The sequence below is a fragment of the Aegilops tauschii genome, chromosome 4, assembly GCF_002575655.3.
Source record: "Aegilops tauschii subsp. strangulata cultivar AL8/78 chromosome 4, Aet v6.0, whole genome shotgun sequence".
NCBI lineage: Eukaryota > Viridiplantae > Streptophyta > Magnoliopsida > Poales > Poaceae > Aegilops > Aegilops tauschii.
Genome location: NC_053038.3, coordinates 209,956,384 through 210,028,472, shown reverse-complemented (window position 1 = coordinate 210,028,472; position 72,089 = coordinate 209,956,384).

The window sequence follows — 72,089 nt, the reverse complement described above, 5'->3', positions numbered from 1 at the left end:
AGCTTCTAGTTAGTTTACTTTTCTTGCCGTAGTAGTAATAATTAAAAGAAAACCCAAAAAGATTTACCATTCTTCTTTTGCTTGTTGGGAGCTTTCCTGTGTTAATAGTTTTTTTTTCTTTTCTTTGGGGGTCGATAGGAGAAGACCATGATTAAATTGTTGAAGTGGCTCTTATATGCATTATTGTTGATTTAACCAAAATCCCATATTGCCTTGTCTTCTCCTGTTTATTGAATGCTCACAGATTCCAGCTTAGTCCAATGCACATGCACTCTTATTATTATTCACATCGTTCGGTCGTGCAAGTGAAAGGCAATTATGATGATATATGATGGACTGACTGAGATGAGAAAAGCTGGTATGAACTCGACCTCTCTTTGTTTTTGTAAATATGATTAGTTCATCGTTCCTGATTCAGCCTATTATGAATAAACATGTTTGCAATGACAATTAGAGATCATAGTTGCTCGTGCCATGCTTGATTAGCTATGAGTTATAAAGGTTTACCTTGCGTGCCAACATGCTATTAAAATGGTTGTGATGTGGTATGATGGGGTGGTATCCTCCTTTGAATGATTTAAGTGACTTGACTTGGCACATGTTCACACATGTAGTTGAAACAAAATCAACATAGCCTTCACGATATATATGTTCATGGTGGATTATATCCTACTCATGCTTGCATCCAATGTTTATTAATTTTAATGCATGTTCATGACTATTGTCGCTCTCTAGTTGGTCGCTTCCCAGTCTTTTGCTAGCCTTCACTGGTAGTAAGCGGGAATATTGCTTGTGCATCCAATCCCTTAAACCCCAAAGTTATTCCATATGAGTCCACTATACATTCCTATATGCGGTATCTACCTGCCGTTCCAAGTAAATTTGTATGTGCCAAACTCTAAACCTTCAAATAAACATTCTGTTTTGTATGCTCGAATAGCTCATGTATCAACTAGGGTTGACCTTATCTTCCATGTTAGGCGTGTTATTCTCAAGAGGAGTGGACTCCGCTCCTCACTCATGAGAAAATGGTTGGTCACCGGGATGCCCAGTCCCATGCTTTATGCAAACTAAATCGAAATAATTGCAAACAAAACTCCCCCTGGGACTGTTGCTAGTTGGAGACACTCGTTGTTTCAAGCAAGTCATGGATTGATGCTTGTTGGTGGAGGGGGAGTATAAACTTTACCATTCTGTTTGGGAACCGCCTATAATGTGTGTAGCATGGAAGATATCGCCATTTCTTGGTTGTTATGTTGACAATGAAAGTATGCCGCTCAAAATATTATTTATCTCTATTTCAAAACCGAGCTCTGGCACCTCTACAAATCCCTGCTTCCCTCTGCGAAGGGCCTATCTATTTACTTTTATGTTGAGTCATCACCCTCTTATTAAAAAGCACTAGCTGGAGAGCACAGCTGTCATTTGCATCCATTACTATTAATTTATATTGGGTATGACTATGACTGGATCTCTTTTACCATGAATTACAATGTCTAGTCAGTCCTTGATCTTTAAAGGTGCTCTGCATTTATGTTTTGCGGTCTCAGAAAGGGCTAGCGAGATACCATCTTGTTATATCATATCATGACTGTTTTGAGAAAGTGTTGTCATCCGAGATTTATTATTATGACTCGCTAGTTGATTATGCTATTGATATGAGTAAACATGAGACCTAAGAGTTATTGCAAATGTGGTTAGTCATAATCTTTGCTGAAAACTTGAATGTTGGCTTTACATATTTACAACAACAAGAGAAAACAGAGTTTGTAAAAGTTTTTCTTTATCACTTTCAGTTTTATCAACTGAATTGCTTGAGGACAAGCAAAGGTTTAAGCTTGGGGGAGTTGATACGTCTCCGTCGTATCTACTTTTCCAAACACTTTTGCCCTTGTTTTGGACTCTAACTTGCATGATTTGAATGGAACTGACCCGGACTGACGCTGTTTTCAGAAGACTTTCCATGGTGTTATTTATGTGCAGAAACAAAAGTTCTCGGAATGACCTGAAACTCCACGGAACGTCTATTTGGAAATAATAAGAAATCCTTGCAAAATATGAAGACCAGGGGGCCCACACTCTATCCACGAGGATGGGGGGCGCGCCCCCTACCTCGTGGGCCCCCTGGAGCTCCTCCGACCTCTCCAACTCTATATATTTGCTTTCGGGGAGAAAAAAATCAAGAAGAAGAATTCATCGTGTTTTACCATACGGAGCCGCCGCCAAGCCCTAAAACCTCTCGGGAGGGCTGAACTAGAGTCCGTTCGGGGCTCCGGAGAGGGGGATTCGTCGCCGTCGTCATCATCAACCATCCTCCATCACCAGTTTCATGATGCTCACCGTCGTGCGTGAGTAATTCCATCGTAGGCTTGTTGGACGGTGATGGGTTGGATGAGATCTATCATGTAATCGAGTTAGTTTTGTTAGGGTTTGATCCCTAGTATCCACTATGTTCTGAGATTGATGTTGCTATGACTTTGCTATGCTTAATGCTTGTCACTAGGGCCCGAGTGCCATGATTTCAGATCTTGACCTATTATGTTTTCATGAATATATGTGTGTTCTTGATCCTATCTTGCAAGTCTATAGTCACCTACTATAGTCCCGTTGATGAACATAGTTTGAGGAGTTCATGTATTCACTATGTGCTAATGCTTTGTTCCGATTCTCTATTAAAAGGAGGCCTTAATATCCCTTAGTTTCCATTAGGACCCCGCTGCCACGGGAGGGTAGGACAAAAGATGTCATGCAAGTTCTTTTCCATGAGCACGTATGACTATATCCGGAATACATGCCTACATTACATTGATGAATTGGAGCTAGTTCTGTGTCACCCTATGTTATGATTGTTACATGATGAACTGCATCCGGCATAATTCTCCATCACCGATCCAATGCCTACGAGCTTTTCACATATTGTTCTTCGCTTATTTACTTTTCCGTTGCTGCTGATACAATCACTACAAAACACTAAAAATATTACTTTTGCTTCTGTTAGTTTTGTTACCGTTACCACTACTATCATATTACTTTCCTACTAAACACTTTCCTGCAGATACTAAGTTATCCAGGTGTGGTTGAATTAACAACTCAGCTGCTAATACTTGAGAATATTCTTTGGCTCCCCTTGTGTCGAATCAATAAATTTGGGTTGAATACTCTACCCTCGAAAACTATTGCGATCCCCTATACTTGTGGGTTATCAGGTATCTCCATAGCCCATTGATACGCCTAGTTCATGTGAGACCATCTTCCTCCTTTTTTTGTCTTCTCCACAACCACCACTCTATTCCACCTATAGTGTTATGTCTATGGCTCATGCTCATGTATTGCGTGAAAGTTGAAAAAGTTTGAGAATACTAAAGTATGAAACAATTGCTTGGCTTTTCATCAGGGTTGTGCATGATTTGAGAATTTTGTGTGAAGAAGATGGAGCATAGCCAAACTATATGATTTTGTAGGGATGAACTTTCTTTGGCCATGTTATTTTGAGAAGACATGATTATTTTGTTAGTATGCTTGAAGTATTTTTTTTTTATGTCAATATTAAACTTTTATCTTGAATCTTTCGGATCCGAACATTCATGCCACAATAAAGGAAATTACATTGATAAATATGTTAGGTAGCATTCCACATCAAAAATTATGTTTTTATCATTTACCTACTCGAGGACGAGCAGGAATTAAGCTTGGGGATACTTGATACGTCTCCAATGTATCTATAATTTTATATTGTTCCATGCTATTATATTATCTGTTTTGGATGTTTAATGGGTTTTAATATGCTCTTTTATATTGTTTTTGGGACTAACCTATTAACCGGAGGACCAGTGCCAGTTTCTGTTTTTTTGTTACCTATTTCAGTGTTTCATAGAAAAGGAATATCAAACGGAATGAAACCTTCGCGATGATCTTTCTTGGACCGAAAGCAAACCAGAAGACTTGCATATGAAGTCGGAGATGCAATGAGGCGGCCACGAGGTAGGAGGGCGCGCCCAGGGGGTAGGCGCAACCTCGTGGGCCCCTCGTAGCTCCACCGACGTACTTCTTCCGCCTATATATAATCTTATACCCTAAAAACATTAGGAGGAGCCACGAAACCACTTCTCCACCAGCGCAACCTTCTGTACCCTTGAGATCCCATCTTGGGGCCTTTTCCGATGATCTGCCAGAGGGGGGAAGCGATCACGGAGGGCTTCTACATCAACACCATAGCCTCTCCGACGAAGCGTTAGTAGTTTACCACATACCTTTGGGTCCATAGTTATTAGCTAGATGGCTTCTTCTCTCTCTTTGATCCTCAATACAAAGTCCTCCTCGATGTTCTTGGAGATCTATTCGATGTAATACTCTTTTGCAGTGTGTTTGCCGAGATCCGATGAATTGTGCATTTATGAACTTGATTATCTATGAATATTATTTGGTTCTTCTCTGAATTCTTATATGCATGATTTGATATCTTTGCAAGTCTCTTCGAATTATTGGTTTAGTTTGGCCTACTAGATGGATCTTTCTTGCAATGGGAGAAGTAGGGGCAGCAAGGCACGTATTGTATTGTTACCATCGAGGATAAAAAGATGGGATTTATATCATATTGCTTGATTTTATCCCTCTACATATTGTCATCTTGCCTAATGCGTTACTCTATTCTTATGATCCTAATACTCTAGATCCATGGAGTAATAGTAGTAGATGCAAAATCGTTTCGGTCTACTTCACACGAACGTTATGCCCATATTCATGATCATAGCCTTAGATGTCTTCATAATTATGCGCTTTTCTATCAATTGCTCGGCAGTAATTTGTTCACCCACCGTATTACATGCTATCTTGAGAGAAGCCACTAGTGAAACCTATGGCCCCCGGGTCTCTTTCTTACTATATTGCATCTCTTTTATCTACATCGCATCTCGTTTACTATTTCGCAATCTTTACTTACCAATCTATACAACAAAATACCAAAAATATTTACTTTACTATCTTTATTAGATATCACTTTTGCGAGTGACCATGAAGGGATTGACAACCCCTTTATCACGTTGGTTGCAAGATTCTTGATTGTTTGTGCAGGTACTAGGTGACTTGTGCATTGTCTCCTACTGGATTGATACCTTGGTTCTCAAAAACTGAGGGAAATACTTACGCTACTTTGCTGCATCAACCTTTCCTCTTCAAGGGAAAACCAACACATGCTCAAGAGGTAGCAATCCTCACCGAGGTCCCGCCCGGGAGGGGCGCGCGATGACCAGTTCTGAGGGACCTGGCACGGTGGCGTATGCTAGGCTTGACCTGAGCGTAGCCCCCCGTGCCCAGCCCCCTCGCGCGACTCTCCCAAGGGGAAACTGTTGCGATGAGGCTCGACACTGAGCCTGGTGGCTCCCTGAGGTTGATGCGGCCATGGGGCCGCCCCCAGTTGTTTATCACCAGTGCGGAGCATAGCGCTTCCGCACATGCACGGGCATAGCCACTCCTCAACCGTGTCGACTGCCAGCACGGAGCATGGTGCTTCCACTGGTGCGTGGGCGAGGGCTCCCTCTGAATGGAACCCCTAGGGCATGTACAGCACCACCCTGACAGGTGGCTCGCACGGCAGGGCTAGACGAGGTGTGTCTGGGCACTCGTGAGCCAGCGCGGGACTCACGAGGCCCTACCTCAAGGCGGGTTGCGCCTGAACTTGATTCCTGACAGCTGTGGTGGACCTGCGAGATGGTTAGACAACCTGCGCCGAATGAATCTCCTGAGGTGATCGCATGAGAGGGCCAAAAACCAACGACCCCAGGAGGTGACGTGAGCTCATTCGTTGGGTTTATCGACGCTACAGGGACGGACCCGACAACAGATGCCGTGTCCAGTCTTCTCATGCGAAGAATCCTGAAGAAAAACAACCGGCGCGCGGCTCCTGTGGTGACGAGGCACCGGGTCGCGCGCCCTGGCTCATCTGCCCGCGACTAGCTCATGCGAGAACCAAGCACCATACACAGGGAGCTTTTCCGCGAGCCAGAGCTCAGCCTCTTGGATTTAACGACGCTGCAGGGACGGACCCGAGCACAGACGCCGTGCCGGCCCTTAATCATGAGGTGGTCGTGGGTGGGTTCACAAGGGCGCACGACGTTCATGGCATCGAAGTGTCGGACTGGCAGGTGATAATCGTAAAGTAACTCATGGGAGGAGGCAAGCTAGTTCAGATTAATGAAAGAATGATACATGCCGCCGGGACGGACCCATGCGGCTTGGGGTTGATGCAGCCCGAGGGGCGCCCCCAACAGAGTAAGTTAAAGACATAAAAGGATACATGTTGCAGGGACATACCCATGCGACCTGGGGATTATAAAGCCCGAGGGGTGCCCCAACTAAGGAAACCGAAAAGAGTCACCTGGCACCGTTGCTGGAGAGAGAGGTTGGAGCAGCCGAAGACCCGTGTTGAAGAAGCCGCTCCTCACGAGCAACCTGGGTCCTGAGCCTCAGGAGGCTCTGGGGGCTTGGGAGGGTCATGAAGAACCGTCACCATCTCCGACAGGACCGCGTGATACCTGGCCTCTTGAGCCACCAGAACGCTCCGCAGGTGGTGTTGGAAGGTAACAGCCACATTCGGCAAGCCGAATGGCATGCGAACATAGCTGTGAGGTGGACCCTCGCACCTACCAACGTGTGAAGTCCAGAAGCGCTCTTGGGATGCGGCCCTGTTGAGCCCTGGGATGTAGACGCAGACGCGCAGCTCGTCGTCCTCGGCAGGACAAGGAGTTGTGCCAGGTGGTGGGCAGCGGTCGCCATGCATGGCTCTTGCCTCTTGAAGCTCCTGGGTCGCCTTGGTGATGAACTCCTGAGCACCAGGCACTCCCCGCCCTGTGCCCTCATGAGGGAAGCGTGCGATGAAGCATGCCTCCATGTGGTAACCGAGCGCCTCCCTCGTGACATTGGCTAAGTCAGAGGCCCTCCAAAAGAGAGCCCTCGAGCCCAGTCTGAGGAGGGCGCCGGGCGCACCTTCCTGTGCGAGAGAGGCAGGCGCCCCATCCGTGGGGGCAGGTGCTGAGGTGGTGCCGCTGGAGACACTGCTCTCCTTAGGCTCTTGGCGGAGTAGCTACTTCTTCTTCTTGGGGACTGCCTCAGGGGGGTAGATGGCACCTTCATTGTCTGGGTCTTCAATTGCTGCAACTTGGTAGGCGCGCTCGAGGGAGCACACCACATCCTTCTCCTCGCAAGAAATCATGATGATGTCGCGGTTCCCTGGCATCTTGAGGACGTTGTAGCCGTGGTGGGTCACCGCCATGAACTTGGCCAAGGCCGGATATCCAAGGATGGCATTGTACGGTAGGCAGATGTGGGCGACGTCGAAGTCGATGAGCTCAGTGCGGTAGTTGTCGCGCTGGCCGAAAGTGACAGGGAGGCGAATCTGCCCTATCGGGCTTGGTGGGCTGAAACTGATCATATGGCACTTGAAGGCGGTCGAACGTCTCAATGGAAAGAACATTGAGTCCCGCACCTCCATCGATGAGGGTCTTGGTGACAAGGACATGGTTGATGACGGGCAAGCAGAGCATTGGGAGGGCACCGGCGGTTGCCGTGCAGTTGAGCTGGTCGGACAAGCTGAAGGTGATGGTGCACTTGGACCACGTGAGCGGGCGCGTGGCCTCGAGCCTAGGGAGGGCCATGTTCACCTCGTGAGAAAACTGCTTGAAGATGCGCAGGGAGGCTGGGGACTAAGCGCCGCCCAAGATGCAGGCGATGGCGCGAGGTTCCTGGAATCCCGCAGCCCCCTCGTCCTGGTGTTGGTCGTGTTCCTCCTTGGTGGCGGCGGCAGCGGATGGAGCCCAGCCTTGCCCTCAGGATGGTCCTCCCGAGGCTGATCCCTGCAGGCGCCCTTGCAAGGCTGGTCCTGCCAGGCCAGCGGTCCTCGCGAGGCTGGTCGCGCCACTCCTGGCGGGGGCCGCGGTCGTCCCAGCATCCTCCACTTCTGCCTCCTCCGCGTTCGTAGCTTCGGTCGTTGCGCTCGGGGCATTGACCGAAGCGCCCGTCGCGGATGGCCCTGAGCTCCTGACAGTCATTGGTGTTGTGGTTGTGTACGTTGTGGAAGGCGCAGAACGGGAGGCTGCCCTTGGATGACTCGGGGTGGTCGCAACCGCGCTTCATCTCTGGTTCAGCCGCGAGCACGGCCGCTCCCTTGCGCTTCACGTCCTTGGTCTTGGCCTTCTTGTCTTCTGGGTCGGCAGCTAGAAGCTCAAGGAGGGAGAGGCATCCCTCCTTAGCTCACGCGCACTTGGTCGGCATGTTGAACATCTCCAGAGCCGTGCACAGGTCCTCGTGTATGGCGAGCTCCTTCTTCATCTTGATATGACAGACGCCATCAGAGAATGCTGAGATGATGGCCTCGTCTGTTACCTTGGGAATCTTTAGGAGAACGCTGTTGAAGCGCTGGATGTACTTCTACAGGGTTTCCCATGGTTGCTGCTTGATGCGCCGCAGGTCTCCTGCGGCAGGCGGGCGGTCGCGAGTGCCTTGGAAGTTGGCGATGCAATGCTTGTGCATCTCACCCCAGGAGGAGATCTATCCTGCGGGCAGGTTCAGGAGCCATGAGCACGCGCCATCCTTGAGAGCCATGGGAAACCAATTCACCTTGAACTTTTCATCGCCATTGGCTGCCTCGATGCTCAGCTCGTAGAGCTGCAGGAACTCAGCAGGGTCGGAGGTGCCGTCGTAGCGCGGAGGCAGGTGAGGCTTGAACTTGTCGGGCCAGACAATGCTGCACAGCTCGGAGGTGAAGGTGCGGCAGCCCGTGGCTGGTGGTCACTGAAGCCCGTCGTGGAGGTGGAGCCTAGTCTTGATATCCACGCACCACTGCCTTATAGAGGTGCCCCACTGCCCCCATATATAAAGGAGCAAGGGGGGTTCGGCCGGCCAAGGGGAGAGGCGCGCCAGGAGGAGTCCTACTCCTACCGGGAGTAGGACTCCCCCCTTTTCCATGTTGGACTAGGAGAGAGAGGGGGAAGAGGTGGAGGGGAGGAAGGAAAGGGGGGGCGCCGCCCCCCTCTCCTTGTCCTATTCGGACTGGGGGGGAGGGGCGTGCGGCCCTACCCTAGCCTCCTCTCCTCTCTTCCACCTAGGTCCACTAAGGCCCATTAAGTTACCGGGGGGTTCCGGTAACCTCCCGGTACTCCGGAAAAATCCCGATTTCACTCGGAACACTTCCGATATCCAAACATAGGCTTCCAATATATCAATCTTTATGTCTCGACCATTTCGAGACTCCTCGTTATGTCTATGATCACATACGGGACTCCGAACAACCTTCGGTACATCAAAACATATAAACTCATAATATAACTGTCATCGTAACGTTAAGCGTGCGGACCCTATGGGTTCGAGAACTATGTAGACATGACCGAGACACCTCTCCGGTCAATAACCAATAGCGGAACCTGGATGCTCATATTGGTTCCCACATATTCTACGAAGATCTTTATCGGTCAGACCGCATAACAACATACGTTATTCCCTTTGTCATCGGTATGTTACTTGCCCGAGATTCGATCGTCGGTATCTCGATACCTAGTTCAATCTCGTTACCGGCAAGTCTCTTTACTCGTTCCGTAATACATCATCCCGCAACTAACTCATTAGTCACAATGCTTGCAAGGCTTATAGTGATGTCTATTACTGAGTGGGCCCAGAGATACCTCTCCAACAATCGGAGTGACAAATCCTAATCTCGAAATACGCCAACCCAACAAATACCTTTGAAGACACCTGTCGAGCACCTTTATAATCACCCAGTTACGTTGTGACGTTTGGTAGCACACAAAGTGTTCCTCCGGTAAACGGGAGTTGCATAATCTCATAGTCATAGGAACATGTATAAGTCATGAAGAAAGCAATAGCAACATACTAAACGATCGAGTGCTAAGCTAACGGAATGGGTCAAGTCAATCACATCATTCTCCTAATGATGTGATCCCGTTAATCAAATGACAACTCATGTCTATGGCTAGGAAACATAACCATCATTGATCAACGAGCTAGTCAAGTAGAGGCATTCTAGTGACACTCTGTTTGTCTATGTATTCACACAAGTATTATGTTTCCGGTTAATACAATTCTAGCATGAATAATAAACATTTATCATGATATAAGGAAATAAATAATAACTTTATTATTGCCTCTAGGGCATATTTCCTTCAGTCTCCCACTTGCACTAGAGTCAATAATCTAGATTACATAGTAATGATTCTTACACCCATGGAGTCTTGGTGCTGATCATGTTTTGCTCGTGGAAGAGGCTTAGTCAACGGGTCTGCAACATTCAGATCCGTATGTATCTTGCAAATTTCTATGTCTCCCACCTGGACTAAATCCCGGATGGAATTGAAGCGTCTTTTGATGTGCTTGGTTCTTTTGTGAAATCTGGATTCCTTTGCTAAGGCAATTGCACCAGTATTGTCACAAAAGACTTTCATTGGAACCGATGCACTAGGTATGACACCTAGATCGGATATGAACTCCTTCATCCAGACTCCTTCATTTGCTGCTTCCGAAGCAGCTATGTACTCCGCTTCACACGTAGATCCCGCCACAACGCTCTGCTTGGAACAGCAACAACTGACAGCTCCACCATTCAATATAAATACATGTCCGGTTTGTGACTTAGAGTCATCCGGATCAGTGTCAAAGTTTGCATCGACGTAACCATTTCAGGCAAGCTCTTTGTCACCTCCATAAATGAGAAACATATCCTTAGTCCTTTTCAGGTATTTCAGGATGTTCTTGACCACTGTCCAGTGATCCACTCCTGGATTACTCTGGTACCTCCCTGCTAAACTTATAGCAAGGCACACATCAGGTCTGGTACACAGCATTGCATACATGATAGAGCCTATGGCAGAAGCATAGGGAACATCTTTCATCTTCTCTTTATCTTCTGCAGTGGTCGGGCATTGAGTCTTACTCAATCTCACACCTTGTAATACAGGCAAGAACCCTTTCTTTGCTTGATCCATTTTGAACTTCTTCAAAACTTTGTCAAGGTATGTGTTTTGTGAAAGTCCAGTTAAGCGTCTTGATCTATCTCTATTGATCTTGATGCCCAATATATATGCAGCTTCACCGAGGTCTTTCATTGAAAAACTCTTATTCAAGTATCCCTTTATGCTATCCAGAAATTCTATATCATTTCCAATTAGCAATATGTCATCCACATATAATATCAGAAATGCTACTGAGCTCCCACTCACTTTCTTGTAAATACAGGATTCTCCAAAAGTCTGTATAAAACCAAATGCTTTGATCACACTATCAAAGCGTTTATTCCAACTCCGAGAGGCTTGCACCAGTCCATAAATGGATCGCTGGAGCTTGCACACTTTGTTAGCTCCCTTTGGATCGACAAAACCTTCCGGTTGCATCATATACAACTCTTCTTCCAGAAATCCATTCAGGAATGCAGTTTTGACATCCATTTGCCAAATTTCATAATCATAAAATGCGGCAATTGCTAACATGATTCGGACAGATTTGAGCATCGCTACGGGTGAGAAAGTCTCATCGTAGTCAATCCCTTGAACTTGTCGAAAACCTTTCGCAACAAGTCGAGCTTTATAGACAGTAACATTACCGTCAGCGTCAGTCTTCTTCTTGAAGATCCATTTATTTTCAATGGCTTGCCGATCATCAGGCAAGTCAACCAAAGTCCATACTTCGTTCTCATACATGGACGGCGCCGCCCAAGCCACCCGCGCGCGCCAGCTGCCCCTGTGAACAGCTCGAGCTTAACCTAGAGCCCGTCGGCACGCGCTCGTCGCCGCCACGTCGCCCTGCGGCTACAGAGCGACGGTCGCCAGCGTTCTTATCCACGGCCGCCGCGGGACCAGCCTCAAACGCCTATAAAAGGAGACCCCGAGCCCCTCCGAGCGCTCAGGCGACCTCAAGCCTTCCCCCTAGAGCTCCCCAAGCAGTGGATTGACCGGAAGAGGCCATCTCCCCCACCTCCGCCCGGCTCGGCCGCCGCTGCCTTTCGGTGCCATTCGTCGCAACCAGACACTCCCCCACCCATCTAGCGCCACCACTCGCTTCCCCTTGTTCTTGCGGAGCTGCCCAGCGCCTCAGCCTCGATCGGAAACCACCGGAGCCCAAAACCCCCATCACTCCCGTAGCCCCCTACGCCGCGGAGCTCGCCGCCGGCGACTCCTCCCACCACCGTTGACCCAGCGGCCACCGGGAGGACCGCCCCGGTCTGGCGGGTCCATCCCTGCCCTCAGGTGCCCTCGAGGAGCCGCCGTTCGTCGACGGCGATCGCCGGAGTCCCGCCCCGTTCGGGCAGAGGAAGAGGAGGGAGAGGGGGGAATAGTCAAACCTGACCAGTGGGCCCTCTGGACCCACTGTCAGTGACCCCCACGCCACCCACGCTGGCTTAAGTGGTCACATAAACGCCTGAGTACGTTTCCTCCGCTTCGAAAACGTATTCTGTATCGAAACGTTTTCCTTTTTCTGTTTTATTTAAAACAGAACTTTGACTGGCTATATCTTTTAAAATAAAACTCCAAATGAGTTGATTCTTTTTCCTACCTCTCTCAAATTTCATCTAGTTTATTTTAAGATTTATTTCAAAAATATTTGGGACAAATTTTTGTACTGTTTTTGAAATATTTTTTATTTGAATATTTTTCAAAATAGGGAAATGGAGAGAGAAGAAAACTTTCAAAAAGTGCTCCCCTTGCATACTCTTGAAGGCAAGCATTCTGAACTCTGGCATAATATTTTTGTGTGGTGTTTTGATACGGTTACAACACCACTTTGACTTGGAGCATACGTTACTTTTATGTAACGATAAAGTCACACGCATGAGCGCATTTTGGAGATGCTTCACTGTTAGTAATGGATATGCTGGTGATAGTAATCACCCTCGCGAGCTTTACATGCATACCGGCAGGAAGCCGGGAAAGTCGTGGTCTTGGGTAGACACGAGTTGTCCCTAGTTCCTCGTTGAGACGAGTGTGTCCGGTATGGCATGGTGAGGTTTGGTGGGTGGTGACTTTATCTGTTAATGGAAATATTTTTGTCTTATGGAGAATGCTTGGACCTCCTGAGTCGGCCGTAAGTTGAGTCTTGTTCAGTAACTTCCCCTTCTTGTTTTGTTCTACCACCTGTCCCTGCCACAGGTAGGGTACGGTTCAGTAAGTTGTCAACCCCTTACCAAAGCACACACCGTACAGAGAGGCCATGGTGGAAGATACCGGAGGCCTCCGGTAGGCATGCCACCTGGTCCGGGGGCATGGGTGTTTCCGGTTGGGACCGAGAGGGGGCCACCCCTTAGAGCGCGCGATATAAATTTGATCCCATGCTACGTCGAGGTTGTAGCCTCCCCACTTAGAGTTTGGCTTGACAGGTGTTGTGGGTGATTCCAGACACCGGTAAGTTAAGCTGGTGTGTGCAGGTCAGGCGTGTTTTCAATTAAAAGGCCGTAGGCGGAATTAGTCCCGATGGACTAAATAAATCCGTTACTCGTGGGTAAAGAGTACACCCTCTGCAGAGGATATATCTATTCGGATAGCCACGTCCATGAGTAAGGACTACAGTCTGAGATGGATCTAGTGACGGTTTTCGGATGGAGAAACGGCTAAACTTGATTTTGTTTATGACCTGTGACATCTGAGGATTATGTTTATTATTACTATGGACTAACCACTTACCTTATTTGAATTATTGAGTATCCCTGGGACGGTTCTACCTCCTGGATATTCACTGTGATTATTCTTTATAAGCCCTTTATGTGGTGTCGCTCAGACGCCCGACTGCGGCATGCTTGTTATTTGATTATTCTTTATAAGCCCTTTATGTGGTGTCGCTCAGACGCCCGACTGCGGCATGCTTGTTATTTGATTATTCTTTATAAGCCCTTTATGTGGTGTCGCTCAGACGCCCGACTGCGGCATGCTTGTTATTTGATTATTCTTTATAAGCCCTTTATGTGGTGTCGCTCAGACGCCCGACTGCGGCATGCTTGTTACTTGATCATTCTTTATAAGCCCTTTATGTGGTGTCGCTCAGACGCCTGACTGCGGCATGCTTATTATTTAATTATTCTTTATAAGCCCTTTATGTGGTGTCCCTCAGACGCCCGACCACGGCATTGTTAATTCATTTGCACCCTTTCGAGGAGTTATTTCAGACACTCGATCAGTGCATTCTATTTCTACTCTCGTATTACATGTTCGTATTTTCCTGCATGCGTACATCACAGAGTTTCGTTTAATTCGTGACAGATGTTCTGATCATGAATATTTCAGAGCATGATTATCCCTTGTTATATTATACCCGTGTTCAGAATGTTTGCGAGTCCATTCAAACGTACTCACTGGCTTGTCCCTGGCTATTGTCTTGGCCAGATTTCTTGCGTGGAGAAGAGCGTTGCGACGACAGCCCCGGAACCCATGTAAAGGTGATAGCAGCCTCGCGAAGATAGGAATTATCCTGGTCAGCTGTTCTTGTGGGAAATGGAGTCCCATAGACGCAGATGAACCACAAACCGCTTCCGCCATCAACCACTAGAAACCAAGTATTGTACCCCTAGGACACAATGGTCTTGTACTACATATTTTGTACTTTGCTTGGAATTCTTGTATCAAGTTGGTGCCTCATCAGCTAACAGTAATCCTGGGGCTGGTGAGCACAAAGGCCGCTTTCTGGGAAATTAATATCCCGAAAAGCCGGTCGTGACAGACTTGGTATCAGAGCCAGGCTGACCATTGGCTAATCCTATATTAGCCAGGTCAATAAACCTAGGTTAACCAAACCACCAGACCTTAACCTAATCCCGGCCAAACTTCTCGCGTATGATAGCCCCACAGTAACCCGACGCCTTTCGGCAGACGGTGCCCAACCTATCAGTCTAGCCCGTCGATCGCGCGCCAGGGACCGACACCTTACACGTCTCTTTTGCAAGCGTGCGGAGGAAGACTCCGTCCCCTTTTCCTATAAAAAGGACACGCTAGCCTCAACCCAGCACAGCCTCTCTCCCAAACCAAGCCACGATGCCTGGCCCCATTGTTCACAATGAGACCACAGCAACCAACCTTGGAGGTTTTGTGACCGTGCTCGCAAACCTCACCCGTCGTGCCTATGCATTAGAAGACCCCCCAGAATATGTTGTGTACCAAGGACCCATGTACGGTGAGAGCCGTCAATTCTGGGCCACTGTACACATCTATGGTAGGGGTCTATCGCCTGAGCGCCCCTACAGGTTCACCGAAAGGACAACTTCCTTTGAACCACAAGCCATCCAACTCGCAGCCCGAGAAGCTATAGTTCAACTCCGGCACTTGTCGCCTAGAGTTAACTGTCGCTCCTTCTACTACTACCCCAGTCGTGACGGGTATGGTAGGCCGCCCCAGGTTGCCAACGGAGATCACGAGACAGATCATGCACTGTTGCATCTGGTACGCTATGTAAGCACACTAGAGCAACTGTTCGATCAAATCACCCTTGATCTGATCGCAGCTCGTGGAGAACTGGCTCGCCGAGCCCCGGCGAGAGGAGAAATGGAGCCCGATGCCGACAACCCAGTCGTGCTGTTCGGACACCCGATCGAGCCCTTGAGGTCTGCCCCAGCCGTCAACCAGAGTGCTTTGGTATCCCCAGAAGCGCTTCGTCGTCTTTTGGGAACCCGTTCCAACGGGATTGTGGCCAGCAACCCCCGCGATGGTCATCACCACTACCCCGACCCTGCAGCCCCTCAACCTCAACCAGCAAATCCCGACGGTGAAACCCGTGGAGAAACCTCGGGGTCCACCAGGCCAGCCCACTTAGACATTAACGAAGTAGTCTAAGACGCTCGAGTTGTATCAAGCCTTAGTTTCCCTACGCTTTGTAATGGTGTGATCTTGTATCGGTTTTATTAAATGCTGTCTGCTTGAGCGCCCCTATTTTTGGAGTAGTAGCTATGCATATGTACGTTGACGTACAGTTTTTTCTAATATCGGGCGCAGCTACCAAGACCAACCCCGAGGGCACCCACAGTAATGCGTCACATTTTGAGATATGTATATCTGTGGCTTTGACCCAAGAACAGGATCGACAACCAGTTACCCTTCACCGCGGTAGATAACCCAGCCCCAATGCTATATAAGAGGCCACCTCGTGACCTTGCCAAGTACCCCTCACCTTGTGCGCAACACTCACAGCCATTGCTTTGCCATGCCGACCCCCAGTATTTATCTGAGAACCCCAGACGCAACCCTGGGTAGTTTTGTTAAATTATTGTGGGACTTTACCTGCAGTACCATGAGTGCCATCCATCCACCCAGTACGAGTTGCTCAAATCGAGGATCACCCCATCCACCTCGAAGTATTGGGCAGTGGTGCACATCCCTCCCTCAAACCCAAACCAAGACCCAACGGAAGTCTCCTTCGTGGGAAAATCCATGCCGACTCCGCATATGGCCATAGAAGCTGCTGCGTACGAAGCGCTCGCTCGTCTTCGATTCGCGGTACCCTATGCCAGCGAACGAGGATATTATTATTTCCCGAGTCGTGCAGCACCCGGAGAAGTTGCATCTTTTCCCGGTGGACGAATTGAGAGAGATCCAGTACTGGCCAACCTTGCCCAGTACGTTATCGCTCAGGAACGTTTGACTCAGCGGGTAATGGGTTATCTCCAGAGCCTCGCTGATTTAAATCCTCGGATCGCTATTGGCAGATCACTGAGGCCTGACCAGGAGAGGCGCATTCATCGACTGGTCAACCCGCTTCCCCCGATAGAAGAGGAGTGTGCCCCAGTACCAGAGACGTTTTCTCAAGACCCTGTCCTTTTGCCGTTTTCTTTGTAAACGTCACCGCTGTGTTTATTATCCCAGTATTTATTTATGTGTTGTAACTTGTACGTGGTATCCAAACAGAGTTGTGCGATGGATCAGATTTTTGGTTTCAATTATGTGAGCGGTTTTACAGCTGTTAATTTTGTTTTAACTAATTTTCGCTCGTGATAAATTTTGTAGTGAGTTTTCTTTCCCCGAGTTGCTGCAGCGTATATATCTTCACGACATAGATTTTTTTTTATTCGCGCAGCACCATAACAGCAGACTCACAACTACTACCACTCGACCTCGTGTGCTAATTGCAAATCCTCGTACACTTTTTGCGCCTAACTGATCACACTCGAGGGCACCACAGTCTCAGTAAGAGAGATTTGTGAGTAATCATTCGGGCACGAGTTGCCCCAGCACACCAACAGCAGTTAGCACTCAATGCCGCACCTAATCCCCGTGATCGCCGCCACCGCGAAGAGCTAACAATCGAGCGGCAGCATCACGACGATCATCTAGGATCATCGCACACAGGAGCACATAGAACCCCAGCAACGCCGCCAAACCTCCACACACCAGGACCACGTACCAGTCCGGCATCGCCTCCGCCATTAGAGCCTCGTCTCGAGCTCCTGCTAACAGCGATGGAGGAGAAGGAAGGAGAAGTAGAAGCGAGGCCAGGTGTGAGGAAGAAGAGAGGAGCACCGCGATCGTTTTATAGCTCGAGATCAGTGTACGGTGGGCGAGGTCCACCAGCGCCACTCGTCGCTCGATCGCCGGTGTTCGGAGGCGAGTCCGCGAGCAGTGCCGACAGTGCACTGGCCCGCAAGGTGAGTGCACACTGCACGGGCAGCTAGCACGCCGCGCACTACCGCAGTACGGCCTGGATGCCCTACGCGCTAGGCGTCGCCGATGGAGGAAGCGCGGGAGAGCACGCGAGAGAGAAGAGAGAGCCAGAGGTAGAAGAAGAGGCCGACAGTGGGCCCTGGGTCCACCTGTCCGCCAAAGGGAGCTCTGTGCTCTCGGGTACGACCAGCGTGTTTTAGTAATTTAGAATTTATTCTGAATTACTATATCCACATAGAAATATCTTGTTTTCCCCGACCTTAGATTTTTTCGCGCAACGCTAGTGTACTACACTGTGGTTTTACACCACTTATTGCCCTCTCACTGTAGCCACATTTTTATTGCACAGTGAAATGATTTCTTTTGGTAAAAGCAATGGTTGTTCAAAAAGGCTTTTAACAAATCTCGAGGACAAGATTTTTCTTAAGGGGGGTAGTGTTGTGACACCCCAAAATTTTGACCTTGTTTTATTAATTAAAATTTTGCCAGGAAATAAAACTTTTCCATTTTGTCTAGATTTACCCTTTTGATATTATGGGTTTTTACCTCAAGTGAAAACTTTCCAAAAATTATTATTGGACTTGTATGTTCTCTCTATGAAACAATTCTTATTCAGTGGATTTAATTGCAAGATTTGCCTTTCCCTGAGCTTTATTCTTTTAAAATGATTTTTCATGAAATTGGAGTCTCTGTTGCACTGCAACCATTTGGCAAATGCATTTAAAATTTCCACCAAAATTTGGGAATGTCATGTGATGTTTCCACATCACTTTTATGCAAAAATATCTTCTGGTCATTGGAGATTTTGAGCTCTACACCAACTTTTCCAATCTGGTCCATGTGACGCCCCCGATTTGACCGTACACTAATCATGCACGCAAATGTGTACGATCAAGGTCAGGGACTCACGGGAAGATATCACAACACAACTCTACAACATAAATAAGTCATACAAGCATTATAATACAAGCCAGGGGCCTCGAGGGCTCGAATACAAGTGCTCGATCATAGACGAGTCAGCGGAAGCAACAATATCTGAGTACAGACATAAGTTAAACAAGTTTGCCTTAAGAAGGCTAGCACAAAAGTAGCAACGATCGAAAAGGCAAGGCCTCCTGCCTGGGACCTCCTAACTACTCCTGGTCGTCGTCAGCGGCCTGCACGTAGTAGTAGGCACCTCCAGTGTCGTAGGTGTCGTCGTCGACGGTGGCGTCTGGCTCCTGAACTCCAGCATCTGGTTGCGACAATCCGGTATAGAAAGGGGAAAGGAGGGAGAAAAGCAACCGTGAGTACTCATCCAAAGTACTCGCAAGCAAGGAGTTACACTACAAATGCATGGGTATATGTGTAAAGAGGCATATCAGTGGACTGAACTGCAGAATGCCGGAATAAGAGGGGGATAGCTAGCCCTGGCGAAGACTACGCTTCTGGACATCTCCATCTTGCAGCATGTAGAAGAGAGAAGATTGAAGTCCTCCAAGTAGCATCGCATAGCATAAACCTACCCGGCAATCCCCTCCTCGTCGCCCTGTTAGAGAGCGATCACCGGGTTGTATCTGGCACTTGGAAGGGTGTATTTTATTCAGTATCCAGTTCTAGTTGTCATAAGCTCACGGTACAACTCCGGGTCGTCCTTTTACCGAGGGACACGGCTATTCGAATAGATAAACTTCCCTGCAGGGGTGCACCACATAACCCAACACGCTCGATCCCATTTGGCCGGACACACTTTTCTGGGTCATGCCCGGCCTCGTAAGATCAACACGTCGCAGCCCCACCTAGGCTCAACAGAGAGGTCAGCACGCCGGTCTAAACCTATGCGCGCAGGGGTCTGGGCCCATCGCCCTATGCACACCTGCACGTTGCGAACGCGGCCGTGAGCAGACCTAGCAACCCACACGATCACGGCGGTTACTTCAAAGCGGTCCAACATGGCGCGCGCCACTCAGTCGCTGACGTCAAAAGAGCTTCGGCTGATACCACGACGTCGGGATACCCATAACTACTCCCACGTAGATGGTTAGTGCGTATAGACCAAATGGACAAACTCAGATCAAATACCCAGAACTCGTTAAGCGTGTTGTTTATCCGCGAACGCCGACCAGGGCCAGGCCCACCTCTCACCTAGGCGGTCTCAACCTCCCCTGTCGCTCCGCCATAAAGTAACAGTCGGGGGCCGTCAGGAACCCAGGCCCACCTCTACCGGGGTGGAGCCACCTGTCCTTTCAGCCCCCTCATCAGGAACACTAGCGGGTACTCAACGAGCCGACCCGACTTTAGTCACCACATGTGTCATGTAGATAATGTATATAGTATATATCCGTGATCACCGCCCAGGTGATCACGGCCCGATAGTATAGCACAGCAGACGGACAAGAATGTAGGGCCACTGATGGAAAACTAGCATCATATACTAAGCAGTAGGATAGCAGGTAAGGGGAACAACTGTAGCAACAATGACAGGCTATGCAACAGAATAGGATTAATCGAAAGCAGTAACATGCTACACTACTCTAATGCAAGTAGTAGAGAGTAGAGTAGGCGATATCTGGTGATCAAGGGGGGGGGGCTTGCCTGGTTGCTCAGACAAGAAGGAGGGGTCATCGGTGACGTAGTCGACCACAGGGGCATCAGCATCGTCACGGGGTCTACCGAAGAGAAGAGGGGGGAGAAACAGTAAATACATAGCAAGCAAGTGCATAACAAGACAACAGGCAGAGCTAGACGTGTTCTAACGCGGTATGAGGTGATACCGGTGAAGGGGGGAAACATTCGGGAAAGTCTTCCCGATGTTTCGCGTTTTCGGACAGACGGACCGGAGGGGGAAAGTTGCTAGTTCGATAGGTTAGGGAGGTGTGGTGGACGAACGGGTTGCGTATTTGGATTCGTCTCGTCGTTCTGAACAACTTTCATGTACAAAGTTTTTTTATCCGAGTTACGGTTTATTTTCTAAGAATTATTAAAGTTTTAATTGATTGTCTAGAATTCCAATAATTCAAATTAAAAGCAGAATATACTTTGCCACCTACTGCTACTCTAGTCCGTGTGTATGACAGTGGGACCAGTACGGTGCTGAGTCAGCAGGGTCAACAGTCAACATTGACTGGGTTGACTGGTCAAAACTGGGCTGTGGGCCCAGGTGTCATTGGGTCATTTTCCTAACAGGTTGCTTAAATCAGCCCAATTAGTGGTGGGGCCCTCCTATCATTGACACATTAAGTTAATTACAAGTTAATTAGCTAATTAAGCAATATTTCTTAGGTTAATTAATCCATTAATTAATCTATTTATTTATTTATTTTTAAATAACCAGGGGGCCGGGCCCCACTAGTCAGTGGGCCAAAGGCCACACTGGGCGGGGTGCTTAGCGGCGCGGGCATGGGGTTGCCTGGTCAGAGGCCGAGCCCGCGCGCGGCCGTGGAGAGGCCGGCCGGCCGGAGCTGCGCCCTGCAGCGGCGAGCCGAGGCAGAGGCCGGTCGCGGGAGGGCGGCGCGTGTGCGCAAGGGCGCAGCGAGCAGCGCGCGATGGGGGGGGGGTTTGAGCGGGAGGCGCGACACGGTCCGGCGGGGCGGGCGCGACGAGCGCCGTGCGGGGCTGGCGCAGCAGCAGCGGGCAGCACAGGCGCGTGCATGCGGCAGGGGGGTAAGGGAAGGACGAGGCCGACGGCCTCACCATCGTTGCAGATGAACGGGGGGCGGCGTGGCTCGAGGAGGCCGGTCGGGGATGAGGTCGAGGTGGACGTCCGGCGGCGCCGGGTGAAGCAGAGGCGGGGAACGGGGCGGTCCGGCGATGGAGAGGCGGGGCGTCGGGGTGGCGCCGGGGACGCGCGCCGGCGTCAGGCATCGGGGAGGCGGGCACAGTCCGGTGGCGGCGGCGTCAGGGCGTCCAGGGCGGCCAGATCCAGAACGGGGAGGGGGGAGGTCGTCGCCGCGGGCGGCTCATCCACGGCCGCCGGGTCGCCGGATGGTGCGGGGCTCGAGCGCGGGGGGCTCCAGAGCCCAGGGTGGCGGCGGTGTAGTGTGTGTGTCGCGTGCGTGTGGGAGGGGGGCGGCGCCAGGAGGGAGACGAGGGAGTGGGGATCGGGGGCGACTGGTGGGGGTTAGGGTTTCGGGGTAGCGGGGGGGTTAGTAGGGGAGGTGGACCGGGGTGGGCCGGCCCGTTCGGGCGGCTGAGGCCAGCTGGGCCACTTGGCCCAGCAGGGGGGGCAGTTGTTTTTTTGTTTGTGTTTTCTTTTATTTATTTTCCTTTACTGTTTTATTTTAGTTACACTTTATTCATAGTTTAGTAAAATAGGACAATAGCTACAAATTAGTGTTCCAAAACAACCCACTACCCTAAAAAGTTTTTTTACCTCAAGATAAAATAGTTTATGATTTTATAAAATATCAAAGGCATTTATTTAATAGTTTTACCTACTGTTTTAATCATTTAAGTGCATTTAAACTTTTTATAAAAATGTTGTTTCTTCACCATAACTATCTACGCAATATTTGTCACGATCCGAACATTTTAGTTTTAACATCTGAAAACTTTTGTTGTTTGCTTTTATTTAAATTTTGAATTTGTTCCGGTTCCGAACCATCGAGAGTTTATCAACAGTAACGGGGTGACGTGGCATTGTTAACGAGGGATTACTGTAGCTTAATTATCCGGGCGTCACAATTCTCCTCCACTACAAGAAATCTCGTCCCGAGATTTAGGAGGTGGGGGTAAGGGGGAAAGTTCTGGTTACGAAATTATAACGGATCTTCTCGAAGAAGTTAATCCCTTTCATTGATGTCTTCAATTCTTTATTCCTATGCATCATGATGATGTTGTCGTCCTTTCTTCAGGGAACTCCATCGTACTTACGAATAGGTAAGGGGGCAGCTCTTCAACGATAGTTTGTTATAAGGGAAAATCATCTGGGGGGTATCCCAAGAATGAACATATGAGTATCTCTCGAGTTGAACAAATGGAACACATCGAGAGCAGAGTAGGACAGTGCATTAAGAAGTTTCGAGCGGATAGGCAATCGTTCATTGCCTGAAACAGAGTGAAAAGGGGTTCAAAGCAATCGAAATAAGTATTATGTCTGATGCCAGTATAGATCAGTAGGACGATGGTCCGTGAATTACATATGAGGCCACGCGCGATGAATAAATTTGGGAACAGGGGGTGCACAGGAGAGTCAGGTTTTGATCCTGTGGAACTGTGGGTTATGGGCCCACCATGTGGGTTAAAAGTAGGAAGGGCGGTGACATCTTGCACGATTATGATAGCAAGGCATGGCAGAGGGTAGCCTGTCAGTTATATGTCAGCAACATCGTCGGTACCAAGGGCGAGGGACGAAGACAACCATTTTCCTGCTCGTTGAAACGAGGCGGACCATTAGGCAAAGTTCTCGTCCATTGGTGGTTACCGAAATGTCACCAACAATAATAACAGGGTCTTACTGACAGAGTCGTACACCGAGGTGTTTACCTAAGCAGGAGAATATTACTGCTTAGATCATATAGTCCACCAAAAAGGTTAAACCAAACAATGGAAAGGAAAATATGATTATCAGATTAAACAGAAGAATGGAAAGGAAAATGTGTTTAAACACATATTTCAAGGTTATATCCTTTCCAAGGACAAGCAGAGCATGATATCCATGACATGATATAATGTAGAAAACTCTTTAGGTACGGGAGAGAAAATTTCATGACGTTACCCATACAATGGTGTTTGGGTAATTGAGCAGGAAACATTTAGCATTGGGCTTCAAATGTTCCTGTTGAAAATCGGAGTACCATAGACATGCTTTGAGATAGCATTGACATGGTCAACAGGTGAAGATCAGAATTTGGAAACAAAAAGGATCCATTAGGATCAACTTATAGAATAAGTCTTACAATTTCCTCATGGAAGAATAGCTAAACTTGCTAAAAGGGAAAACTTATAACAATAGGTCCTCCCGCCAGGTGTGCTGGGTATCATCACCTTACCGGGTCATAAATAGGCCAATGTTATAACTCTTGGAAATATGTTCCAACCATCATATCTGACCGAGATTCAGATCTGATTGGTGTCAGGATAACTCAGACTCAGGGTGCCTGAGAACAAAGGTGCAACACAAATTGTCGAAACGACATTGGAGATTCTCGGGAGATGAACTATGGAAGCGAGTTCCGGACAAGGGTTCATCGTTACATCAAGGAGAGGTGAGGAGGTGACTGATTGACTCAGCGACAATCCATTGAGATTTCCAAAGGATGGATTTCCACCACTATGTGAACAAGGAGATAACATTAGCTAGATCGAATGACTTAATGATGTATGCTCGAGGAAAACATACACAGTTAAACATTGGTTGAAAAGTGCAACCGAAATGTGGGCTAGGTAGCACAATCAATGTTCGAATGATGATTCATTAAACCATAGACGTAGAATGAAACTATAGACCAATGACTTCAAAGCAATAGGGTTGCTAGAATTTTAGAATTTACACATCACAGACCATTGGTCGGTATTCCTTTTAGAAACAACACGGGGACCAAGAAAGAATGGTGATGGGGAGAAGTATCATTGTACCAAGATGTCATACGAGGTGGTGAAATTCTTACGACATTCTTGACATAAAAGATGGTAATACCCCATGGTAGAACATATCATAAGCTAGATAGCAAGGAAATCAAGGTACAACACAAAACATGAACAAGTTTGTGTTGAATGGAAGGCAATAAAATGGTCGATGATAAAACAAATCATCGAGGGCAAGGACGGTATTCCTCATCCAGAATTCGATAGATATCTTGGAAGAGCTCAGAATGTTGATGATGTTCACGACACATTTGTAGCGAGAATTTATGAAGAGGTAATCGATCGGCGATGACATCAAGTCGAAGGAATGATGAAGCGGACGGTTATTGGAACCATGATTAGGACACACGCTTGAACTCAAGCTTGTTGTTCCAGGTGAAATGGTATGAGAGGAAGATCGGCGTATGCTTAGCTCATCATCGAAAGTTGTGTTCCGGGGTTAAGGACCAGGTAGCACAGTTAAAATTTAGCACGCTAATGATATAGCCGATCAGGCTAGGAATGACTTAATGATTATTAAACTCGTAAGCAACGAAAATTACCTAGAGTTATTGAATCGGAGTGCGGACTTGATTCACTATTCGGTGTTCTCGGTTGACAAACAACCCAGAGCCCATGAAGTGACAAAGACAAGGTAAGGTAGTACTTCATCAAAGTTTATAAGATGTAGTGCAATGGTAAGATATCCCCGAGATACCAGGGGTAATACTCAAAGGTAGATCATAATAGAGGTTGGGCAGGCGTATTGACCTGCAGAAGACAAGTGATTTAACTTGTCCAAGAAATGGTATTTAAAGGAGAACATGGTCGGAACCACGATTGCAAAAGGCCAGATCCCAGATATAAGATGAACTTATACCAAGGGAATAATTAATTTAAGAGAAGCTTTTAATGACAAGATCTACATCGTGTCCATGGGCATGAACACAAAGGTTCAAGGTCGACTCCCAATTCTCCAATGCATAACCTTTCATTCACTCCTCATCTTTCAAAGAAATGGTAGTGTTGAAATTTTAACTGGCAAAATACTAGGAGAGTTTGACTCGTGAAAACTTCTGAGTTCACACATATTAAGGAAGGCATAGGTTCAACCCATCAGGGAATCTTAGGAACATATACCACAAACTTCGGAGTAAATATTACAAGCTCGAAAGAAGAGCATTGTTCAAAACCAGATGATACAATTTACCAAAGTTATTATATACCCATGGAAAGGTTCACAAGGTTATTCAATAGGAAGGACACTGTCGGATAAAATCCAACAAAGGAACCGATGGTCCACAAGGGATCTGATGTGAGCATCGGTACTCAACCAGAGGAAGAAGAATGCCAGGAGATCTGATTATAGAAACAACTGGCTAACTCAAGGTTCAAATGCAAAAGAATTATGATTTCCAACTCAGGGGGTCAGAAGCAACGCTCTGATCAAGGATGGATAGGTTGAGTAGGCTTAGGGGTACAATCGATGGCAATTTGATAGGTCGAGATCCAGCTCATGTTAAAAATGAGGTCTGAGCCGGAAGGATGAATTCTAGGATCTGATTGAGGATTGCGAGCATTCGCAACATATTGAATCAATGGACATCAAAAAGATAATGACAAGGGGTGCCAATAAGATTTCGAGACTTATGGGATTAATCATAATGCTAGTAAGCAAGAATTTCAAGAGCAATAGGCTCCTGAGGATTTTCGGAAGATCTAATAGTATTTTGAAGACTATTGTGGAATACTTGAATCAACTGGGAATGAGCGGATACTCGGTAAGTGCGAGAATTATCCGTAGGGGTATTCAGATGACAAGGAACAGCAAGGCAGTAAGCTCAAAAGGATTCTCGGAACAACAGAGAGAATTTCGGGGTATCTTGCAATAACAAGATCAACTGGGAAATATTGTATGAATGGCGAGTATACGTGGTTATCCATAGGAGTTTATCGATGAAAGGGAATTGCAAAAGCGATGAACACAAGTTCTCGGGTTATCAGCGGAGAGTATCTTCAGGGTCTTCACGTGCAGCAGACGATCATCAGTAATAAAGGGGCTCTCCGGGTGAAAGTGATAACGAGATCCTAATGTTAGATTTAACAAAATTCATTTAACCCGAATAGAAGAGATGTCAGAGTCCCAGAGTATAGGTTGAGGAATAAAAGATCCTACTACCACCCAATGGCGACGTGGGCCCGTAAGCCACACAGCCATGTTAGTAAAAGTTTTTGTAATGTCTAGACTCGACTTCGGCCAAGGAGTGTGGATAGGGGGATTCCTACAGGCAGTCGGCTCTGATACCAACTTGTGACGCCCCCGATTTGACCGTACACTAATCATGCACGCAAATGTGTACGATCAAGGTCAGGGACTCACGGGAAGATATCACAACACAACTCTACAACATAAATAAGTCATACAAGCATTATAATACAAGCCAGGGGCCTCGAGGGCTCGAATACAAGTGCTCGATCATAGACGAGTCAGCGGAAGCAACAATATCTGAGTACAGACATAAGTTAAACAAGTTTGCCTTAAGAAGGCTAGCACAAAAGTAGCAACGATCGAAAAGGCAAGGCCTCCTGCCTGGGACCTCCTAACTACTCCTGGTCGTCGTCAGCGGCCTGCACGTAGTAGTAGGCACCTCCAGTGTCGTAGGTGTCGTCGTCGACGGTGGCGTCTGGCTCCTGAACTCCAGCATCTGGTTGCGACAATCCGGTATAGAAAGGGGAAAGGAGGGAGAAAAGCAACCGTGAGTACTCATCCAAAGTACTCGCAAGCAAGGAGTTACACTACAAATGCATGGGTATATGTGTAAAGAGGCATATCAGTGGACTGAACTGCAGAATGCCGGAATAAGAGGGGGATAGCTAGCCCTGGCGAAGACTACGCTTCTGGACATCTCCATCTTGCAGCATGTAGAAGAGAGAAGATTGAAGTCCTCCAAGTAGCATCGCATAGCATAAACCTACCCGGCAATCCCCTCCTCGTCGCCCTGTTAGAGAGCGATCACCGGGTTGTATCTGGCACTTGGAAGGGTGTATTTTATTCAGTATCCAGTTCTAGTTGTCATAAGCTCACGGTACAACTCCGGGTCGTCCTTTTACCGAGGGACACGGCTATTCGAATAGATAAACTTCCCTGCAGGGGTGCACCACATAACCCAACACGCTCGATCCCATTTGGCCGGACACACTTTTCTGGGTCATGCCCGGCCTCGTAAGATCAACACGTCGCAGCCCCACCTAGGCTCAACAGAGAGGTCAGCACGCCGGTCTAAACCTATGCGCGCAGGGGTCTGGGCCCATCGCCCTATGCACACCTGCACGTTGCGAACGCGGCCGTGAGCAGACCTAGCAACCCACACGATCACGGCGGTTACGTCAAAGCGGTCCAACATGGCGCGCGCCACTCAGTCGCTGACGTCAAAAGAGCTTCGGCTGATACCACGACGTCGGGATACCCATAACTACTCCCACGTAGATGGTTAGTGCGTATAGACCAAATGGCCAGACTCAGATCAAATACCCAGAACTCGTTAAGCGTGTTGTTTATCCGCGAACGCCGACCAGGGCCAGGCCCACCTCTCACCTAGGCGGTCTCAACCTCCCCTGTCGCTCCGCCATAAAGTAACAGTCGGGGGCCGTCAGGAACCCAGGCCCACCTCTACCGGGGTGGAGCCACCTGTCCTTTCAGCCCCCTCATCAGGAACACTAGCGGGTACTCAACGAGCCGACCCGACTTTAGTCACCACATGTGTCATGTAGATAATGTATATAGTATATATCCGTGATCACCGCCCAGGTGATCACGGCCCGATAGTATAGCACAGCAGACGGACAAGAATGTAGGGCCACTGATGGAAAACTAGCATCATATACTAAGCAGTAGGATAGCAGGTAAGGGGAACAACTGTAGCAACAATGACAGGCTATGCAACAGAATAGGATTAATCGAAAGCAGTAACATGCTACACTACTCTAATGCAAGTAGTAGAGAGTAGAGTAGGCGATATCTGGTGATCAAGGGGGGGGGCTTGCCTGGTTGCTCAGACAAGAAGGAGGGGTCATCGGTGACGTAGTCGACCACAGGGGCATCAGCATCGTCACGGGGTCTACCGAAGAGAAGAGGGGGGAGAAACAGTAAATACATAGCAAGCAAGTGCATAACAAGACAACAGGCAGAGCTAGACGTGTTCTAACGCGGTATGAGGTGATACCGGTGAAGGGGGGAAACATTCGGGAAAGTCTTCCCGATGTTTCGCGTTTTCGGACAGACGGACCGGAGGGGGAAAGTTGCTAGTTCGATAGGTTAGGGAGGTGTGGTGGACGAACGGGTTGCGTATTTGGATTCGTCTCGTCGTTCTGAACAACTTTCATGTACAAAGTTTTTTTATCCGAGTTACGGTTTATTTTCTAAGAATTATTAAAGTTTTAATTGATTGTCTAGAATTCCAATAATTCAAATTAAAAGCAGAATATACTTTGCCACCTACTGCTACTCTAGTCCGTGTGTATGACAGTGGGACCAGTACGGTGCTGAGTCAGCAGGGTCAACAGTCAACATTGACTGGGTTGACTGGTCAAAACTGGGCTGTGGGCCCAGGTGTCATTGGGTCATTTTCCTAACAGGTTGCTTAAATCAGCCCAATTAGTGGTGGGGCCCTCCTATCATTGACACATTAAGTTAATTACAAGTTAATTAGCTAATTAAGCAATATTTCTTAGGTTAATTAATCCATTAATTAATCTATTTATTTATTTATTTATTTTTAAATAACCAGGGGGCCGGGCCCCACTAGTCAGTGGGCCAAAGGCCACACTGGGCGGGGTGCTTAGCGGCGCGGGCATGGGGTTGCCTGGTCAGAGGCCGAGCCCGCGCGCGGCCGTGGAGAGGCCGGCCGGCCGGAGCTGCGCCCTGCAGCGGCGAGCCGAGGCAGAGGCCGGTCGCGGGAGGGCGGCGCGTGTGCGCAAGGGCGCAGCGAGCAGCGCGCGATGGGGGGGGGGGGGGTTTGAGCGGGAGGCGCGACACGGTCCGGCGGGGCGGGCGCGACGAGCGCCGTGCGGGGCTGGCGCAGCAGCAGCTGGCAGCACAGGCGCGTGCATGCGGCAGGGGGGTAAGGGAAGGACGAGGCCGACGGCCTCACCATCGTTGCAGATGAACGGGGGGCGGCGTGGCTCGAGGAGGCCGGTCGGGGATGAGGTCGAGGTGGACGTCCGGCGGCGCCGGGTGAAGCAGAGGCGGGGAACGGGGCGGTCCGGCGATGGAGAGGCGGGGCGTCGGGGTGGCGCCGGGGACGCGCGCCGGCGTCAGGCATCGGGGAGGCGGGCACAGTCCGGTGGCGGCGGCGTCAGGGCGTCCAGGGCGGCCAGATCCAGAACGGGGAGGGGGGAGGTCGTCGCCGCGGGCGGCTCATCCACGGCCGCCGGGTCGCCGGATGGTGCGGGGCTCGAGCGCGGGGGGCTCCAGAGCCCAGGGTGGCGGCGGTGTAGTGTGTGTGTCGCGTGCGTGTGGGAGGGGGGCGGCGCCAGGAGGGAGACGAGGGAGTGGGGATCGGGGGCGACTGGTGGGGGTTAGGGTTTCGGGGTAGCGGGGGGGTTAGTAGGGGAGGTGGACCGGGGTGGGCCGGCCCGTTCGGGCGGCTGAGGCCAGCTGGGCCACTTGGCCCAGCAGGGGGGGCAGTTGTTTGTTTGTTTTTTTGTTTGTGTTTTCTTTTATTTATTTTCCTTTACTGTTTTATTTTAGTTACACTTTATTCATAGTTTAGTAAAATAGGACAATAGCTACAAATTAGTGTTCCAAAACAACCCACTACCCTAAAAAGTTTTTTTACCTCAAGATAAAATAGTTTATGATTTTATAAAATATCAAAGGCATTTATTTAATAGTTTTACCTACTGTTTTAATCATTTAAGTGCATTTAAACTTTTTATAAAAATGTTGTTTCTTCACCATAACTATCTACGCAATATTTGTCACGATCCGAACATTTTAGTTTTAACATCTGAAAACTTTTGTTGTTTGCTTTTATTTAAATTTTGAATTTGTTCCGGTTCCGAACCATCGAGAGTTTATCAACAGTAACGGGGTGACGTGGCATTGTTAACGAGGGATTACTGTAGCTTAATTATCCGGGCGTCACAGTCCAGTAGGCATTTTTGCACTACAACCTATTTAAATATTTCTTTAAAAATTCTTCCAAGTGTTTGGAGATGTCAGTAGATGCATACAATTCAACTTTATGCTAAAACCCAGTGATGTTCTATGAAATATTTGAGTGAATCAACCTCATTTCCATTCTGGTCCAGTTTGGTGACTTGTACTGCAACCCTATTTTATTTTGCTCTAGTACCCATGAGCTTTTTCCTACTTATAGTTCTCCCTACCAAACCCTTAAGTCCAGGAGATTGGACCCATTGGAGTATTTTTAGTGCATGCAATGATAGCCTTTAGTTTCTGCCCAAAACTGATTTTCTCAAAAACTTGCACTAACAAATTTCTGTTTTTGCCAAACTAACCTTTCCACCTCCTTTAGCTCCTAAAGAGACTAAGATCTGGAGATTTTTGCCCAAGAGTTGCCTAGATGCCCATGGCATTCTGTCGAGCACCCTGTGTGCATAAACCGTTTTGGCATGTCTTCTAGTTTGCATTATGATCTTGTCCTACTGACCCAGCAACCTTGTCCACTAAGATCCTAGCTACTCCTAACCCAGTCCTGTTAATTGCCAACCCCCCCTCTCGCACTCTAGGCTGCCCTGGCATTTCGTCGAGCACGTCCCGTGCGTGCTCTGGGCGCGCCCAGAGTGCATGTTTTGCACGCGCGCGCACCGAGTCGCCGCGTCGCACTGGCGCCCTCGCCGCGTCCCGTCCCTGGCCCTTGCTCGCCTGCAGAGACGCGCACTACCCTCGCCCACTCGCCAGTACCCTCCAAGCCGCCCCTGGCGCCCTACAGCGCCGCCGTCAGAAGCCTTTGGCGGCACACCGGCGTCGGCAGTGAGCTCCTGCCATGGACGGCGCCGCCCAAGCCACCCGCACTCTAGGCTGCCCCTGTGAACAGCTCGAGCTTATCCTGGAGCCCGTCGGCACGCGCTCGTCACCGCCACGTCGCCCTGCGGCTACAGAGCGACGGTCGCCGGCGTTCTTATCCACGGCCGCCGCGGGACCAGCCTCAAACGCCTATAAAAGGAGATCCCGAGCCCCTCCGAGCGCTCAGGCGACCTCAACCTTCCCCCTAGAGCTCCCCAAGCAGTGGATTGACCGGAAGAGGCCATCTTCCCCACCTCCGGCCGGTTTGGCCGCCGCTGCCTTCCGATGCCATTCGTCGCAACCAGACACTCCCCCGCCCATCCAGTGCCACCACTCGCTTCCCCTTGTTCTTGCGGAGCTGCCCAGCGCCTCAGCCTCGATCGGAAACCACCGGAGCGCAAAACCCCCTTCACTCCCGTAGCCCCCTCCGCCGTGGAGCTCGCCGCCGGCGACCCCTCCCACCACCGTCGACCCAGCGACCACCGGGAAGACCGCCCCGGTCTGGCGGGTCCATCCCTGCCCTCAGGTGCCCTCGAGGAGCCGCCGTTCGTCGACGGCGATCGCCGGAGTCCCGCCCCGTTCGGGCAGAGGAAGAGGAGGGAGAGGGGGGAATAGTCAAACCTGACCAGTGGGCCCTCTGGACCCACTGTCAGTGACCCCCATGCCACCCACGCTGGCTTAAGTGGTCACGTAAACGCCTGAGTACGTTTCCTCCGCTTCGAAAACGTATTCTGTATCGAAACGTTTTCCTTTTTCTGTTTTATTTAAAACAGAACTTTGACTGGCTATATCTTTTAAAATAAAACTCCAAATGAGTTGATTCTTTTTCCTACCTCTCTCAAATTTCATCTAGTTTATTTTAAGATTTATTTCAAAAATATTTGGGACAACTTTTTGTACTGTTTTTGAAATATTTGTTATTTGAATATTTTTCAAAATAAGGAAATGGAGAGAGAAGAAAACTTTCAAAAAGTGCACCCCTTGCATACTCTTGAAGGCAAGCATTCTGAACTCTGGCATAATATTTTTGTGTGGTGTTTTGATGCGGTTACAACACCACTTTGACTTGGAGCATACGTTACTTTTATGTAACGATAAAGTCACACGCATGAGTGCATTTTGGAGATGCTTCACTGTTAGTAATGGATATGCTGGTGATAGTAATCACCCTTGCGAGCTTTACATGCATACCGGCAGGAAGCCGGGAAAGTCGTGGTCTTGGGTAGACACGAGTTGTCCCTAGTTCCTCGTCGAGACGAGTGTGTCCGGTATGGCATGGTGAGGTTTGGTGGGTGGTGACTTTATCTGTTAATGGAAATATTTTTGTCTTATGGAGAATGCTTGGACCTCCTGAGTCGACCGTAAGTCGAGTCTTGTTCAGTAACTTCCCCTTCTTGTTTTGTTCTACCACCTGTCCCTGCCACAGGTAGGGTACGGTTCAGTAAGTTGTCAACCCCTTACCAAAGCACACACCGTACAGAGAGGCCATGGTGGAAGATACCGGAGGCCTCCGGTAGGCATGCCACCTGGTCCGGGGGCATGGGTGTTTCCGCTTGGGACCGACAGGGGGCCACCCCTTAGAGCGCGCGATATAAATTTGATCCCATGCTACGTCGAGGTTGTAGCCTCCCCACTTAGAGTTTGGCTTGACAGGTGTTGTGGGTGATTCCAGACACCGGTAAGTTAAGCTGGTGTGTGCAGGTCAGGCGTGTTTTCAATTAAAAGGCCGTAGGCGGAATTAGTCCCGATGGACTAAATGAATCCGTTACTCGTGGGTAAAGAGTACACCCTCTGTAGAGGATATATCTATTCGGATAGCCACGTCCATGAGTAAGGACTACAGTCTGAGATGGATCTAGTGACGGTTTTCGGATGGAGAAACGGCTAAACTAGATTTTGTTTATGACCTGTGACATCTGAGGATTATTTTTATTATTACTATGGACTAACCACTTACCTTATTTGAATTATTGAGTATCCCTGGGATGGTTCTACCTCCTGGATATTCACTGTGAATATTCTTTATAAGCCCTTTATGTGGTGTCGCTCAGACGCCCGACTGCGGCATGCTTGTTATTTGATTATTCTTTAGAAGCCCTTTATGTGGTGTCGCTCAGACGCCCGACTGCGGCATGCTTGTTATTTGATTATTCTTTACAAGCCCTTTATGTGGTGTCGCTCAGACGCCCGACTGCGGCATGCTTGTTACTTGATTATTCTTTATAAGCCCTTTATGTGGTGTCGCTCAGACGCCCGACTGCGGCATGCTTGTTACTTGACCATTCTTTATAAGCCCTTTATGTGGTGTCGCTTAGACGCCCGACTGCGGCATGCTTATTATTTAATTATTCTTTATAAGCCCTTTATGTGGTGTCACTCAGACGCCCGACCATGGCATTGTTAATTCATTTGCACCCTTTCGAGGAGTTATTTCAGACACTCGATCAGTGCATTCTATTTCTACTCTCGTATTACATGTTCATATTTTCCTGCATGCGTACATCACAGAGTTTCGTTTAATTCGTGACAGACGTTCTGATCATGAATATTTTGGAGCATGATTATCCCTTGTTATATTATACCCGTGTTCTGAATGTTTGCGAGTACATTCAAACGTACTCACTGGCTTGTCCCTGGCTATTGTCTTGGCCAGATTTCTTGCGTGGAGAAGAGCGTTGCGATGACAGCCCCGGAACCCATGTAAAGGTGATAGCAGCCTCGCGAAGATAGGAATTATCCTGGTCAGCTGTTCTTGTGGGAAATGGAGTCCCATAGACGCAGATGAACCACAAACCGCTTCCGCCATCAACCACTAGAAACCAAGTGTTGTACCCCTAGGCCACAATGGTCTTGTACTACATATTTTGTACTTTGCTTGGAATTCTTGTATCAAGTTGGTGCCTCATCAGCTAACAGTAATCCTGGGGCTGGTGAGCACAAAGGCCGCTTTCTGGGAAATTAATATCCCGAAAAGCCGGTCGTGACACAAGTATATCACATATACCTTTGTTCACCTTGCCATCCTTCTTATCCGCCAAATACTTGGGGCAGTTCCGCTTCCAGTGACCAGTCTGCTTGCAGTAGAAGCACTCAGTTTCAGGCTTAGGTCCTGATTTGGGTTTCTTCTCCTGAACAGCAACTTGCTTGTTGTTCTTCTTGAAGTTCCCCTTCTTCTTCCCTTTGCCCTTTTTCTTGAAACTAGTGGTCTTATTGACCATCAACACTTGATGCTCCTTTTTGATTTCTACCTCCGCTACCTTTAGCATTGCGAAGAGCTCGGGAATTGTCTTATTCATCCCTTGCATGTTATAGTTCATCACGAAGCTCTTGTAGCTTGGTGGCAGTGATTGAAGAATTCTGTCAATGACGGTATCATCCGGAAGATTAACTCCCAGTTGAATCAAGTGATTGTTATACCCAGACATTTTGAGTATATGCTCACTGACAGAACTATTCTCTTCCATCTTGCAGCTATAGAACTTATTGGAGACTTCATATCTCTCAATCCGGGCATTTGCTTGAAATATTAACTTCAACTCCTGGAACATCTCATATGCTCCATGACGTTCAAAACGTCGTTGAAGACCCGGTTCTAAGCCGTAAAGCATGGCACACTGAACTATCGAGTAGTCATCAGCTTTGCTCTGCCAGACGTTCATAACCTCTTGTGTTGCTCTTGCAGCAGGCCTGGCACCCAGCGGTGCTTCCAGGACATAATTCTTCTGTGCAGCAATGAGGATAATCCTCAAGTTACGGACCCAGTTTGTATAATTGCTACCATCATCTTTCAACTTTGCTTTCTCAAGGAACGCATTAAAATTCAACGGAACAACAACACGGGCCATCTATCTACAATTAACATAGACAAGCAAGATACTATCAGGTACTAAGTTCATGATAAATTTAAGTTCTATTAATCATATTACTTAAGAACTCCCACTTAGATAGACATCCCTCTAATCATCTAAGTGATTACGTGATCCAAATCCACTAAACCATAACCGATCATCACGTGAAATGGAGTAGTTTTCAGTGGTGAACATCACTATGTTGATCATATCTACAATATGATTCATGCTCGACCTTTCGGTCTCAGTGTTCCGAGGCCATATCTGCATATGGTAGGCTCGTCAAGTTTAACCTGAGTATTCTGCGTGTGCAAAACTGGCTTGCACCCGTTGTAGATGGACGTAGAGCTTATCACACCCGATCATCACACGGTGTCTGGGCACGACGAACTTTGGCAACGGTGCATACTCAGGGAGAACACTTTTATCTTGAAAATTAGTGAGAGATCATCTTATAATGCTACCGTCAATCAAAGCAAGATAAGATGCATAAAAGATAAACATCACATGCAATCAATATAAGTGATATGATATGGCCATCATCATCTTGTGCTTGTGATCTCCATCTCCGAAGCACCGTCATGATCACCATCGTCACCGGCGCGACACCTTGATCTCCATCGTAGCATCGTTGTCGTCTCGCCAACTATTGCTTCTACGACTATCGCTACCGCTTAGTGATAGAGTAAAACAATTACATGGCGATTGCATTGCATACAATAAAGCGACGACCATATGGCTCCTGCCAGTTGCCGATAACTCGGTTACAAAACATGATCATCTCATACAATAAAATTCAGCATCATGTCTTGACCATATCACATCACAACATGCCCTGCAAAAACAAGTTAGACGTCCTCTACTTTGTTGTTGCAAGTTTTACGTGGCTACTACGGGCTTAGCAAGAACCGTTCTTACCTACGCATCAAAACCACAACGATAGTTTGTCAAGTTGGTGCTGTTTTAACCTTCGCAAGGACCGGGCGTAGCCACACTCGGTTCAACTAAAGTGAGACAGACAGACACCCGCCAGTCACCTTTAAGCAATGAGTGCTCGCAATGGTGAAACCAGTCTCGCGTAAGCGTACGCGTAATGTCGGTCCGGGCCGCTTCATCTCACAATACCGCTGAGCCAAAATATGACATGCTGGTAAGCAGTATGACTTATATCGCCCACAACTCACTTGTGTTCTACTCGTGCATATAACATCAACGCATAAAACCTGGCTTGGATGCCACTGTTGGGGAACGTAGTAATTTCAAAAAAATTCCTACGCACACGCAAGATCATCGTGATGTATAGCAACGAGAGGGGAGAGTGTTGTCCACGTACCCTCGTAGACCGAAAGCGGAAGCGGTTAACACAACGCGGTTGATGTAGTCGTACATCTTCACGATCCGACCGATCAAGTACCGAACGAACGGCACCTCCGAGTTCAGCACACGTTCAGCTCGATGACGTCCCTCGAACTCCGATCTAGCCGAGTGTTGAGGGAGAGTTTCGTCAGCACGACGACGTGGTGACAATGATGATGTTCTACCGACGCAGGGCTTCGCCTAAGCACCGCTATGATATTATCGAGGTGTAATATGGTGGAGGGGGGCACCGCACACGGCTAAGAGATCAATGATCAATTGTGTGTATAGAGGTGCCCCCCTGCCCCCGTATATACAGGAGCAAGGGGGGGTTCGGCCAACCAAGGGGAGAGGCGCGCCAGGAGGAGTCCTACTCCTACCGGGAGTAGGACTCCCCCCCCTTTCCCATGTTGGACTAGGAGAGAGAGGGGGAAGAGGTGGAGGGGAGGAAGGAAAGGGGGGGCGCCGCCCCCTCTCCTTGTCCTATTCGGACTAGGGGGAGGGGCGTGCGGCCCTGCCCTGGCCTCCTCTCCTCTCTTCCACCTAGGCCCACTAAGGCCCATTAAGTTACCGGGGGGTCCCGGTAACCTCCCGGTACTCCGAAAAAATCCCGATTTCACCCGGAACACTTCCGATATTCAAACATAGGCTTCCAATATATCAATCTTTATGTTTCGACCATTTCGAGACTCCTCGTAATGTCCGTGATCACATCCGGGACTCCGAACAACCTTCGGTACATCAAAACATATAAACTCATAATATAACTGTCATCGTAACGTTAAGCGTGCGGACCCTACGGGTTTGAGAACTATGTAGACATGACCGAGACACCTCTCCGGTCAATAACCAATAGCGGAACCTGGATGCTCATATTGGTTCCCACATATTCTACGAAGATCTTTATCGGTCAGACCGCATAACAACATACGTTATTCCCTTTGTCATCGGTATGTTACTTGCCCGAGATTCGATCGTCGGTATCTCGATACCTTGTTCAATCTCGTTACCGGCAAGTCTCTTTACTCGTTCCGTAATACATCATCCCGCAACTAACTCATTAGTCACAATGCTTGCAAGGCTTATAGTGATGCCTGTTACTGAGTTGGCCCAGAGATACCTCTCCGAGAATCGGAGTGACAAATCCTAATCTCGAAATACGCCAACCCAACAAATACCTTTGGAGACACCTGTAGAGCACCTTTATAATCACCCAGTTACGTTGTGACATTTGGTAGCACACAAATTGTTCCTCCGGTAAACGGGAGTTGCATAATCTCATAGTCATAGGAACATGTATAAGTCATGAAGAAAGCAATAGCAACATACTAAACGATCGAGTGCTAAGCTAACGGAATGGGTCAAGTCAATCACATCATTCTCCTAATGATGTGATCCCGTTAATCAAATGACAACTCATGTCTTTGGCTAGGAAACATAACCATCTTTGATCAACGAGCTAGTCAAGTAGAGGCATACTAGTGACACTCTGTTTGTCTATGTATTCACACAAGTATTATGTTTCCGGTTAATACAATTCTAGCATGAATAATAAACATTTATCATGATATAAGGAAATAAATAATAACTTTATTATTGCCTCTAGGGCATATTTCCTTCAGCAAAAACAATCTTTCTCGTATTCATGGCGGAAACTTGAATAGAATGCGCATGAATTCAAGGAAGTCACTTCTTCCATCCAAGCATAAGCTTCATGAACGGAACACGAAAGCATTGCTTACAAAGTTTCCAACACTAACTTGGATGTTCAACATGAATCATGGACAAGATGAAATTGTTGTCAATGGGCTCAACAACAAACCATCCAGGCTTCCATATAGATGGAATTCCATAATTAAGTAAACACGGTGATAGCATTGGTCAGACCAAAGGATGTAATGGTGTATGCCCGAGGGATAAACCACGAGTAATACAATATTATGAATATCGTTGGTTCTAACTTGATTTGATGATAGCCCACACTCAAATCAAGGTTTGGACAAGACGATAGATTCAACAACCGGTCACGAGAAACCATCGATGAAGATATCATCTCCCTTCAACACACACTCACACACACACACAAGGATATCCCATAGAACGAACTAGTTAAGTTAGGCAAGCGTTTATCTTCCAACTCTCCAAGTTGTTGTTTAGCTTAACCAACTAGCTTAGGGGTATCCAACACAGGTTCTTGTAGAATTGCTGGTTTAGAGAAAAACCAACATGATCACGAACTTAACATAGCGGTCAGGGAACAACCTGGTAATACTTTCGACAAGATATTCGGAAAATCACGAACCACCGATATGTTATTAAGCTCGAGAACAATCTTGCTTTTCAGGGCAAGACGATATGATCAAAAGAGTGAGGGTTTGACACAATCCTAACTCATTGATCCAAGAGTGCACCAGAAATAAGGACAAGGTAGCACGATCAATACTAGAATAGTGATTCGATAACCAACACGCTGAGAATGATATTAATGTCCATTAACTACCAAGCAACACGGTTGCCAGGAGTATTGATTTCACACATCATGGTTCACTTGTCGGCATCCCCGTTGCGATAACACGGGACCGAGGAATGAAAAATGATGGCAAGAAGTATCACTGCGTCAAGAATTCATGAGAGATGGTGCCATTCTCATGACAATCATGACAGTAAGGGGGTAATACTCCGAGGTAGAACAGAAAAAAAGGTGGATTGGCATTTCGATCTGCGGAATACAACTACTTTGACCAGTCCAAGAAATGGATGAGGTGCTGGAGTTTGTTTCTCCTAGTCATTCCGGAATAGAATGGCTTGACGGAGCACAAAAATAATAGGCATCGATAACACGAATGCACAACTAGTCCTGACTATTGATTGATAGAGAGGGGTCAGAATACAACTAAAGGGAGACAACTCAAAGGAACATATGGTTTTCTGAGTTGCGGATGCTTAGATTTAGTATGCCAAACAAGTTCAACATATTTCTTCCAGATAATCCATGCAGAAAGGTAGGACTGGCAGAGTCACAATGTAGAACGGAGAACTCATCGAGAGCACTCTTATTGTGATTCTTTCGTTCAGAGAACGTATGCCTTGGCTAGTTCATGGTATTGGAAGAATGAGATACCACGGACCTCGAGGACTATCGCAAAGGTTACTAACATCCTAAATGAACTAGCAAGCACTATCAACATGAAGTAGGTAGGGTGAATCTCGAGTCAAGAACCCAGGAGTAGAATACCTACTACTAAATGGCATCACGGGATGCTTTCGAGAATGGTGGCCAGAATCATCACACCGGGAACACAAAACATGGCTAGATTACTAGGTGACTCCCTAAAACACCTAGGGTCATAATAATAGCTCCAGCATATATGTCGAGGCAACAGAGTACCTCAACTCACCGATTAGTGTGGTTAAACTGGCCCAAAGGAACGTCGGTAATGGGAAGAAGGAATTTGCAAATGCATCAGACTAGTTAGAAACCTGGGATGACTCGGACAGCATAACGGCTGTAAATGCTTAGAAAAAGATTTGAGACATTCACAAGGATTTGCATAGTCAGTTAACAACATCATATCAAGGTTCTGGTTCAACTGACAACATACTAAAAGTAGTAGAAACTGAATTGAGGCCTGGAACCAACAATCCTATAAGTCTCTATCATAGTAACTCGTCATCTTAATAGATAGATGAGAAGGTCCAATTCTTAATCCCCGTAGAAAAGAAGAGGATGACTCAGATCAGAAGGGCATAAGGTAAAGGAGTAAAAAGAGCCTTACGTTCCCTTCCACAATCAATTTCCTTATATAACTAAAGCATTTCTAGACTCAACTTGGACCGGTTTGGCTTGGTAATCCTACAGGCAGTCAGGCTCTGCTACCAAAGCTGTCAGGACCCCGATTCCAAGTCACATCGATCAAGCCGGTAACACCTCATATCACTTTGCGGCCTCACGCAAGGTATTCTGGGTGTCACCTTACCATGGCCTTGGACCGTTTGCGCCTTTTGGCTCACGTATATGATAGTGTCGCTAGCATCCATATGACAGAGAACCCGGGCCGACATGACTAGTCGTGAACCCAAAGTGGCACTAACTTATGGGGACAGGCATACATGAATCAACATCGAGCATGTCGGTCAGCAGCGTGCGAATCCGGGCTGTAGCACTGGGCTAACAGGACTCCGGTGAACCGGGCTGTAGCAGCCTAGGCAGGACTCCGGATGTCACCGCGTGACATTTCCCCGAAGGGACAGACACAGGAATGAAGTGAATCACATGCCGGCGAGTCAAGTGTTCCGGAGCAGTAGTGCTGGGCTAGCAGGACTTCGGTGAACCGGGCTGTAGCGGACTACTATGGCTCATGGAAGCACAAGACTACATTTCCCCATAAGAGAGGCTACCAAGGATAAACAACTAGGTTGTCGGATCCCACAGATACCAAGCATTTCAATCATACACACAATATGCTCGATATGTGCAAATACAACATGGCATCACAACATGACTCTACAACTCAAGTATTTATTCATTAGGCTCCGAAGAGCCAGATATTACAAACATGGGTCTGATGACCCAACATTCAGAGCATACAAGTCAAAGCACATGTGGAAGCTTAACATGTCTGAGTACAGACATCTATAAATGGAAAAGGCCTAGAAGCCTGACTATCTACCAGAACCTCCCAAGGGTGCAAGATCGTAGCTGAGGTAACAAGCTAAACATTGAAGTCCACGCGGAACTACTAGCGAGACTGACGTCTCTCTGCAAAACATAAAATAGGCAAACGTGAGTACAAATGTACCCAGCAAGACTTACATCAGAACTAGCTACATATGCATCAGTATCAACAAAGGGGGTGGTGGAGTTTGACTGCAGCAAGCCAGCTTTGACTCAGTGGCTATCCTAAACTATGACTGCAAGTAACTCTTTTGAGGTGGCGCACACGAGTCCACATATTCACCATATCAATACACCACTATGGATCCGCTCCCGTCTCCCTACGAGAAGGCCATCCATAGCATCACGCTTATCTTGCGAGTTTTAGAGTATCCACTTTCACTTGTCTATGAACTGTTATAGGCAACCCAGAAGTCCTTTACCGCGGACACGGCTATTCGAATAGATGATGTTAACCCTGCAGGGGTGTACTTCTTCACACACGTTCTCACCACTTACCGCCGCTTACACGACATATACTCGGCAACCTTCAAGCGGAAGCCCAACGAGGGTGTCGGCCACGGCCTACCTAAACACTCAAGTCTCTAGTCCAGGTTTATCGCCTATTCAGGTTCCATCCGTAGGGAGTCCGGCCGAGATTTCCACATATGGCCCCGAACGATGTGTACATTGTTCCGCGACACCAAACGGGCGCTCGGCATACCCGGCCACATGCCTACCGCATAACAGCCCACCCCTCGGGTCAGCGCTGCGCACGGCCTCCAGCATACTACAAACACCAGAATACTTGCAACTCCTGGACAGAGGACAAGGGTGGTTAAGAAGCCGAGAGGGTCCATTAGTTTCGAGCCCAATGCATGGTAGTAGCTGTTCATGGATCACAAACACAGAACTCAGTTCCTAAGGACGGCTTCAATGAAACAACCCACCATGTACTCCTACATGGCCTCTCATCGATACCTTTACCAAATCATGTTCCACACTTAGCTCTCAATAGTAGGACATGTTCACACACCTCCGATTCATCCCCGATGAATCAGACCTGACATAACTCTAAGCAATAGCAGGCACGACAAACAAGCATGAATGAGTAGGCACATCAGGGCTCAAACAACTCCTACTCATGCTAGTGGGTTTCATCTATTTACTGTGGCAATGACAGGTCATGCAGAAGATAAGGGGTTCAACTACTGCAGCAGGTAACAGATGAATCTTTGTTGTCCTAATGCAGTAAAAGAGAGCAGGAGCGAGAGAGTGGGATTGTATCGGAATGAACAAGGGGGTTTTGCTTGCCTGGCACTTCTGAAGATAGTAATAGCTCTTCATCGGTGTCATCGATCTCATCTTCGGGACAACGTCTACTGAGAGGGGACAAACACCGGCAACAGAAAGGAAACACAATCAATGCAATGCGCAATATGATGCATGATCATGACATGGCAATATGCTGTGATTTGGACTAATGCAACTAGTAACAATTTGAGTGAAGCTGATTTGAACACAAGATTCAAATCCAAACTCCATGTAAGGTATTTCAAATGCCATTTATTCAAATTGTCATAAACAGTGGCTGTAAGTTGTTCAAACATGCATGAGAATGCCATAAACAGATTCTTCATATTTTTCTGATAATTTTTCATATATATCTTATTTCATTCAGACCTACGGTTGAATTTCTATGATTTTTAGAAGTTTAGGACATTTTCTGAAATAAATAAATCATTTCTGATTTATTTAAAATACATAAATTATTTACAGCGTCAACGTGACACCATCATGACGTTAGCAGGTCAACGGGGCTAGTCCAGGTCAAACCTGACGAGTGGGGTCCACACGTCAGTGACACAGGGCTGGTTTGTGTAGCTGACATGTGGGCCCGGTCAACGGCCACGTCGGCAGGGTCAAACCCCGCCGGTCAAGACGGTCAACCCGCCGGCGTTTAGCCGCCGGCGACGACAACCGCGGCGAAGGGGCTCAAAAACGCGCTGTAGTCCACGGAATTGAGCGCCGTTTGGACCTACAGCTAGCTAGGGGCAGCGCGCATCCATTGGTGGTGGTGGGAGTTGCTGGGGTGGCCGGGAATGGCGCCGGCGTCGAGCAAGGCAGCGGCCGGAGCACGGCTCTGTTCGGGCACAGGCGGTGCACAGCAGGAGCTGCGGGCGGCGGAGTTGGTCTTCTGGGAGGCTGCCGAGCGCGGTGACATGCACGGGCGCAAGGTGCGGTGGCCCTAGCCACAGCGGCGACATGGCCGGCGGCGGGACGCTCGCGGGCGCGACGGCGAGCGGGGCTATGGCAGAGACCACGAGGGGGAAGGGGAACAGCGAAGGAGCTCACAGCGGTGTCGTGGGGGTGTCCTGCGGCTCGGGGGAGGCGTCGGAGAAGACGGGCGATCGTCGGCGATCTCGGGCGGCCGAGGCTGAAGACGGCAATGGCGACGGCGATGCAGGGCGTCCACAGTCTCGTGGCTTGATGGAGAGGACGAGGGAGACGTTTCGATGCTCTTGGACGCGTCGGAGAGGCGAGGCTTTGGCGGTGGGCGCAGCAACAGCGAGCGGCGGCGACGGCATCGCTCGGGTGTGCGTGAGTGAGAGAGCTAGATAAGAGGGAGAGTGAGCGAGGGGGTTCGGGGGGGGGTAGCGTGGCGCCTCCAGAGCGTCTAGACCGTCGAGGGGAGAAGCAGGCAGGGTGGAGGTGGCGCTGCGCGCGTCGGCACAAGCCCTCCTGTCTACTGGCAGGAGGTTGAAGACGGTGCGGTAGCTGGTGGGCTGGGCCATCTACTTGGGCTGCCAGGTAAGTGGGCTCCTAGGTTAGCTCCTGTTCCCTTTTTTCGTTTCTGTTGTTTCTATTTTCTGTAATTTTTTATCGATTTAGTTTTCAAACCAAATCAAATTTACTGCTTCTCATAAATATTGTGTGGGCTAGTACAGCTAGTCCAGATCCCCACATAAATTTACAGAATTATTGGACTTATATTAAGTATATAGCAAATATAAATCCAATGCAAATAGTTATTGCATTAACTCCAAATGCCCAAAATAAATATTTATGAGCTCCTAAAAATATTGGTTTGAATTTTACATCCAGCCAATACTTTCAGAGAGAAACATGAACATTTTCTTGGACCTATTTGAAGTAGTTTTTATCTTGGTCATTTCCAGAAATGATTTCTGAGGCTTTCACATGTCCCCATTTCAAATTCATTGAAAATTTAAACATGATGCACACATGACTAGCTAGTCTAGGTCATACCAAAACTAGGGATGTGACAGCCTGCCAAAGCCTTTGGTGGTGACGCTGTCGTGGGCTCCGTGATGACCTCCGTCCTGCCGTCCTGGCGATCTTGGTTTTGTTGCACCCATATGGAAACTTCGCTTGATTCCTTGGGACTCCATGCCTGCGCTTGCCTCCTTAGCGCCCAAGAGGAAACTGGTACACTACGCCCGCTGGCGCCCGCCTGGCCTGGGTCATCATGGCTCACGTCATGTGAACCTCGTGAGGTGCACCTTGCATAGATAACTCTGCTCCTCGGGAGCCAGCCTAGCAAGGCCGCCCCCAGGGAGGTTTTGGTGTCGTCCGCCTCGCGAGGGTTGGCCCCTAGCAAGAGTCTTGATTATTTGCTACTAAAGCTGGGCCGTGCCGGGCCGTTGATGGAGCCACGCCACAGGCCGCAGGCAGGCAAGTCTGGGTACCCCCATTCCCAGGACGCCGACAACCGGGCAGACTCCCTTCTCCCTAGTCTATGGGACTGAAGCTACTATCCCTACGGAACTCATTTACGGGTCTCCGAGCTGCTACGCGTGATGCATGCTATCTGCAAGCCCTACGTTGCTCTCACAGCCGCAGGGTTCATGCTCGGTGTTTTGAGGAAGGTGACCTTGTCCTTAGGCGCGTTTAGTCTGCCAAGGGTACAAACAAGTTGACGCTGAAATTGGAAGGCCCTTACTGGGTAGTTCGAGTCACCAGACCTGGCGTAGTCCATCCAGAGACCGGAAATGGCATTCAATTGCAAAACTCATGGAATATTGAGCATCTTCGTAAGTTCTACCCACCCTTTTGTACAGGCATTGCCTCAGTTGCATGTAACCCCTTGTACAAAGCCAGGCGCAGACCCTGAGCAGCAAAGAAATAAACGATGCGCTGGGGGCCCCGGCAGTGTTGCATGCATGCATTAGCATTTCAAGAGCATTGGATAAGCATCTCTTGAGGATTGCATATGCATATAGATAAGGTCGCATCTTGCATCATTTCCATCTGCATATGACTGCATGTTCCTGCCATGATCTTAGCCTCTACAAGGAGCAGGAAAGATGAAGCGGCACTACAATCTCCGGCAAGCCAAATAGATAAGTTCTATCTCTTGTCCATAAGTGTTCTGTAAGCTGAAACTTGTGCATGAGAAAACCTCGCCGCTCTTTTAAACTCAGGTGCTCCCATCCCTCCTTAGCTCTCGCGCACTTGGTCGGCATGTTGAACATCTCCAGAGCCGTGCACAGGTCCTCGTGTATGGCGAGCTCCTCCTTCATCTTGATATCATGGACGCCATCAGAGAATGCTGAGATGATGGCCTTGTCCGTCACCTTGGGAATCTTGAGGCGAACGCTGTTGAAGCCCTGGATGTACTTCTGCAGGGTTTCCCCTGGCTACTGCTTGATGTGCCGCAGGTCACCTACGGCAGGCGGGCGGTCGCGAGTGCCCTAGAAGTTGGCGACGAAATGCTCGCGCATCTCACCCCAGGAGGAGATCGATCCTGCGGGCAGGTTCAGGAGCCATCAATGCGCGCCGTCCTTGAGAGCCATGGGAAACCAATTCGCCATAACCTTTTCATCGCCATTGGCTACCTCGATGCTCACCTCGTAGAGCTGCAGGAACTCAGCAGGGTCGGGGGTGCCATCGTAGCACGGAGGTAGGTCAGACTTGAACTTGTCGGGCCATACAATGCTGCGCAGCTCGGGGGCGAAGGCGCGGCAGCCCGTGGTGGTCACTAAAGCCCGTCATGGAGGTGGAGCCTGGTCTTGATATCCACACGCCGCCGGCAGTGCGCGGTCTTGACGGGGCGGTGCCGGGAGTGGAGGAGCGTCCTCTTGCGGCCACTGGATCTCCTGGCAACTTTCTTCATCACGCTCGGGCGCCCTGCGCGACGAGTCATGCCGCGGGGCCGCGCGTCTGGGTCCGAGGATGACATCTTGACGGGGAGGTGGCGGAGGCGCTCCATGGGCTATATCGCTCGCAGCAGGGGGTGGACGAGGCAGCGAGAGGGATGGTGCACGAGAACCCCAGCGGGGCTGACGAGCTCAGCGATGCGGTCAAGCCAGTCCTTGTAGAGGTCGTTGACGGGGCGGTAGCGAAGGAGCTCGTGCGCCATGTGAAGCGCAGCTTGCACGTTTGCCGGCCTGCTACGAGCGTGGGACGATGAGCCGGCCGGAGTCAGCGACGGGGTGGCGGTGCGTCCGTCCAGCCGCACGAAGGGGTGTAGCGATGAAGCTTGCTGCTCGTGCCCCGCCGGGTCGGTGGCAGCGTTGGCAGCGGGTGATGGAGAGCGACCGGGAGGCCCGCCGACGGGCGCTGTCTGGGCGACACAAGCGTTGAGAGCGGCTCCGCATTCATCACGGGCTCGATGAGCATCAACCATGGAAGCGGTGGAGCGCTGGTGCGTCGGTCGACAAAAGAGAGGCTTCGGTGCACCCCTTCCTGGCGTGCCAAATGTCGGATTACGGGTTCCGCAGACCCTTGAGAGGTTCGAATTCTGGGGAGCGCATGAAGAACACTCTCTCCCCAGAGCGCTCGTTAAACGATCCCACGCCTAGCTCGACGAACCCAAAGAACGAGAGACACACAGATTTATGCTGGTTCGGGCAACCTTGCAGTGTAATACCCTACTCTAGCTTTGTGGTGGATTGCCTCGAGGGGCTGAGGATGAACAAATACAGTGGTGGAACAGCCTCAGGAGGTGAGGTGTTCTTGGTCTAAATGAGCTGGTGAGGGTGGAATGGCTCTGATGCCAGATCTCTCTCTCTCTCCACTATGGTCGTAGCTAGGTCCTATTTATAGTGGCCTTGGTCCTCTTCCCAAATGTAGGCGGGAAGGGATCCCACAATGGCCAAATTTGAAGGGAGACAACTAGTACAAGCTATCCTGACAAAAGTAGTCTTCGCCTGCCAAATGCTCTGGTGGTGACACTGTCGTGGGCTCCGTGATGACCTCCGTCCTGCGGTCCTGGCGGTCTTGGTCTTGTTGCACCGATATGGAAACCTTTGCTTGATTCCTCGGGACTCCGCGCCTGCGCTTGCCTCCTTAGCGCCAAAGAGGAAACTGGTACACTGCGCCTGCTGGCGCACGCCTGGCCTTGGTCGTCATGGCTCACATCATGTGAACCTCGCGAGGTGCAACTTGCGTAGATATCTCCGCTCCTCGGGAGCCAGCATAGCGAGGCCGCCCCCCGGGAGGTCTTGGTGTTGTCCGCCTCGCGAGGTTTGGCCCCTCGCGAGGGTCTTGAGTTGTTGCTACTGAAGCTAGGCCGTGCCGGGCCGTTGATGGAGACACGCCACGGGCCGCAAGAAGGCATGTCTGGGTACCCCCATTCCCAGGACGCCGACAACCGGGCAGACTCCCTTCTCCCTAGTCTATGGGCCAGAAGCAGCTATCCCCACGGAACTCATTTACAGGTCACCTTGAGTGCTTGCCTACGATGTAGTGCAAGATCATCATTGGCGTGATGACGGTGTGCTACTCAAGGAGAACCGTCTCCGGGTTGCTACGCGTAATGCACACTACCAGCAAGCCCTGCTTCGCTATAACAGTCGCAGGGTTCATGCCCGGTGTTTTGAGGAAGGTGACCTTGTCCTTAGGTGCGTTCTGTCCGCCAAGGGTACAAACAAGTTGACGCCGAAGTTGGAAGGCCCTGACCGGGTAGTTCGAGTCACCAGACCTGGCGTAGTCCGTCCGGAGACCGGAGATGGCATTCAATTAAAAACTCATGGAATATTGAGCATCTCCGTAAGTTCTACCCACTGTCGGTGTCAAAACCGGCGGATCTCGGGTTGGGGGTCCCTAACTATGCGTCTAAGGTCGATGGTAACAGGAGACGGGGGACATAATGTTTACCCAGGTTTGGGCCCTCTCTATGGAGGTAATACCCTACTTCCTGCTTGATTCATCTTGATGAATATGAGAATTACAAGAGTGGATCTACCACGAGATCGTAATGGCTAAAAACCCTAGAAGCCTAGCCTGCCTGACTGTGGTCATGGGTATATCTATGCAGACTAAGCCCTCTGGTTTATATAGACACCGGAGGGAACTAGGGTTGTACAAGGTCGGTTACAGAGAAGGGAATCTTGATATTCGATCGCCAAGCTTGCTTTCCACGCCAAGGAGAGTCCTATCCGGACGCAGGTGAGAGTCTTCGGTCTTCATATCTTCATAGCCCATTAGTCCGGCCCGTGTCCAACATGTCGGACGCCCGAGGACCCCTTAGTCCAGGACTCCCTCAGTTGCCCCTGAACCAGGCTTCAATGATGAGGTGTCCGGCGCGCAGATTGTCTTCGGCATTGCAAGGCGGGTTCCTCCTTCCGAATACTCCAAGATAGTCTTCGGACGCAACAAACGTGTCCGGATCTGCAACACAAGTACCACACACACAGTCATAGAGAGTATAATATTTCACGAGTCCAAACTGCTGACAACTTTTTCTAACGTGACATCACGCTTGCCCAGTCATTATTTCGAACCATTTCCTGGCCTGCTGTTCCACATTTCGAGGCACGGTTTTTATTTGCACGTCTTGTCAAGGAAGAGATCGTGTCCCCTTATTGCGGGATTCTCATCAATACGAGCGTGGGTAACCCAACCGTTCCATTGGAAAGGTTCCTTAGGAATAGGCAGGCTTTCAGGCTTAGGAGGAGGCATTCGATACCCGTTGCCTTTATAAAGGAGCCAAGGGTCGTCTCTTTGTATGCCAAACCTCTCCTCAGCCCTTCCAACCTCGAGTTCTAGTGTCCAAGGTTCAACTTCATTGCCCCAAGCTTCCTAATCATGTCCGGACTCAGCCCTCAGGGCCAATGGGTGGCTTCCTCCGTTACAGAGGAGGACATTGCGAAGCTTCGAGCAGCCAGATACCTGACCGCGGAGATCCCCCACAGGCTTCCTGCTCAAGGACAGGTTATCCCGACTCCCAGATCCGGCGAGAGGGTCGTATTCATCTCTCACTTCCTCCGAGGGCTAGGGTTCGCTCTTCACCCCTTCGACCGGGGGCTCATGTTTTATTACGGACTAGATTTTCATGATCTAGCCTGAGATTCTTTCCTCCACGTCTCGGCGTTTATCATTACGTGTGAGGCCTTCCTCCGGATTCCCCCACACTTCGGCTTATGGCTCAAGACCTTTAGTGGGACGCTGAAGGTGGTCGACAGGAAACAAACGGAGTGTGGCGGTGCTGTAGTGAGCAAGCTTACCCATACTCACTAGCCAAAAGGCTCTTTCACCGAAACTTCCAACCAATGGCAATGGGAGTGATTTTACATCATAGATCCATGCGGTACCAAGTGGGCCACCATACCTGCGTTCCGTTCTAGCCCTCCGTTACAGCTTGCATCATGGATTAATAAGGGGATGGACTGGGGATCAGTTGATGAAGTGCAGACTCTACAGAGTCGCATCCGGACCCTCCTCGAGAGGGATATCAATCTTGTCAATGTGATTCAAGTAATGCTAATCCGCCGAACCCTGCCATGTCAGCGTAGGCCTCTCTGCATGTGGGAGTTTAATCCAGAAGGACCGCGAACCCTCCAACACTTCTTCGGCACTACGCACAAAGGAATCTGGAAGTTGTTTTTCGGGAAACGAAAACAATGGCTGGCCATCACCGAGGACCTTGGCCTCGAGTGCAACCATCCGGATACCTTGGTAAGCGCTCAACTTCTGAACACTTTGTAGTTAAGTACGCCGTAATACATTACTGAACAGACTATCTTCCTCCAGGGCTGGATAAAGAAAGCGGAGCGTATTAGGTGTTCGGCCCCCCTTCGCGAAGACTCAGCGGATCCCGTATTAACGAGGATGCTGGCCCCGGCACCGTACTAGGTGCCCGCGAAGGGAGACAAGGCGGAGACCGGGAAGGCCAAAGGTGGCCTCCCTTCCGAGGGTACATTAGACACTCTGCCCGGGGAGATCAAAATTCCCCCGCCCGAAGGTCAAAGTGAAGGAGAAGCCAACATTCCCTCTCCCCATGGTAAGAAAATGGCCGCCTCCGAAGGTTGTGAGGAAACGGCTCCTAAATGAGGCAAGATGCCCTCGTTGGGTGGCCCGGGCTTGGAGGGCGACATCATCGTGCGGTCCCACGGAGAGGACAGGCCTTCAGGCAAACCGTGAGTGAACAAGGGTGTTTTTAAACATATCCCGTCCCTTTCTTGTGACCGAGGTAACATCTAGAATATATGTTTTTTGCAGCTCAGCGAGTAGTCTTTAGCAATCCTCTTCCTCGGGGGACCTTCTCCCGGAGATGATGGAAAGCGAGACGCCTCCACCGGTCTCCTCGCCCAATAGGGCGGATGACCTTGAGGTGTCGTCGCGGAGGGTGTCTCCTCATCAACAATTGGTGCGAGGGATGGTGAAGACACAACCCGAAGGTAATACTTTGGTTGCCCAGAGTTCGGGGGCTGACAACAAAGGCCCCGAGCTGTCCGGCCTACGGCCGGAGACAATCACAAGGACGAATAAACGGATCCTTTCAAAGGGAGGACGTACTCCTACGGCAACTTCCGGAGATCCTGAAGCATCGGGTGTATTGGCGAACATGCTGCAAAAGGCGTTCGTCACAGAGGAACATCGTACCTTGATGGGTACGGTGGTTGAAAAGGTTATATCCGCGAAAAGCGGATTGAATGAAGCCTTCATGAGCCTCCTAAAAGGCTTCGAGGTTTGTAATGTAATATTTTTGATTTTGCTTGACTCACAAACTGTACCTATGTATAGGTAGTAGCCCCTGAGACTCGGATTGGTTTCCCGAGGGAGGCGATCAGAGGATCAAAAAAGATATGTCCAGGAAATAATATGATCAATTGAAACGCAGGCTATCGTTTCCCTGGCATCCGCCCGGACTACCAAAATAGCCGATCTAGATCGGAAGCTTGATATGGCGGGAGATGACCTTATGCTTATCAACAAGCGTCTTGATGAGTCGCAAGGTATGTTTTTGGGGCAGTACGTAGAAGCGCGTGCGTTGTAATGTAAGCATCACGCAAAATATTGTGTACTGAGATATGCATTAATGCAGATGGTGCCGCCGCGGTTGAGATCCTCCGGGCTCAGCTGGCCCGGGGCAAACAGTAGGCCCGGGTTAACAATGCGACTGCCGAGAAGGCATCTGCCGACTTAAAGGCCGTACAGGCTGCTCGACGTCAATGCGAGGAGAAAATAACCACGATGACGCATGAGCTAAAGGATGCCGCTAGTCACTGTGCAATCCTCGAGAAGGATAATAAAGCCAGAACGGCTGATCTTAACAAGGCCTTACGAGAGGCGAAAGAAGCGCGGTCGGAATCTAGAGCGGCCCGGGAGGAGATCCGACAAGCTGGGGAGGTCGCGGCTGGTAAGCCCTTTTTATTGCAAACTAAGTTCGGTGATCCGAATTATGCTCCGCTTAATCAAGTGTGGAGTTCTCCAGACGCGTTATTGGACCTGCCAAAGAGTGCTTCCGATGCGGCGCAGTTTTACCAAGCGCAAGATGGGTGTGCAACGGAGAAGCTTTTCTGGTCGCAGTTCGGTGCGTCAAAACGCCCACTGTTGCTGAACGAACAGATGACCGAATGGGCTGAGCTCCATAGACTATCCGGTTCTGCCATGAGGGACGCCATGATCGGGATGTGGCCGAACAAGCCAATTCCGGATAGTTATTTTGGGTTGGTGCGGCGACTTGCTGATGCGGGGCCGCGTATCGACGTCGTGAAGCGGTCAGTGTGCATTGAAGGTGCACTGATGGCCTTTGCCCGTGTCAAGACATACTTGGCGAAGATGAAGGCCACTGACGTTGCAGTGAAGGGTCCACCCAAGGGCAAGGACCATCACACACCAGAGCATTATTTCGAGGATGTCCTGGAGGGTGCCCGCTTGATAGAGGGTCAATGCTCAAAAAACATGATATTGGAGTAAAATGTATGGGTAGTTGTAAAAGATAATATTATGATAAGGCTATATATGTTAGTTTCGCCTAAAACTTTTTGGTCCTCCTGTGTGGCCATTTTTGTATTAATCTCAAAGTTTTCCAGTCGCCGGCTTCAGCCCCCTCATATAAAGTACGGGGGTGTTCAGAAAAGCATGTGATCACTCTTAATCCAACGTCTTGGTCCATTAAGGAGGTGTCAATGCGGTGAACTAGGCAATCGGACTATAGGGCATTTACACTTTCACTTTGCCATAGAAGTTTTATAGGGGGGCCACGATATAGCCCCTGGTATGTGTACGGCTTATTCCAATATGGTGCGTTACATATATGACCTGAATAAAAAGGTCCTTCGTATAATACAGAGGGAATCGCGAAAGATTCCGATAAGTCATCAAGTGGTTGACCATCTCTCACCGCATCCTGACAGTCAGTTTTCGGCTTTCTCTACTGTGGTGCTTGACCAGATGAACCGGAAGCACAATCGCAGTAGTTCTCCCTTTACTACCCTAGCCAATAGAGCGGAACATAAGGTAGCAAGCACAGGAGCTGGGCAACCCAACTATTGACCCAAGACATGATTCGGAGCTGATGCATATAAGGCGAAACTCGCGACGCCGAAGTACGCTATAAAGCTGTTCGGACTTGTCGGCAACTCATTTGTTCCCATACCGAGCCCCTGGCAAGTTATGTCGAGGTATGTGTGTGAAACAACCATATGAGCCAAATTCATCATCTTTTTTTGGAAAAAGAAGCGAATGCTGAATGCGGATTTATGTTTACTGGGACCTGAGTGATATGCCAATATTAATTTTATAGATAACAAAGCCGCAACCTCGGTTATTTGACATGCCTGGGGTCGAGGGCGTAGGAAAAAAGGAACTTTATAGGCTCGAAATAAAGAGTGCGGTCTACAAAAAGTTATTTTGGACCTCCCGTCGCACGTCTGCACCGCCTGTCCTAGGTGATGGAACTTGTCGGATCACGGGTTCCGGCAAAACCCTTGAGGTTCGAACACTAGGGTGCGCACGAAGATCTCTCCTCTCCCACGCTCTCGCACTCCATGATCTCACGGACTAGCTCGCCGAACCCAAAGAACACGAGGACACAAGATTTATACTGGTTCGGGCCACCGTTGTGGTGTAATAACCTACTCTAGTGTGGTGGTGGTGGATTGCCTCTTGGGCTGAGGATGAACAGTACAAGGGGAAGAACAACTTCCTGAGGTGGGGTGTTCTTGTGCTTGGTGGGTGTTTGGATGAACTGAGTGAGTTCGAGGCCCATTCTCCCTTCCCTACTACGGTGGCTAGCCCTATTTATAGAGGCCCCGGTCCTCTTCCCAAATATTGAGCGGGAAGGGATGCCACAACGGCCGAGTTTGAAGGGGGACAGCTAGTACAACTTATCCAGACAAAAGTAGTCTTCGCCTGCCAAAGGCTCTGGTGGTGACGCCGTCTTGGGCTCCATGGTGACCTCCGTCCCGCCGTCTTGCTGGTCTTGGTCTCGTTGCACCGATATGGAAACCTTTGCTTTGACCCCTCGGTACTCCTCGCATGCGCTTGCCTCCTTAGCACCAAAGAGGAAGCAAGGGCACTGTGCGCGCTGGCGCCCGCCTGGCCTTGGTCGTCATCCCTTACGTCATGAGAACCTCGCGAGATTTGCCTTGCCTTGATCTCGTCGCCCCTCACGAGCCAGCCTGGTGAGGCTGCTCTTGAGGAGGTCTTGTGTCGTCCGCCTCGCGAGGCTTCGCCCCTCGCGAGGGTCTTGAGTGCTTGCTGGCGAAGATGGGTCATACGGGCCCACTTGTGGAGCCACGCCGTGGGCCGCAGGCAGGCAAGTCTGGGGACCCTCGTTCCCAGAACACCGACAGTAGCCCCCAGGCCCAAGGCACGCTCGGAATTGGCTTCGAGGCAAAGCCAAAGGGCAAGTGCGGAGCGCCGCGGGCCCCAACAGCCTGCGGCCTTGGTCGACGCATGGCGGTTGATTGGACGTGGGCGTCTCCGCTTGCCCACGCTACCTCGGCAACTGCCCGACTTGACAAGTCCCTGCTGCATGCAAGGAAAAACCATCATTACATGTGATCGCGGGGGGTGCTGGTTGGCCTGCTCCTGCTATAAATGGGGAGCGGGCGGAGCCCTCGTCGCCCATCTCTTCCCATTCCGCTCGCTTCTCCCCCTTTGGTCCATTTCCAGTAGCGACACCAATGGCGCCGTCAAAGAGGTTCTCCGCCGCGGAGAAGGGGAAGGCCCGTCAGGAGGGGCCCGGCTCTCCGGTGCCCAAGCGTGGACATGGCCGTCCCCGCAAGCACGCCGTGACTCCCGCCGCGCGCCCCCTCAGCTGCGGCGGTGCCGCTTCGCGTGGCGGGGGTCGCCCCGGTCGAGGCAGCCCTGTCGGTGAAGAGACACGTGTCGTGGTCGCGCAGCCTCCCTGGCCACACTTCCACTCGGCGGAGTTGCTGTCGGAGTTCGTCGTCTGGTTGGAGAACCCGGCCGGCAACTGGCTTCAGCTCCCGCGCTTCTTCGTCGATGAGCTGCCGGTCGCAGGTCCAGGCGGGCTCTGGCTGCAGGCGGACGACTGCTGCAGCAGAGCTTCCTGGGTTGTGGTTGATGTCTCTGTTGGGGGCAACATAGCCCTGGCCCACAGCTGGCAGACGTTTGCCCGTGCACGAGGCCTGGGTAGGTGGTGCACCCTCCATTTCAAGTACGATGGCGACGCGACCCTCTACGTGAGGGTGTTTGGGGAAGATGGTCGCCGCGCCGGGTGCTGCCCTGAGGTCAACGACGGCGACGAAGTGCTCGGCCTTGGCGACAGTCGAGATGAGGGCAAGGACAACCTCACGCCCAGCTATGGTCACTCTCCCTCCGGCGATAGCTCCAGCAGCGCCGGCTACGACTAGCTGTCGGCATTTTGGGAACGGGGGTCCCCAGACTTGCCTGCCTGCGGCCCACGGCGTGACTATGCTAGCGGACCTGTATGGCCCATCTTCATCAACAAAGCATTCAAGATCCTCGTGAGGGGCCAAGCCTCGCGAGGCGGACGACGCAAGACCTCCTCAGGAGTGGCCTCTCCAGGCTACCTCGCAAGGAGCGGAGATATCAAGGCAGGGCAAACCTCATGAGGCTCTCGTGACGTGAGCCATGACGATCGACACCAGGCAGGCGCCAGCGCACACAGCGTCCTTGTTTCCTCTTTGGTGCTAAGGAGGCAGGCGCAAGCGCGGAGTACCGAGGCATCAGGCAAAGGTTTCCATATCGGTGCAACAAGACCAAGACCAGCAGGACGGCAAGACGGAGGTCACCATGGAGCCCAAGATGGCGTCACCACCAGAGCGTTTTGCAGGCGAAGACCGCTTTTCTCACGATAGCTTGTACTAGCTGTCCCCTTTTAAATTTGCCCGCCGTTGTTGGCTCCCTTCCCGCTCAATATTTGGGGAGAGGACCAGGGCCTATATAAGTAGAGCTAGCCACCACAGTAGAGAAGGGGGAACTGATCGAGTTCTCATCCACCAGTCCACAGAGCACAAGAACACCTCAACCTCAGGAGGCTGTTCTTCCCCTTGTACTGTTCTTCATCAGCCCAAGAGGCAATCCACCACCACACACTGGAGTAGGGTATTACACCACAACGGTGGCCCAAACCAGTATAAATCTCGTGTCTTTCTCTGTTGCGAGTGCGTCAAGTTCGTCCGCGAGATCTTAGCGAGCTAGGGCATAGATCGGTAGGGGGAAAGACTTCGTGAGCACCCAAGAGTTCGAACAATAAGGGTTTTGCCGGAACCCCACATCCGACATTTGGCGCGCCAGGTAGGGGTGCACCGTAGCTTCCCTTCCATCGATTCGTCCCTCCGTCGCTCCATCGTCTCCATGGCGGACACTCGCCGCGCTCGAGCTGAGCGCCGGGCTGCCCTTACCGTCCGCGTTGCTCAGACGGCTCCCTTCGGCGGGCCACCTCGTATTGCTCTGTCTCCTGCCGCCACCGGCCCGGTGGGGAACGAGCAGCAAGCGTCCTCGCTGCACCCATCGGTGCGGCAGGATGGCCGCACCGCCACTCCATCGCTGACCCCGGCCGGTTCCTCATCCCACGCACGTCGCGCTCCCATGGACGCGTAGGCCGCGCTCCTCATGGCGAACGAGCTCCTGCTCTATCGCCCGATCGACGACCTCTACGAGGACTGGCTCGACCGCGTCGGCGAACTCGTCCGCGCCGCAGGGGGCTCCCCGGCGCCATCCCACTCTCTGCCTCGCCCTCCGCCAGCCACGGGCGACGTTGCTCATGGAGCTCCTCCACCACCTCTGCCCCAAGACTGTGCCTTGGCACCAAGGCGCGCAGCCCCACGGCGTGATCCACCACGCCCGGTGCCCGCGCGCGAAGAAAGAAGCTGCCAAGAAATTCCTCGGCCGCGAGAAGCTGCACCTGCGCTCCCCGCGCCACCTCGCCAAGACCGCGCGCTACCTGCTGTAGTAGCACGCGGACCCCACCAAGACCAGGCTCCACCTCCGAGGCGGGCCCCAGCAACCACGGCTGGCTGCCGCGCCTTCACCCCCGAGCTGCGTAGCGTCGCCTGGCCAGGAAAGTTCAAGCCGGACCTGCCTCCTCGCTATGACGGCACCGCCGACCCCGTGGAGTTCCTGCAGCTCTACGAGCTGAGCATCGAAGCGGCCAACGGCGGCGAGAAAGTCATGGCGAACTGGTTTCCCATGGCTCTCAAGGATGTTACCCGCTCCTGGCTCCTGAACCTGCAGCATGGCTCGATCTCCTCCTGGGATGAGATGCGCGACCGCTTCGTCGCCAACTTCCAGGGCACCCGCGACCGCCGGCCGGCCGCGGGTGGCCTGCGCCGCATCAAGCAACTACCAGGAGAGACCCTCCAGAAGTACATCCAGCGCTTTAACAACACTCGCCTCAAGATCCCCAAGGTCACGGACGAGGCCATCATCTCCGCGTTCTCTGACGGCGTCCACGATGTCACATCCTAGTTAGTTCATGCATTAGAGTGTTGCATCATGGCTACATTTCACAGAAACCTGAAATGGGGATGCCAGAAACCCCCAGCACCCCCCCTGGAACAAATAGGGTTTACTAAATTTTTTCCAATGAACCTGAAATGCCCTCCATAAATGTTCACCACCTTTGGTCTTGGTTAAAACCTCTGCCAAAAATGGTTTCATATTTTTGGAGGCCATCTTGGATTTTTGCACAAGCCATAAGTATTTGCATTTGGGCATTTTAAATGCTATAAATATTTTCAAATGCCCAAATAATCTTGAAGGTATTTTTAGGCTGTTGGGAATAATCTCAAAGGTGCCTCAGAATATTTCCAGGATTTTTCCAAATGAAATAGTATTTTTACTATTTCAAAACACAGTACAGAAATAAATAAAAAAGAGAAAAGAACAGAAGGCAGAAAACTTACCTGGCAGCCCACCTGGCGGCCCAGCACTGTGCTGGCCCGCGCCAGTCAGCTGCCTGCTCTCGCCAGAGCAGGCAGAGAGCTGACGCCGGCGAGCGTGAGCTCGCCGCGGCGCCAGCAGCTTGCCGCCCTCGCCGCGGATGAGCTGGCCGACCTCTCTCGACGCGCCCCGAGCCCCTGGACATTGCCATTCCCCCCCCCCATCGCCTCTCCATCGCCTTCTCCCCACCATGGCCGACGCCGCCGTAGCCACCTCACCGGAGTAACCGCGGCCACCGTCGACCTTGCGCCGTACTACCGTGTCCTACAGCACCGCCGTCGCCCACTCCTTCGAGCAAGCCGAGCCCCGAGCGCTCGTTTGCCCCGAAGCTCCGTCACCGACCTCGCCTTCGCCGCTCACCGTCGGAGATCCCCTCCGCCGTCGCCACTGCTACAGCTCATCTCCGACCTCGCCGTCTGCTCCGTCGCAACCGCCGTGAGCATGGCCACCTTTCCATCCTCTCCTCTCTCTCTCGAGCTCTGCAGCCACCGCACGAAGTTCACCCGAACGCGCCGCCGCACGAGCTCGTCGCCGACGAGGCTCCGGCCATCCAACGGCCACACCACCGTAGCCATTAGCCTCACCGCAACGCCAGGAACCCGTAGCGCCATCGCTTGCCCCTCGCCGTGCTCTCTAGCTACGGTTTCGACTACGCCCGTACCCGGCAGCCGCCCGGCTCGTCGCCGGCGTCGATTCCGGCGACCCTGAGCTCCCCTACCACCACCAGTCGACGCGGTTCGCCCCCAGCTACACGTAGGTACTCTCCGCCGTCCTTTTGGTCGCCGGAGGGGGATCCCGCACTCCACCGCCGCGTCTGGACGTCGCCGGCGGCTAAACGCCGGCGAGTCAACGTGGTTTGACCACAGGTCAACCCCCCCAGGGTCACTGACGAGTGGGGCCCGCCTGCTAACTAATCTGAGTTAGAGTTAAAACTAATCCTAATTAACTAGTTACCTAACAGTGTCACTGACACAGGGGACCCACACGTCAGGTTTGACCTGGACGACCCCGTTGACCTGCTGATGTCAGGCTGACGCAGTAAAGCTTTTACTGGAATTATTCTTATATTGGAAATTCCAGAAATTATCACAAACTTCAAAAAATCATAGAAAATAATCTATAGCTCAGAATGAAAAGATTTATATATGAAAAATGATCAGAAAAATCCATTCTATCCATCTGTACTGGTTTCATGCATGATTAAGCAAGTTAACCTACTGTTTTATACAGAACAAGATAAAGCATTAATATGGGCCATTTATGAACTTGGAATTTGAATCTTTGATTCAAATTAGTCCAAACCCATCTGGTCTTAGTTGCATTAGCCCAGCACATCCATCTTGCCATGTCTCATGCATGCATCATATTGTTGCACTTGCTTGGTGTTGATTGTGCTTCGGTATGCTCATCGTGGTAGGTCCTGCCTCCGAGGATATTCACGAGTATCCAACTGAAGGGCAGTATCCCACCACCACTCCGTCAGGCAAGCAACCCATTGATCATTTCGATACAAACCCATCTTCTCGCTTCTGCTCTCGTTTACTGCATTAAGACAACGCGATTCAAACTGCTGTGTGTTGCGGTAGTTGAACCCACTTTCCTTTGCATGACCTGTCATTGCCACAGTAACTAGATGAAACCCACTAGCATGTGTAGGAGTTGATTGAGCCTTGTTGTTTTCCTACAATGCTATGCTTGCTATGCTTAGAGTTGTGTCAGGTCTGGCTCATCAGGGTGATGAACTAGAGTGAAAGTGTGTGTGTCGGTAAAGAGAGTAAAGTGTTGAATACAATTTGGTAAAGGTATCGATGGGAGGCCATGTAGGAGTACATGGTGGGTTGTTTCATTGAGACCGTCCCTAAGAACTGAGATCTGTATGCGTGATTTAAGATTCAGCTACTACCACACATTGGGCCCGAAACCAATGGACCCCCTCGGCTTCTTATTCACCCTTGTCCTCTGTCCAGGAGTTGCACGTAGTTTCTGGTGTTTGTAGTAAGCTGGAGGCCGTGGACAGCGCTGACCAAGGGGTGGGCTGTGATGCGGTAGGCTCGTGGCACGGTGTACTGAGTCGCCCGTTTGGTGTCCGGGAACCCTACACACATCGTTTGGGGCCGTATGTGGAAACCTCGGCCGGACTCCCTGCGGATGGAACCTGAATAGGCCATAAGTGTGAGTACCGCGGCAGGTGTATGAAACTATTCGAATAGCCGCGTCCGCGGTAAAGGACTACTTGGTCGCTTATGCAGTTCATAGACAAGTAAATGGATACTACTGAAAGCCTCAAGATAAGTGTGAGTACCGCGGATGGCCCTCTCGTTGGATGACGAGGGAGGATCCACGGTGGAGTATTGAGATGGTGATTAGTGGACTCGTGTGCGAAAACTATTTCACAAGTGGTGTATCGTAGGATAGCTTAGCCAAGAGTCAAAGCTGGCTTGCTGCAATAACCCCACTACCTTCTTGAGAATGAGCATGTATAATAGGATCTGTTGTAAGACTTGCTGAGTACCTTTGTACTCATGTTGCTTAATTACTGTTTCAGACGACAACCCCGCCCCTTCTGACGGGTTCTACGTAGAACTCGACGACGACGAGTGACGCGCCACCCAGGTGGTGATCTAGGCTTGTGAAGGGCCTATGTAGATAGACAGGCTTCGTCAAGCCTTCTTTCTTTCTAGTGTCTGTACCCAGACAGTTTGCTTCCGCATGTGCTTGTATGATTGTATGACTTGAGTGTCGGGTCATGTGACCCCTATCTGTATGAACAAGTTATGTAAGGCTCTTCGGAGCCCTTTAAATAAAGTACTTGAGTTGTAGAGTTTTGTTGTGATGCCATGTTGTATTTGCACATATCGAGCATATTGTGTGTATGTTTGAAATGCTTGGTATGTGTGGGATCCGACAATCTAGTTGTTTACCTTTAGCAGCCTCTCTTATGGGGAAATGTAGTCTAGTGCCTCCTTGAGCCATAGTAGTCTGCTACAGCCCGGTTCACCGGAGTCCTGCTAGCCCAGCACTACTGCTCTGGACACTTGACTGGCCGGCATGTGAGTCATATCGTTCCTGTGTCTGTCCCTTCGGGGAAATGTCACGCGGTGACATCCGGAGTCCTGCCTAGCCTGCTACAGCCCGGGTCACCGGAGTCCTGTTAGCCCAGTGCTACAGCCCGGATTCACACGCTGCTGACCGACACGTTCGATGTAGATTCATGTATGCCTGTCCCCATACGTTAGTGCCGCTTTGGGTTCACGACTAGCCATGTCGGCCCGGGTTCTCTGTCATATGGATGCTAGCGACATTATCATATACGTGAGCCAAAGGCGCAAACGGTCCCGGGTCATGGTAAGGCGACACCCGAGGGAGTACCGTGCGTGAGGCCGCAATGTTATATGAGGTGTTACAGGCTAGATCGGTGTGACTTGGAATCGGGGTCCTGACAGCGTTGGCATCAGAGCCGGACTGCCTGTAGGTGCGATAAGCCAAACTGGTCGATGTCGAGTCTAGAAATGCTTTAGTTATATGTAGGGGAATTGATTGTGGGAGGGAACGTGAGGTGCTTTTACTCCTTTACCTCATGCCCTCTGATCTGAGCCATACTCCTCTCATTCTACGTGGGTTAAGGACTAGGCTCTCTCCTCTCTATCAGGTTCACGTGTTACTAATCCGTAGTAACTTATAGGATTGTTGGTTCCATGCTTCGGATCAGTTTCTACTACCCTAGTATGTTGTCGGTTGAACCAGAACCTTGACATGATGTTGTTGAGTGGTATTGCAAACTGTTGCGAATGTCTCAAATCCTTTTCGAGCATTTACAGCCGTTATGCTGTCCAAATTCTCCTAGAAATACTAATGCCTTGCATTATTTCGTGCTTTCAGATGGCCACCCGTTCCCAGAACCAAGTGGTTCGTCTGACCCGGTGCATCGGCGTACCTGGTCACACGGCCATGTTGGTCCGAGTGATGGTTGAGACAGGCTATCGTTGGTATCCCGAGTATACCGTCGAGGAGCAGTTCCGAGACTTTAATCAAAGTCAGTATCTTTGCACAGTCAGGATCTACCCATCCTATCCTGGAGCCACTGAACCCCTCCATTGCTCTTATGGACTTGGGGTTACTATCGAGATGTCTGTGCAGGACGCAGCTTACTCAATGATGACTATCATGCGAGCCAGAACTGCCTTGCTTCAGAACACCGACTTCTGCTATATGCCAGCAGCACTCCCTGGGGCACAGGGGTACTATCAGGCCACTTACTGTGATTCTACCCATGAGGACTCACTACTCCGTACCACCACCGAGATGCTTGAGGACAAGGACCGTGAGAATCGTGCCTTGCGGGTGGAGCTCTTTAATGCTCGTGCTGATCACTGGGCCACTCTGACACGGTTGCACCTGCCGTGCAAGCTGGGTTCATGGACATGAGGGACATATACCCCGTGCGATCTGGCCTGCCAGAATGTATGGAATGGCGTGATGTAGGAGGCATCACCCCTCCTCGTGGACCTCGTCTGCCACCGTTTGTTGGACCAAGGCCACACCCGAGTCCCTATGGACCGCAAGCTCCACAGGACCGACTGTTTCCAGATGATCATGTTCAGGTTCCAGGACATGGTGGTGACTTCTATGAGGATTACTACGGGGACGTCTGAGTTGGTAGTAGTTCCACTAGTAATGTAACAGTTGTAATCTCCACAGTCCTGCATGTCTTGTGGGATACGACTTGGTGTGTATCACGTTCCGGAGGTGTAGAAAAATAATGTATAGGAGCTTGGAATGCCTCTGATGAGATGTATCATCTTTCATCGTAGTTGTACCTTGGCCTGGGCTTGTACTAAGCTATGTATGGCGTGTATGACCGTTGGTATATGTATGTTGCTATGTTACCATGTCATACTGATGGTCATCTCTGCATTCCGTGTTATCCATTACATTCCGTTTTTTCCCTATCAAGATTTAGCCATCCTCGTCTAAACCGTTGCTTTGTTTCTCCTAGGATGGTTAACACCCGCAACAACCCTGCTGTCCAGGCGCAGGGTGAAGCCAATGCAGCCAGGGCGGAGGATTTGCCTCAACCGCCTTCACTGGCCGAAGTTATGCTGGAGGCAGAAAGAAACAAGCGTGAGACTAACCGCTTGCTAGAGCGAATTGAGCAGAATACTGCACGTCACCAGAGGAACGACCTGGTGTCCATCAATGACTTTATCAAGCTGTACCCACCGAAGTTCAACCACTCCGTCGAGCCCCTTGATGCGGATGATTGGCTTCGCAGCATCACCCATAAGCTACGTTCTGCCAACGTAGCCGAAGCTGATAAGGTTAACTATGCTGCCTATCATCTCGAAGGCCCTGCTAGCCTTTGGTGGGAGAACTTTGAGGCTATGCGCCCAGCTGGCCAAATCACTACTTGGGCTGAATTCAGTGAGGCTTTCCATGAGCATCACATTCCGGAGGGTCTCATAGATCGTAAGCGGGAAGAATTCTGCAACTTCACCCAAGGCAGACTGACCGTGGATGCTTACAGCCGTGAGTTTGGAAATCTAGCACGCTATGCTCCTGAAGAGGTATCCACCGACACCAAGAAGCAGGCAAGGTTCCGCAAGGGACTTAGCCCCGAGCTTCGCCGTGATCTCCGTCTGCATGAGTGCACCTCTTTCCAGAAGTTGGTCAATAAGGCCATCAGTGCCGAGACAGGACAAACTGACTATGACGCTGCACGCAAGCACTCTCGTGACTTTGGTTCCTCATCTGGCTCCGGATCCCAGAAGCGCCGGGTCTGGATTCCAAATACTGCTCTGCCACCCAGGATCACTCCGAGGCCATCCTTCGAGGCGCCTCGTCCCAACCAGCAGCATGCACCACCCAAGGTTTATGGTGGCCCCGCTGCTAATGCTGCTCCACGCCCCAATATTGTGACATGCTTCAAGTGTGGAGAAACGGGTCACTATTTGCGCGAGTGCCCCCGAAACAACCTAAATCAACCTGGACAGTCCGTTGGCCGTGGTAAGCCAGCAGGAAAGACTTACTACGCCAAGACAGCCACCACTGCACGTGGCCATGTCAACTACGTTTCAGCTGAAGAAACTCATGAGGATCCCAACGTCGTCCTTGGTACGCTCCTTGTTAATTGCCATCCGGCGACTGTTCTTTTCGATACTGGAGCATCTCATTCATTTATCTCTGAGAGCTATGCTCGATTGCACAACACCACATTTAGTGATATGCATATCTCCATGGACATTCAAACTCCTGGTTCTAGATGGCAAACCTCTAAGATAAGCCATGGAAATGAAATTCTTGTTGACAGACTGGTCTTCCTTGCATCACTAATAGGTCTCAAATCCTCGGACATAAACATCATCTTGGGTATGGACTGGATGTCAGCTCATTATGCTAAGATTGATTGTTCTACTAGAACTGTTCAACTCACCCATCCATCGGGCAAGACAGTTAATGTTTTGACCCGAGTGTTTAAGCGTCAGCTCTACTCACTAAATGCCAACCCTCTCCCAGACCTCGAGGATGTGTCGGTAGTCCGTGACTTTCCGGATGTCTTCCCTGAAGAACTGCCAGGTATTCCACCTGACAGGGATGTTGAGTTTGTGATAGACCTTGTTCCAGGAACCGTCCCAATCTCCAGAAGACCCTATAAGATGGCACCCCTAGAGCTAGCCGAGCTTAAGAAACAACTCGATGAGTCCTTGAAAAAGGGTTTCATCCGTCCTAGTTCTTCTCCGTGGGCTTGCCCCGTCCTCTTCGTCAAGAAGAAGGATGGTACGGATCGGATGGTTGTAGATTACCGACCCGTCAACCTAGTCACAATCAAGAACAAGTATCCGCTTCCCAGGATCAACGACCTGTATGATCAGCTCGCTGGATCCTCAGTCTTCTCTAAAATGGATTTGAGGTTGGGCTACCATCAAATCAAAATCAAGAACGGGGACATTCCTAAAACGGCCTTTGTTACTCGTTATGGCCAATACGAGTATACAGTCATGTCCTTCGGGTTAACCAATGCTCCAGCCACCTTCTCTCGGTTAATGAACTCAATCTTCATGGAGTATTTGGATAAATTCGTCGTAGTATACCTCGATGATATACTCATCTACTCCAAGAATGAGGCAGAACATGCCGAGCATCTAAGGCTAGTGCTAACGAAACTTCGAGAGCATCGCCTTTATGCCAAATTCTCCAAGTGTGAATTCTGGTTGCCAGAAGTGACCTATCTAGGCCACGTGATCTCTGGTAAGGGTATTGCTGTCAATCCCGAACGAGTTCAAGCCATCCTTGACTGGACTCTCCCTGAAACGGTTAAGCAAGTCCGGAGTTTCCTTGGCTTAGCGAGCTACTGCCGCCGCTTCGTCGAGAATTTCTCCAAGGTTGCTAAACCTCTAACCGAACTCCTCAAGAAAGATAAAAGGTTCGAGTGGACCCCACAGTGCGAGTTCAGCTTTCAGGAACTGAAAAGATGCCTGACATCTGCTCCCGTACTCGTACCACCAGATTTTTCTAAGGACTTTGTTATCTATTGCGACGCCTCGCGACAAGGACTAGGTTGCATACTCATGCAAGACCGTCATGTGATTGCTTACGCTTCCCGGCAGTTGCGTCCACATGAGGATAATTATCCCACACATGATCTAGAGCTTGCAGCCGTAGTCCATGCACTCAAAACATGGCGACATTACCTTCTCGGTAACCGTTGCGAGATTTTCACCGACCACCAGAGTCTGAAATACATTTTCACCCAACCGGATTTGAATCTCAGGCAAAGACGTTGGGTTGAGTTGATCTCAGACTACGACTTAGGAATTACTTACACCCCGGGCAAAGCCAATGTCATGGCTGATGCGCTAAGCCGTAAATCCTATTGTAACAACTTGATGTTACAACAAAGTCAACCACTTCTCCACGAGGAATTCTGTAAGCTTAACCTTCACATTGTTCCTCAATGATTTCTATCCACCCTGGTGGCGAAACCTACCCTTACGGATCAGATCATTAAAGCTCAGAAGGTAGATCCGGGAATCTCCCGTATTAAGAGAAACATCAAGAAAGGAGTTGCGGATTGTTTCTCCGTTGATGACCAAGGTGTTGTGCTCTTTGGAGACCGCCTAGTGATTCCTAAGGTACGCAACCTGAGGCGATTGATCCTTAAGGAAGCTCATGAATCTCCTCTCACCATTCATCCCGGTAGTACTAAAATGTATCAAGACCTACGCCAGAGGTTTTGGTGGACTAGGATGAAGAGAGAAATTTCTCAATACATTGCTAATTGCGACGTCTGCCGACGTGTTAAAGCAGAGCATCAGCGACCTGCTGGCACCCTTCAGCCTCTAGCTATTCCTGAATGGAAATGGGATAAAATCGGTATGGATTTCATTACCGGGTTTCCCAGGACCAAGAGAGGGAATAATGCTATCTTCGATGTTGTCGATCGTCTTTCCAAAGTAGCCCACTTCCTACCTGTTCGTGAGAGTATAACCGCTAGCCAGCTAGCAGACTTGTACATCTCCCGAATAGTGTCTCTGCATGGTGTTCCATTGGAAATTAACTCAGACCGTGGAAGTCTCTTTACCTCTCGATTTTGGGAAAGTTTCCAAAATGCTATGGGAACTCGTCTCTCTTTTAGCACCGCCTTTCACCCTCAATCAAGTGGTCAGGTAGAGCGAGTTAATCAAATTCTGGAGGATATGCTCCGAGCTTCTGTCATCTCCTTCGGCATGGATTGGGAGAAATGCCTTCCATTCGCCGAGTTCGCTTATAACAATAGTTACCAAGCTAGTTTGGGCAAAGCCCCTTTCGAGGTTCTCTATGGACGAAAATGTCGAACGCCTCTTAACTGGTCAGAAACAGGGGAAAGACAACTCTTCGGCCCGGATATGATTCAGGAAGCAGAAGAGCAGGTTCGCATTTTTCGTGAGAAATTGAAAACAGCCCAATCTCGCCAAAAGAGCCATTATGATCGCAAACATAAGGCTATGACTTTTGAGGTTGACGAGAAGGCTTACCTCCGGGTGACCCCTTTAAAGGGAACCCACCGATTCGGTATCAAAGGCAAATTGGCCCCTCGCTACATTGGACCCTTTCGCATTCTTGCCAAGCGAGGAGAAGTTGCCTACCAATTGGAACTACCTCCGCCTCTTTCCAAGGTTCATGACGTCTTCCACGTTTCCCAACTCAGGCGTTGCTTCTCGGATCCTATCCGTGGAGTGGACCACGAAACGCTTGATCTCCAAGATAATCTCACATATCGGGAGTATCCCGTTCGAATCCTTGATCAAGCCGAGCGTACCACTCGACGCCGAAACATCAAGTTTCTCAAAGTTCAATGGTCACACCATTCCGAGAAAGAAGCTACTTGGGAAAGGGAGGATCGTCTTCGAATTGAGTACCCCACCTTCTTCCCAACGAATCCTAAATCTCGGGACAAGATTCTTTTGAGTGGGGGTGAGTTGTCACATCCTAGTTAGTTCATGCATTAGAGTGTTGCATCATGGCTACATTTCACAGAAACCTGAAATGGGGATGCCAGAAACCCCCAGCACCCCCCCTGGAACAACTAGGGTTTACTAAATTTTTTCCAATGAACCTGAAATGCCCTCCATAAATGTTCACCACCTTTGGTCTTGGTTAAAACCTCTGCCAAAAATGGTTTCATATTTTTGGAGGCCATCTTGGATTTTTGCACAAGCCATAAGTATTTGCATTTGGGCATTTTAAATGCTATAAATATTTTCAAATGCCCAAATAATCTTGAAGGTATTTTTAGGCTGTTGGGAATAATCTCAAAGGTGCCTCAGAATATTTCCAGGATTTTTCCAAATGAAATAGTATTTTTACTATTTCAAAACACAGTACAGAAATAAATAAAAAAGAGAAAAGAACAGAAGGCAGAAAACTTACCTGGCAGCCCACCTGGCGGCCCAGCACTGTGCTGGCCCGCGCCAGTCAGCTGCCTGCTCTCGCCAAAGCAGGCAGAGAGCTGACGCCGGCGAGCGTGAGCTCGCCACGGCGCCAGCAGCTTGCCGCCCTCGCCGCGGATGAGCTGGCCGACCTCTCTCGACGCGCCCCGAGCCCCTGGACATTGCCATTCCCCCCCATCGCCTCTCCCTCGCCTTCTCCCCACCATGGCCGACGCCGCCGCAGCCACCTCACCGGAGTAACCGCGGCCACCGTCGACCTTGCGCCATACTACCGTGTCCTACAGCACCGCCGTCGCCCACTCCTTCGAGCAAGCCGAGCCCCGAGCGCTCGTTTGCCCCGAAGCTCCGTCACCGACCTCGCCTTCGCCGCTCACCGTCGGAGATCCCCTCCGCCGTTGCCACTGCTACAGCTCGTCTCCGACCTCGCCGTCTGCTCCGTCGCAACCGCCGTGAGCATGGCCACCTTTCCATCCTCTCCTCTCTCTCTCTCGAGCTCTGCAGCCACCGCACGAAGTTCACCCGAACGCGCCGCCGCACGAGCTCGTCGTCGACGAGGCTCCGGCCATCCAACGGCCACACCATCGTAGCCATTAGCCTCACCGCAACGCCAGGAACCCGTAGCGCCATCGCTTGCCCCTCGCCGTGCTCTCTAGCTACGGTTTCGACTACGCCCGTACCCAGCAGCCGCCCGGCTCGTCGCCGGCGTCGATTCCGGCGACCCCGAGCTCCCCTACCACCACCAGTCGACGCGGTTCGCCCCCAGCTACACGTAGGTACTCTCCGCCGTCCTTTTGGTCGCCGGAGGGGGATCCCGCACTCCACCGCCGCGTCTGGACGTTGCCGGCGGCTAAACGCCGGCGAGTCAACGTGGTTTGACCACAGGTCAACCCCCCAAGGGTCACTGACGAGTGGGGCCCGCCTGCTAACTAATCTGAGTTAGAGTTAAAACTAATCCTAATTAACTAGTTACCTAACAGTGTCACTGACACAGGGGACCCACACGTCAGGTTTGACCTGGACGACCCCGTTGACCTGCTGACGTCACACTGACGTCAGGCTGACGCAGTAAAGCTTTTACTGGAATTATTCTTATATTGGAAATTCCAGAAATTATCACAAACTTCAAAAAATCATAGAAAATAATCTATAGCTCAGAATGAAAACATTTATATATGAAAAATGATCAGAAAAATCCATTCTATCCATCTGTACTAGTTTCATGCATGATTAAGCAAGTTAACCTACTGTTTTATACAGAACAAGATAAAGCATTAATATGGGCCATTTATGAACTTGGAATTTGAATCTTTGATTCAAATTAGTCCAAACCCATCTGGTCTTAGTTGCATTAGCCCAACACATCCATCTTGCCATGTCTCATGCATGCATCATATTGTTGCACTTGCTTGGTGTTGATTGTGCTTCGGTATGCTCATCGTGGTAGGTCCTGCCTCCGAGGATATTCACGAGTATCCAACTGAAGGGCAGTATCCCACCACCACTCCGTCAGGCAAGCAACCCATTGATCATTTCGATACAAACCCATCTTCTCGCTTCTGCTCTCGTTTACTGCATTAAGACAACGCGATTCAAACTGCTGTGTGTTGCGGTAGTTGAACCCACTTTCCTTTGCATGACCTGTCATTGCCACAGTAACTAGATGAAACCCACTAGCATGTGTAGGAGTTGATTGAGCCTTGTTGTGTTCCTACAATGCTATGCTTGCTATGCTTAGAGTTGTGTCAGGTCTGGCTCATCAGGGTGATGAACTAGAGTGAAAGTGTGTGTGTCGGTAAAGAGAGTAAAGTGTTGAATACGATTTGGTAAAGGTATCGATGGGAGGCCATGTAGGAGTACATGGTGGGTTGTTTCATTGAGACCGTCCCTAAGAACTGAGATCTGTATGCGTGATTTAAGATTCAGCTACTACCACACATTGGGCTCGAAACCAATGGACCCCCTCGGCTTCTTATTCACCCTTGTCCTCTGTCCAGGAGTTGCACGTAGTTTCTGGTGTTTGTAGTAAGCTGGAGGCCGTGGACAGCGCTGACCAAGGGGTGGGCTGTGATGCGGTAGGCTCGTGGCACGGTGTACCGAGTCGCCCGTTTGGTGTCCGGGAACCCTGCACACATCGTTTGGGGCCGTATGTGGAAACCTCGGCCGGACTCCCTGCGGATGGAACCTGAATAGGCGATAAACCTGGACTAGAGACTCGAGTGTTTAGGTAGGCTGTGGCCGACACCCACGTTGGGCTTCCGCTTGAAGGTTGCCGAGTACACGTCGTGTAGCGACGATAAGTGGTGAGAGCGTGTGTGACGAAGTACGCCCCTGCAGTGTATGAAACTATTCGAATAGCCGCGTCCGCGGTAAAGGACTACTTGGTCGCTTATGCAGTTCATAGACAAGTAAATGGATACTACTGAAAGCCTCAAGATAAGTGTGAGTACCGCGGATGGCCCTCTTGTTGGATGACGAGGGAGGATCCACGGTGGAGTATTGAGATGGTGATTAGTGGACTCGTGTGCGAAAACTATTTCACAAGTGGTGTATCGTAGGATAGCTTAGCCAAGAGTCAAAGCTGGCTTGCTGCAATAACCCCACTACCTTCTTGAGAATGAGCATGTATAATAGGATCTGTTGTAAGACTTGCTGAGTACCTTTGTACTCATGTTGCTTAATTACTGTTTCAGACGACAACCCCGCCCCTTCTGACGGGTTCTACGTAGAACTCGACGACGACGAGTGACGCGCCACCCAGGTGGTGATCTAGGCTTGTGAAGGGCCTATGTAGATAGACAGGCTTCATCAAGCCTTCTTTCTTTCTAGTGTCTGTACCCAGACAGTTTGCTTCCGCATGTGCTTGTATGATTGTATGACTTGAGTGTCGGGTCATGTGACCCCTATCTGTATGAACAAGTTATGTAAGGCTCTCCGGAGCCCTTTAAATAAAGTACTTGAGTTGTAGAGTTTTGTTGTGATGCCATGTTGTATTTGCACATATCGAGCATATTGTGTGTATGTTTGAAATGCTTGGTATGTGTGGGATCCGACAATCTAGTTGTTTACCTTTAGCAGCCTCTCTTATGGGGAAATGTAGTCTAGTGCCTCCTTGAGCCATAGTAGTCCGCTACAGCCCGGTTCACCGGAGTCCTGCTAGCCCAGCACTACTGCTCTGGACACTTGACTGGCCGGCATGTGAGTCATATCGTTCCTGTGTCTGTCCCTTCGGGGAAATGTCACGCGGTGACATCCGGAGTCCTGCCTAGCCTGCTACAGCCCGGGTCACCGGAGTCCTGTTAGCCCAGTGCTACAGCCCGGATTCACACGCTGCTGACCGACACGTTCGATGTAGATTCATGTATGCCTGTCCCCATACGTTAGTGCCGCTTTGGGTTCACGACTAGCCATGTCGGCCCGGGTTCTCTGTCATATGGATGCTAGCGACATTATCATATACGTGAGCCAAAAGGCGCAAACGGTCCCGGGCCATGGTAAGGCGACACCCGAGGGAGTACCGTGCGTGAGGCCGCAATGTTATATGAGGTGTTACAGGCTAGATCGGTGTGACTTGGAATCGGGGTCCTGACACACGACATCAAGATGAAGGAGGAGCTCGCTATCCACGTGGAGCTGTGCACATCTCAGGAGCTGTTCAACCTGGAAACCAAGTGCGCAAGAGCTGAGGAGGGGCGCCTTTCCCTCCTCAAGCTGCCAGCTGCGGGTGCAGAGGAGAAGAAGGCCAAGGCCAAGGACGTGAAGCACAAGGAAGCAGCTGTGCTCACAGCGGAGCCGGACACCAAGCGGGGCAGAGACCAGCCCGAGTCATCCAACGGCAGTCAACTGTTCTGCGCCTTCCACAACCTGGACACCCACAACACCAGCGACTGTCATGAGCTCAGGGGCATTCGTGAAGGACGCTTCGGTCGACCCCCCGAGCACAGTGACCGGGGCTACGCCCGTGGAGGAGGACGTGGAGGCGGACGCTGGGACGACCGTGCCCCGCGTCAGGAGTGGCGTGACAGGCCTCGTGAGGACCGCTGGCAGGACCATCCTCGCGAGGGCGCCTGGAGGGACCAGCCTCGTGAGGATCATCCTCAGGGCAACGCCGGTCTTCCCCTGCTGCCGCCACCACCAAGAAGGAATGACGATCACCATTAGGACGAGGGGGCTGGGGGCTTCCAGGAGCCGCGTGCTATCACCTGCATCTTGGTCGGTGCTCAGGCCCCAGCCTCTCAGCGCATCTTCAAATAGTTCGCTCGTGAGGTGAACGCAGTCCTCCCCAAGCTCGAGGCCACGCGCCCGCTCAGGTGGTCCCAGTGCGCCATCACCTTCAACTCGGCAGATCAGCTCAAGTGCGCAGCCACCGTTGGCGCCCTCCCGATGCTTTGTTCACCAGTCATCAGCAATGTGCAAGCTACCAAGACCCTCATCGACAGCGGCGCAGGGCTCAACGTCCTATCCGTCGACACGTTC